At 33.7% G+C, this 72,089-nt stretch overlaps 2 long non-coding RNA genes across 2 annotated transcripts; both read right to left on the bottom strand.

Moving 5' to 3' along the window:
- Positions 1-23,331: 23,331 nt before the first annotated feature.
- On the bottom strand, positions 23,332-51,813 carry LOC146761130 (uncharacterized). Its single transcript, XR_014945470.1, has 5 exons — positions 51,678-51,813; positions 39,372-39,564; positions 38,474-38,609; positions 37,633-37,832; positions 23,332-23,438 (listed from the first exon to the last, which is right to left on the bottom strand). It is a non-coding gene; the product is annotated as an uncharacterized LOC146761130 (long non-coding RNA).
- A 1,903-nt stretch (positions 51,814-53,716) lies between these two features.
- Positions 53,717-61,028, bottom strand: LOC146761129 (uncharacterized). Its single transcript, XR_014945469.1, has 3 exons — positions 60,856-61,028; positions 56,631-56,693; positions 53,717-55,363 (listed from the first exon to the last, which is right to left on the bottom strand). It is a non-coding gene; the product is annotated as an uncharacterized LOC146761129 (long non-coding RNA).
- Between the last annotated feature and the right edge of the window lie 11,061 nt (positions 61,029-72,089).

Here is a 72,089-nt window from a genome sequence, read left to right as displayed (position 1 = left end):
CCTTTTTGTTTCAAAAGTACTTTCAAATATAAATCTTAAGACTAGTATTTTCAATGTTAATGAGTATATACTATTATTATAATTGTTGGAATGCAGTCTAAAGAGAATTTGGTTATACATTTAATAATTCAGCTGAATAAAGATTCACAGAAAAATTCTAAATGGATCTTAAGGAGGTTTCTGAAATAACCAAAAGCCAGATGGCATTTTATAGAGCCAAAGGCAATATTCTGAATTGTACCTTCAAATGAATAATAGCATCTGAGACAGGTGGGAAAAACTACAATGAAGTCAGCGTTCCAATTTTAGTCAAATCACAGATGTCCACCCAAATAATAAGAGGTAGGCAAATTTACTTATTTGTAAACAAGCATACACACTTAACTTTTATTTCCCACATGAAATCAGATATGTTTTTCTAGAAAACTAAAACACACTTATGAAATGCATTATTCTTCTAATTATTTAATAATGGACTTGAAAATACTTCATTCTGTTTTCTAAAATGACTGTGGAGCCCACTTATTCAGCATAAAACTAGATATTTCATAACTATCATTTCAAATATAGGATACAGAGCAATATTTCTTTTTTCCTTTCTTGAATCCAAGTTAATTTTGTCTGGTTTATTGTCCTTAGAGACAATAAGAACATGGAATACTATGCATAGCAAATGTGTTTCATACATACAAGATATTTTATAGTTCAAGTGGAAAATTACAGGGAAAAAGAATATTGAAGTCCCAATGAGTAAAGGATTTGAAATGCTACAATATTCTGTTCAAATTATGAGAACTACCATAAAATATATAGATATTATAACGTCACAAACTGTGGGATGTGTAATTGTAATTTATGTGACAGCAAAGCTGAAATAAAAGCATGAAAATTAATAAAGTTACTTTTGAGTGACCATTAACATATGTAGTTCATAAGTTTAAGTACTAGCATAAGACCAAAGTCTCAATTATTATAGTAAGACATATATTGTAATTATTGTTAAAAAAAAAAAAAAACACAACAAAACAGCAGATACAGTTCTGAAAAATATCTGTCTAGAAATATGTTCTCCTAGTGCTTAAGTATTACAAAAAAAAACAACAAAAAACAAACAAAAACAAACAAACAAAACAGGAGGCAGTAGTTCCAGAGCAGATCTCATAAATTAATTTGCATTCTTTAGTTAGATGTTTAAATCACTGCCTTTATTTCTTATGGTTTGAAATAAATGTATTACATTGACATATTATAATTAAGGGAGCTCTTTACTCTCAGCCTTTACTGCTTGGTTATGAAAGCTTTCTTTCTAACATATTTCACAAGTTCACTGCTAAATACATGTAGTGGGTTTGCTCATAGTTTTTTTTTTTCTGGAAAGTGCCTGTCTAAAATATTGTGTTCTTATTACTACATTTCCATGAACAAAATGGTTTATTGCTTTTTATTTGATTTTTTCATAATTATTTTCTTTCTCTTTTCCAAATACCTGTGGAATTCCAATACTTGTGAGTATTGTGTTAGGCAAATGATAACATCTGTGCTCCAAAGATTTTTGAAATTAGTAATTAACATCATTTTTTAATTATGTTGTTCATGGTAGTAAATGAAACTGATCATCATGGAAATGTATTAGCAAGGATACTCCACTGAAATGCAGCTGTGTTTCTCTTTGCCAGGACTTGATAAAAATTTGGTAGATTTAGCCTTTATCTCTCTTTTTAACCACAGTAGGTGTGAGGACTGAAGTAAATATCTTAACTAGCTTTTAATGCTATGTTTAGTTTAAAGGCTACTTAGTATAAGAGAAGAAATTTTTTAATTCTTTTTTTAAATAAGTTTGATGTACGTCACTTCTTGAACAATGTTTTCTCTCTTTTGCCATCATCTGCTTCTCCACGTCCAAGCAATACTAAGAATGATTTGGAGAAACCAAGTTCTACTGTGATTCCTCAGAATTATTAGTTAAGTTAATATAACTTAACATCAGTTATGTCATGACTATTAAGCACTATATTACTGAGTTTTCTGTAGGTTCCTGGAGCAAATGAACAATCATCTTATGTACCATCCTTTGTCCAGAAACCACACAATTGTCTGTCACATGTACAATAGAGCAAATGAATAACAATAAGACATTTATTCAAAGTTCTTCCTAAGAAATCTAAGAGGCAATCTCCACCAGGAGTCAGTTCTTTAACTCAATATTTGTAAATTGTCAATTTACTTATCACAAAGAAATAGTGGGACACAATCAAAAACAGGTCAGTATCTCAGCTGGGAACCATATTTAGGATTTAGGCATTTAGGATAGGTAATAGGAGGATGAATAATGGAACTATATCCAAATTTTATTTGGGAGATTTTCCTTGGCAGAGAGCCATGATTTTAAATCTGAGGTAACTAGAAGATTTTCTATGAAAAAAATGGAGTTTATATTATATTTCAGAATTTGATCAGTGAAGTGATTTTCAACTGTATGGCAAAAGAAGGAACTCTAGAGCAATAGTAGGTTTTTTAAAAAAAGAAAGATTAGCTTGTTCCTTCCAGGGATCAGTGGTAGCTCAATAGAAATGCAGTCTCTACCCAGATGATGCTCCCTTGGCTGCTAACCCTTAAATGGGCGTGAAGAGAGGTGATTCCAGGCTCCATGCCTTCCAATCACTCAGATGCATTCCTGCACCAGAGCTCCCTGGGTTAGGCCCTCCTTCTCACCTGGTGCTCAACCATTGGTTCAGGCAGTGATCTGGCATTTCCTCTGCAATGGTGGCAGACATACTTCTCAGACTAACATCAGAATTGTGAATTGTAGTCTTTTTTAGAACTTAGGTTTTAAAATGACCTTGAAATGAAAGTACTTTTTGATAGCAAAGATGTGTCTAAGCTAGAATTCTCTTTAAAGTCCCACCTTCCCATAACAGCAGAAAAGAAAATAAAAATCACATTGTCACATTTGAGAAAGAACAAAAAGTCCTCAATTACATATCTTCTTGGAAGTGTCAAGATTAAGATATTGTGTTGTTGTACAACGCTTCTCCCTAAATAAATTAACTCTCAGAGTCAAAAATATAGAAAATGAATATGTCCGAATATAAAACTGATCCTCAAATAGTAGAGGAAAAAATATGCAGTAACTGAAAACTGTAGATTGCAAAAACATGCTTGTTTAAATTTATTAATAAGAACTAAAAAATATTGTAATGAATACTAATACTTTCTTTAATATTGTTCACTCCAGAAATCTGTAACCTCATACATATTATATGATATTGCAAGTTTTATGCAAATGTTTTCTCTGCATTCCAAATAATAACAATATTTTCAGTCTATTTGAAATACCTGATATTCATGCAAGCACTTGCTTTACTTTAATTTGTTTTTGACATACTATATTGAATCTCATTTCTATTATTGCTTAATCTAAATAATTCATATCAAATCTATGATCATAAATATTTCTTCAATCTACACAGTAGGCACTGTGTGATATGTGTTGGCAGTGAATCAAAATCAAGGCATTATTTTCTTTTGTAGTCAAAACACAATTAAAGGGCTTCATTAGCCAAGGGAATAGTTTATCAGAGAAATATCTGTGTTTTACAATTTATGTAAACTACTTTATACCCCAGAGAACTTAGAGCAACTCCTCTCCCCTGAAATCTACAAACTTTCAAAGTGTGACATACAGTAATTTCAGGAAGAATAAATCACTGTCAATTATTATTTATGATTGTATGTATCATTTAGCATCATAACTCATCATAATTTATTTACCAGTTTTATATGGAGTTAAAACTCATTTGGAGTTCCCTAAAATTATGTTCATAAACCTTCTGAAGAGAAAATACAGGAAAACAACTTTAAAATATAAAATAATAAAAATGCAATAATTGAAAGGGCTAAACATGTTTATAGTTTTCAAACTCATGCATTTAGGGGCTAATTTGAATGAGAAGGAGAAAGATAATCCTGGAAATATGACACATAACTAACTCTTTGCATCTTACTGAAAAACTAACTTTGAAAGGAAAGCAATGAATCTATAAAGTGAATAAAATTATGAGAAAGTCTAGTAGTATGAACTTAATGTTTAAGTTCCTTTTGGTTTCTCCTTGGAGTATTTAAGGGATTTATTTATTTATTTCTGAGTAATAAATTATATGCTACAAAAAAGGTTTTTTTTCCAGATGTCATACTTACCAAAAACAACTAAAAAGAGAAAAATGTAAAGGTTAATTGATCAAATAATTTGTGTCACTGGTATTTATTTTTTCTATGAGAAATCTGCTATTCTGAAACAGCCTAAAAATTTTACCATTGCTCATCAAGGAAAATTATATTGAAAAATAATAATAATAAAAAAATCCCTCCATTTTCTTCATTGTACAAACAAGGGATTCTCTAAAATTAATGCCTCACATTTTATTATGTATAATTTATAATTTATTATCCCACAAAATAATTCTGGTTATTTTCATAGAAGAGACCATAAAATTGCAGTAATAGTTCAAGGAATAACTGAGAAATGGACATTCAAAACTGTGAATCCAACTCATGTTCCAGCCAAGGTTCAAAAAGATGAAACAAACTTAAAAAAAAAAAAAAAAAAAAGCCTTTTCTCCCTCATTACACTGGGAACCCGCCTTTAAGGAAAACATTATTAAGGGTTTCTATTTCTCTTGGGATTCTTTCTTGTTATTACTCTAAGTTGTGCTGTCTTGATGTATCAGTGATAGGGTAAGTTTCCACAAAGACTATATTTTTCTTTCACCATTTAAGTATCAAAACCTTGTCATTGCTATGGCAGCAATGGTGGATTTTGTTTTAAATCTGTTTGAGGGCATTTTGGCAAACCCATATGAAACATTTGAAATAGAAATATTTTAAATACCTATTCAAGAAACAGCAATATTTGTTCTTTCATGTTTACTTGGAATATAAAAAAAAATTCAGAACTCAGTCTGTCAGTAGACAGATAAAAGCAATTTTGCTTAACTCTAACATTAATGTGTGAACATCAGCAATAGTGATTATGACTGATTTCAAACTGCATATTCAGCTTTATCCAAACACCTGCATACCATCTTGACTATGCTTTAAATGATTATAATTTAAACAGTATTGCATATTTTAAAATGTTTTTTTTATAAAAGTTAGTAATGCTATATGTCTGTCTAAATATATAATATATGTTTTATTGTGGATTAAATATACTGGAAGTTTTCCATGTCACTGTAGTAATGCTGCTGGTTAATCTCAAATATAACTAAAACCTCTGTTAATGTTCTAATCATGGGTAATACTTCAGTTATGCTACCTGACTACAAGAGGAGGGAAAATTGTTATTGTCTGAAATGGGATTTTCTTTTTCCAGGTCATCATTGCATTCTAGAAACAGAAGCTGCACATCCTACTTGACTCATGAAGGAAAATTCAATCTGAAGTTTGACAGATCTGACAATTCCTAGTAGCACTCAATGACACTGAACTAGAAATACATGCACATACAGCCATTAGACGGACAAGAAGCCAAGAAGGACAGAGAATGTACAGAGTAATATTAAAAATAGGGATGGGCAGAAAAACATTATGTGGCTTTGAAATATTTAATTTCATAATTAAGTGAAAGAGTAAATTAAATGAAATAAAGTGGAGTACTGTTAATTCATAAAGAAAATCATGTTGGCATTTACTGAAATACAGCCCTAAACTTAGTATACAAGCATGTAAAAAACACATTTTAACAATATATTTAAATGTACTATTTGCCAAATATTATTAGATGCCAAAAATTTCTATTAGCCAGAATTGCCTCCCAGCAGGCATGTGTCCTCATCAGTAAACAACCGCTTTAGAACTGATTCCCTGTAGCTCATAACAAAGAAACCAGATGAGGCTCTTCCACCTTTTTCTATTTTAATTTTCCCTGAAATAGTGGATTGTAAACTCTCCTGTGTCAATGTCTAGTTTCAGTTCTTTCTCTGTAATGATGATGGAGTTTTTAAGTGGATATCCTTTATGCCTCCCAAAGCTCCATCTCCTCCCCTCCCTCTGCCCCCCACCTACCTCCCTCCCCCCCACCCCCCCAAAAAAAATAAAGTAAATAATAATTTAAAAAAAAAAAAATCTGCAAAACAGTGTTCCATTTCAGAGTAACTCAGAAGCATTTGCCTGCTTTATTTTGAAGTATATTTTGTCTCTGGGGCTGGTAAACTGATACTTGTACATTGTAATAGTGAAGCATCTCAGTAATTATCTGAACCTTTTATCACACATACAACAGGAAGAGTCTTATGATATATTAGAAGTGCTGGATTTAGAAAGTTAAAAGGCCCTAGGCCTGCCTAGAGCTTGTAATAACAGAGACACACCTGTAGAACAATCATAACATTTATAGAACTCAGAATTGTGAAGATTTTTTTCCAAATGTTAAATGACTACAAAGTAACGTTATGCTGGGTCAGCTGCATACTGAGAGCCTGAGGCTTGGTTTATATTACAAAGTTCTGGTGGGATAACTATATCAGTCTGTTTTTCAGAAACATTAAGAAATAACAAAAACTCTGCTATACTTCTATGCTGGCAATCCCTTCTATATAATTGTAACTATGCCCACAGAAGAGCTTCTGTCCATACTAATGTTAGCAGAGCATGTGAGAAAAAGATAAATAGTATGTAGTTTAATGACGTGAGTGCACAAGCAGGTATTTCAATGTAAAAATATTTTAAGAAGTAGTAAAAAAAATTCTAGAATCTAGTTTCGCCTATCACTGACTATGGAGTCACATGTTTATGTTTGTTCCTTTTGCAGTTACTTCCCTTTCCAACTCATACAATAACAATGTTTTTATAAGTATAACAGTCTCAAACATTTTTTAAAGAATCGTTGTCAGAGAACCAAAACTGACGTGGTAGATATGGGTACTAAATATTAAATTGTAAACCATGTAAATACTTCATATAATATAGTATAATGTTAAATAATATGCCTTTTTTAAAATTATTAGGGAAAATGTATAGTAGTACCGCTCTTAACTCTAGCTTTAGATTCCTTTTAAGAGGAGATATATACTGAAACACTGATATATACTGAATCACCTGAAGAACATGAAAGTGTTCAGTGTTTTCCATTGTCTTCTAGAAACCTTTTAAATGTTCACTATTTAGTTGCTCCACAGACAATCCAAAAGCACTTCTATTATTGCATTTAGTGAATGCAGAACATAGGCTTCAAATTCATGGCATGGAAAATCATCATAAATATAATTGCAAAAGGAATTTAATGACTGTTCACACAACAATTTGTGGAATGTTTTTCTTATTTTCCCCTGAAATTTTTTTTGTCCCCACGGTATCAGTATTTCTAAAACAAAAAGTACTTAAGCCAACTCACGGTTGACAACTAGTCAAAGAATATTCTGGCATTTGTACTTCAGAATTTTTGACCAGTCCAGAGATTATTATAGGAAAAACATGGTTTCATTTTCTTTTTTCAGTACATTTTTAGTTTAATTGCAAATGTCACTTTAGCTACTTTACAGTAACTATAGATATAAGCTAATCAAAGAGTCCCTAACTCTGTGACTGCTTCCACTTAAAAAATTTTAAAACATTTCAAACTCACTTTAGGCTATAGTCTAAATTGTTGTGAAAATAAAGCAAATAACAAGGGGGGGGGGGGGGGGGGGGGGGGGGGAAATGACTACTTGTAAAGCCAAAAATTTTCAGTTATCTTCTTTTATTTGATTGCTAGATGATGAAAAGGTCATTCTCTATTATCATATGAAATAAATACAATATTAAATAAAATCTATACGGGTAAGGAAAGAGTTTAAAAAATGAATACAACTCATGCTTGTGTCATTAAAGTTTAGCATGGGAATTTTTTTAAACTTTCCATGGAAATTCTGTGGATAAATCAGAATTTTCTAGATTTTTTTGTCTTGATTGAAATGTTTCTTCCCATGTACAAGTAAACCTAACTAGAAGATTGTCGTAGACCAAGGAGTTAATGATTCTTTTAAGTTATGCTGAATAGGTGCAGACCTTTGCACTATACATGCTTGTAGCTTGACCATCAGGCTTCAATATAAGCCAGTTATCACTGAGGGGCCTGTGAGCAGCTTCTACTGCATACCAGTGATTGTGCCATCTGTGTGTCTTTATCTTGAAGAAAAGCCATCACTTTATCCTGTAGACAGGATTGTTGGTAGAAGTGCTGGATGGAACTGTTTTCTATTAAGATAATCCAGGCTGAACTTGAAGGATAAAAATGCGAGTGTACTTACTTGAATGTTATCAGGATGGGTATGCCTTGCCATCATCAGAAGTTTCTTGCTACCAGATGATGCACAGCTGAGAGCTCCCCATATCTGAAGTATTTGTCTAATCTATCCTCTTTTCCCTTCTACCATTAGCTCCAATAAGTCATATTTGTTTCAGAGTCTGGGTGGCTAGTTTATTGGGATCATAAGAAATACTAGCCCCAGTTCATTACAATGACCACAACGAATAAGTGGTAATACATATTTCTGTGCAACAGAAAGAAATAAGAAAATAATAAGAAAATAATAAGAAAAGGTTAGATATTTTACTGTACAAACAAATATCTGCTATGAAAAATAGCCATAATGTAATATTGCAGATTGTACTTCTAAGTTTTGACTCATGTACCTTATATTATTTAAATTACATTACTAGTGAAGAGGTCAATGTCATTCTTAATTTCTACAGTAATTAGTGGGAGAGAAATAACATAATTCTTTAAGAGCCATGGACAGTTACCTGTTCCTCAAAGAAATGCTTTCTTGTTGTATTTACCTTCCTAAGAACTCAATTTCAGTACCACTTCAAGGCATATAAAAATTTATTTTTCATACTGTCTTCTAGGCTCCAGGCAGAAGAACTTTTTCAGTCTTATTTTTCATGATATAACAAACACAAAAAGTTATCTGAAACACAGTTAAGTTTTCAAAGGGCTGCTCGTGAACTTTCTGGTGCGGAGATCGTGTTGCTTTAGCTTTAATCTTTAAAGAGCAACATAAACAACATCAGATTGAAACTAGAGTGAAGGAAAAACCCTCATATAAAAACAAACAAAAATTCCTTACTGGGATTGAAAATTATTAACTCTAGTTCTAGTTCAGCACTTGTGCCTTGAAGAAAATAAATCAAAATCAAGGAAAATTATTCAGCATAAATTAGATTCCCTGAGATATCTAGAAAACACTGTCTCTGGACGTCTCTAAAATGCAGGAAAAACATGCTATCTTCCATTCCCCCCCCCCCCCCCCCCCTTATTTAGTGTAAAAGCTTTCTACACCAGCTATAGAGTAGAATTTTAGCAAAATACAACAGCATAAGAACAACAATCTCAAGTTCTCATTATCTATTATTCAACAATAAAACCCCTTAAAACTTGTATAAAATTAGACACAAATCATTTTAAGAGGGATAAAGAGGGACATGGGATACAGTGAGTTGATACAAGATAACCAGCATGGCTTCAGCAATGGCAAGCGATACCTGACTAACCTATGATGGCATGACTGTCAAGAGACAAGGAAGGAGCCACTGATATCACCTATCTGGACTTGAGTAAGGCCCTTGACAGTGTCCCCCAAAACACCGTTCTCTCCAAACTAAAAATACATGTATTTGATGGGTGGAATGTTTGATAAAGAGGTTATGAATAATTTTTAAATAATTTCTTTCCTTCTTGTAAAGATCTACTGAAATAGATGACTCCATCAATATGTTCTCTGTTGGAGCTATGTCTAGACATGAAATAACCCTCTAAAACAAGTAAACTTGTATTTTCTTTATCACTTGTGGGAATTCTCTCACTTCAGGTTTTAGTAAATAAGCTCTAGCTTTACTATCTGACAAAGTGTAGAAACCTACAGCCTCATGAAATAATAAAAATTGATAAAAGTTTAGATTGATTCAGAAGAATGTCTCAGTAGAGTCCAATGCAGAATCACATCTGACATGCCTATAAATTATATAAACCACAAAAGAATGAAAAGAAGCATTTTCACATCATTCTGCTGAATATAGCAATTCATTGATTGAATTGTCACATTACTGTGTTCCATTTATATGTAACATTGTCTAAACATAAAGCAGAGGATTACAAACCCCTTCTACACTTCAGATAGAACAACAGAACTGTATACCATAAAAATGATACAAACTTGAAAATTGATGAAGTCAAATTCTCTGTATATGTGTTAGAGAAATAAGTTTCTTTCTCTATAAGTTAGTATGCCATAGTTGCTTTCCTGAAATTGAAAGACTATGATGTTTATCAACATGCAATGGTGTTTGTTCATTACATTCATTTTTATTACAGGTTTCCACAATTTGAAATAATTACAGAAGAAACAACAGAAACAGATTTTTGATTGTTCATTGTTTGTGGCATCTGTAGGAAATGTTTTGGCTTGACACCAACCATTAACAGGCTCTACTTAAAATTAAGGGAAAAACAGTTGCTAATTATAAACATTGTCTATAATGGAGCTTTGTAGTTTACATAATTGTATTTTGTGAAAGAAAGGAGGCAAGCTTGGTCTGACTTCATTTTTCCATTAGAAAAGATTCAACTGTCTTCATCCCATGGTACCAGCTGCACTGTGCTTTGTATGAGATCACTGTGCTTAATTTCAATAGCCTGCAGAGAGAGTTTATTTCTTAAGTGCTGTCTCTTGCAGATGTGCCAAGGGAAAGATAATTTTGGTCTCCCTAATCATATGCAGAAACTAGTCCTGTTCTGAAGCTTTATTTTGCATGGTGCTTACAGACTAGCCTTGTTTCAGAAATGATAGTTTCAAATTAAAGAACGTTTTAAGTCAGTCTGTTTCCCATAAGGATTCTCCAAAAAATACTTACTTATTAAATATGCATACTTTGCTACTCAAGCATAGTGCTCATTTGCTACCAAATGCTATCTGAAGTACTCATTTGCTACTAAACGCTATTTGAAAAGAAAATATGTATAAAAATTCTGTAAACATAAGACCGACATTTAAAAAAAAAAAAAAAAAAAAAAAGGTATTAAAAAATTACACTAGGAACATAAAATTTGGGCACCAAGCCCAGCTCTACAGTGAATACGAAATAACAAGTTTTCCATTTCCAAAGTCAGTTGCTGTTTTAAGACAGGCTAAGTACCTATGGAATAAAGTCTACAAATGTATAAACTTGTTTTTAAAATCCTCGCTTTTCTGGACAACCAGTACAAATGGAACAATACACTTCTGTTCCTGAACACAAATATTCAGCAATAAGATCTAGGTCTTGCAGTGTGAAATCTTGTCTTGTGGAAATGTCATTCTACCTTGTGAATTCTCTGGCAATACTCAGCAAAGTAACTTTTATTCCCAAGATCTATGCATTTTTAAATTTACAACATCCTTTTTAAACTCAAAAGCAATAAAAAGCTGAGTTATTTACAAAGATGGGAAATCATTTATGATATGAGTAACTTTTTGAGTGCTTTTTTCCTAATTCTATAGGAATTCTATAATTTGAAATGATTTGTTTAAAATAATGAAAATACATTCAGTAAAGAAACTGACAATGGAAGACTCACTCAGTGTTATTGCTTGGATCAACCAGTAGGACAGACCTGCTACAAACTTACAACAGAAGTAAAAATAACAGAAGTAAGAATTACTATATATAATCATAAAATTATTATGCAAACAGACAATGCTTGCTTGTGCAATAGCAATGGTAGGAGACATAGAAAGCTTTCTAATCTTCAGATATTATTGGCGCCTTGAAATGAAGGAGCAGAGAAATAATGAGACTATTTTTTTATGTTAATCCCTTCTTAGAGGATTAGAAAGTAAAACTAGCAGAGCAGATCCTGACTATTTCTTAAAACAAGCCTTTAATCACATTATAATGTAACTGAATGTAGCCTGGTGTGGTGATTGTTTAATTATAATTAAATACTTGCAACATATATCAGTGACAATATTCCTATTACTAGGCGTCAACAATGGAATATATATATAATGATGATTTGAGACTGTAGCTGTTTAAAAGTGTTCCGAATGTGGGTAATATCTGAAAACAAACAAACAGATTGCAGAGGAAAACAAACAAACAAACAAACAAACAAACAAAAACAAATAAAGAAACTAATATTGTATTATCTATAATTGAAAAAAATCACCTACCTAGACACCTAGTGACTTTAATAATACATAGATTTATTGTTGAGTATTTTTTCTGGGAAAACAAGGATTTTTTTGCAGCCTAGAAATCTTTCTTTATAATGTACAAACCTTATAACAATAGATAAGTGATTAGATCAGTCATGACAATTAAGAGGATTTCAGTTCAAAGCTCTAGCTTATTTCAGGAAGAAAAGATATTTTCAGTGAGAATCCTATGCAAGTGTCATTGTTATTAACAGGTTATTAACCGTTCTGTGGTATAACCTCCTTTACAATTGTATAAAAAACTATACTTAAAAGTTTAAAAGATCTTAATTTTATCTAAGTGTTAAACATGAATATTTGAAGCCTTGCAAATTGTTCTCTTGCTGCTTCTTTCACAAACAGGGGATATTTAACCAACCTAACATTCTCTCAAAAGAAAGTAGAACACTCCAAAATAATAAATAAATAAATAAATAAATAAAATTTATGGGTAAAGAAGAGTGTTTGATGGGGAAAAAAAAAAAAAAAAGGAGAGTAGTTCTCTTATGTCAAGACAAATATCATGGTACTATGTTTACTTTGTAAGAACACAGTATCAGTTTTTAAGGATTACAATTTGCAAAAACACTCTGCCAGAATGTGCTGTAAAATTCAAAGTATATCAAAGGTTTCATAAATACAAAATAGAAGGAATTAAAACAGTCTGTCATTTTTGAAGAAAATAAATTTAGACCTCGAACGGACTGTATTATAAAAGCTAGTTATGTGGCAGCACATAATATAAACTTTTAAAAATTTATTTATTTTTTATTTTTTTCACCCTGAAAATTTTATTTTTTAAACATTAAAATGCACAAACTAAGTATTTAAAAAGTAGAATATGATATAAAAGCTGTTAGTAAATTAAGTAGATCACATCTACCCTGAATTATAACGTAGTTCATTACTAGCAATGAAGTGGAAATCAAGTGTATTCATCAAAAAATCCCATTTTGGTGTGTTCATTTTTCATTTCTGCCCAATTAAGAAAAATTGTTTCTGTCTAGTTAATGATTCAGTTAAACTTGTTATCAAAACACCCCCCAAAAATATGCCTTCAAGAAAGAACCTTTTCTGTCCTAGTCTCCCATACAGCACTACATTTGTCAGAGGAAAATCTATTTCAGCTCTTTCTAGATCTGATAGTACCATGCTGGCTGCCACATTTTCTGTTTCTATTATATATTATGTATTCTGTTCTCCATTTCATCTGTTTATTTGTCATGAGTATTTTGGCTTCAAAATAAGTTGGGAAAAGGAGTTTAAGATATCTGGCAGTGTTTAGTTGTCTGAATTTATGCCGCTTTGTTACATGCCAGCCCTTAAGACTCCCAGTTAGGCTCAACCTTTTTATATACAAGTCAGGAAGCAAGTTGTTAAGTACCTTTTGTATTAATGTAAGATTTCTTAAGGTTTATTATTTCTCTGGAAAAATCAACATCTGTGAGTTATTTAAATGATTTCTCATTAAACTCTTTGCTTGTTAAAATAACTGCTGGGACAGTAAACATCATTTTAGCTTTGGCAAAAGTTTTTTCCCCTTTGGGGTAAAGTAAGGGAATCAGGGTTGAAGCCTGCCTGGAATTGTCTTCACAGCAGAGAAGAGTTAGGGTAAATAACTATACATTATATTTTGGAATTGAAATGTTCCTCTTGTGATGTCCTACAAGGTATGAAATATAAAGAAAGTTAAAAGATTAAGTGATGAAGAACTCCAACTATGTGGAATGATGATCTCCCTGATTTTCTTTCTTTCTTTTTTTTTTTTCTTTTTCTTTTTTTCTTTTTTCTTTTTTTACTTATTTATTTGAAAAAACACCAATTTTCACTACCTGAGTAAAGATGTTGTTAGTCAGTGTAACTATTTTGTTGCTGCATCAGACATACTTTTTTGCACACTTCCTCTAGTCTGGTTTCTATTTTCAGTCATTTACACATCCCCTGGAGAGAAAAAGAACATGCTTGACATATGCTGAACAAAGTTAATATCCAGATATTTGAAGTGAACATCTGGGTTACAAGGAATGGCAGAGCGTGATTTTTACATTTGGCCTTCTTGTTTATCAGAATACTTAAAAGCAAAGGGCAATTATTGACTGAAAATGAAAAAGAGTTAAATTAAGAATTAAATGTTGTTATCATCACTTTAAAATACTGAATTTTCTCAGATTTTTTACTTCTTCAGGCAGATTTTTTATTCTTAGACAGATAAATAATATGGGCATGTATGGTCCATTTTGATGAAACAAAACGAAGAAACTTTTCATATGGAAGGCACATTAGTCTTTTTAAAACAGAAGTAGCATATTCAGAAGACCACTGAAAGTGTTCATAGCAATAAAGTGTAATAGTCCATTTCTTTTTTCTTTTGGACTAGATCTTTTTCCTTTAGCTATACAGTACCAGTGTGCACCCATGTAACTCCAGTATAAAATCCATTCTAATTCCTGCCTGTTTATACAAAGGCTGATGTGAATGAGATGCAGCGAGGCAGTGGCTGATGCATTTCACTGGCAACAACATGCCACCTCCACAGATGCAGATATTTTCAAGTGCAGCATGCAGACTCTTGTTTGTTGCTGGAGAAAATGCATAGCTACTTGTGCTGACTATCTTGAAAAAATAGTCTTTTGTAGCAAGAATTTGCTCTGTTAAATAATGTTATTGTACTCTTCGTATCTGTTATACTTTCCATGGAAATAAATAGGAGGAATATCTTTCAGAGCAACCTACATAGTATGATCACCTACAGGAATTTGTATCATTTATTTGTTTGAAGTTATCTTGTGCAATTTCATCATCTACTTAAAGCAAATTGCTTGGTTGAACTTGTTGGCAAGAATAAATAAGGAGAGAAAAAAAAAAAAAAAAAAAGACAAGATATGTGTCCTGTTTTCAGTTGGGATACCAATGATTTAGTCATTGCTGAGCAGTAGTCAGAATAAGTCAGTGACTTTTCAGCTTCTCACACTGCCCTGCCATTGAGGAGGATAAAAGTGCTCAAAAATCTGGGAAGGAATACAGTCAAGACAGCTGATATGGTGCTTAGCTGCCTGCCATACTAAGCCACAACAATATCTACCAAGAAACTAGATATCTACAAAAGACTGGATGATTTTTTCTAAAGATTTTACACGTTTCACCATCTAACTATGGAGAAAACAGACAACATTTCATCGGATACATACCAGTGAATGTTAAGTGAAACAAATGCTATGTAATATGTCTTCAGCTAGTCTGTTTTTCTCTAGGACCCATGTACAGATCAACATAGTAAGAAAAGACAATTATGTCTTCTTTATGGGATGTACCTAAAATAGGTGACATGAATAATCTTAACAGAGACTGGAGAGAAAACCAACATGAAGAGAATTCAATTTTTCTTCAATTTTTAGATTACTAAGGTTAGCTGAAATGAATCTCTGTTCCTTAAATACTTAACATAAACTGATGAGTGCCTTCAAAACATAATTCATCTCAAAAAAAGAGAAATGCATCTACAGGGTTATGTGTTAGAACTGCATCTTTAAATAAATAATTATGGGTGTAGACAACATAAAGCACTAATTCAGGTAAACAGAATATCTTGCAGGATAATTTTGCTTTCTTACCCATAATTTGTGATCTCAAAAACAAAAAACAATATACATATATATACATGTATATATACACATACAAAAAAAAAAAAAAAACCAAAAAAAAAAAACCCAAAACTGTAGTTATCTGGGTGAATTCATGTTCAAATTGCTGTATTTGAGGATATTTTATGAGGTCACTGAAGAATTGAAAAGCAAAAGGAACATTCATTTCAGAAGAGTACAAGTAAGAAATACTCTAATCTGGAACTTTTTCTATGTAGGTTTACTATGTAGAAAATGTGAAAATTGTTAGTGTTCTTGTCCTAATTTATTATTGGTGTATGTTGTTCTGTTTAGTTTTGCTCTAGATGACTTTAGATTTAAATTTATTGTAAACCCAAGCTGCTGAAGTAGGCATTGACTGTGTCTCTGAAAACTTACCTACAGGGATCTATGCACACCCTTAGTGATTACAAGATTGACTGGTAGCTTCAAGCATAAAGACACTTAAGGGGATCTGAAAGTAGAATGACCAAACGGCTGACGTTACATTCTTGGTTGACTGAACATAGCATCTATATGCTCTTTTAGTGCCCCCTGATGGCCAACTCGTGAAACTTAGGTAGACGTTTCAGGTAATACATATGCACCGTAATCAATTACCTAAGATTGATTACGTACATAATAATTACCTATGCATGCAGTTAGGATGACAATAAAAGGTTGTTGGTTTGAGGGTTTTTGTGTTTGTTTGTTTTTATTGTTGTTTTTAAAATAACCTTAAAAAAGGATTGACTTATTTTTCCATTTTAAAAAGACATTTGTGTGTGAAAAATTGAAAAATGAACAAATAATAAGACTTTGGATTGTCGTTTCTGATTAAAAAGAAAAAATATATATATGCATATATCGTTTGGTATAAGTACCAAAACTTACTGTAAGAGCAAGGAAAACAAAATGATAAGTTCACCAAACTAGGAGTTAGGAGAGGAGGAGAATAACATTCCCTAAAACCAAGACGTGTTTACTCAAGATATTGAAAAATAATAATTCCTGAATTTACAATAGCATTTTTATTTATTTATCTGTTTGACATCTGTCAGTGTTTATAGGGAAAATGTGATCTGTGTATCTCTTCTGTTGAAAAAAACCACTATTTCATATATAAAATTACATGGTTCCCTGAGAAGAAATTCTCTGACAAACTTTCATTTAGACAATTTGAATATTCTGGGTAAAGAGGGAAGACTTTCAACAAATGCACCTTACCTCAAAATATCCTCTAAACCAAAAGAATAATTCTTCACTCCCCCCCCACCCTCCACCCCCCACCCCCACCCCCCCCAAAAAAAAACAAAAAAAAAACCCACAAACACACAAAAAATGAATATTATTATTATTATTTACATTATTGTCTCTTTAGTGTTCTATACACTTCAAGTATGAATAGCTATTTTGCTAAGGGCCCAATTCTGCAAATATCATTGCATTTGATTCATTTTACTTTCATGTTCAGTCTCTTTGAAGTCAAATGCATCAGAAAGATGAATGCAAGTAATCATATTATAGACATTTGGAAAAACGAGTTCTGAATTTCAATGTATTTCAGTGTCATGAAGTATGTTGGTATGGTCATTCTAGGAAATATTAATTTCTACTTGAAAACCCTAATTCAAAACTCCAAAATTGTCTAGGGCTAAGGGAAATGAAATAAATAAATAACAAACAGAAGTGCAAATATTTTTTCAACTTCAAGAGAAATGTCTGGGTCTTTACTACTTCAGTGTCTGCTGAACACCTCTAGCTTTCTTTGACATGAAATAGATCAAGTTATATTCCCTAAGAAAACAACACCAAACCAATCACCCAGAGTTCAATGTTCTTTTATTTTTCATTTCAACTCATAGAAAAGAAATCTGCTTTTTGCACTTCTTGATGACTTCTGATATTTTCTCATTTAATGAGCAATTAAAGTCAGTAGAATTTAATGCAATTTCCTAGTATGATACATTATTTTCTTTCTATTGTCTTCACAAATCTCTAAGATATTTAGACTGAGAGGTTTAATGATCTATAGTGTATCTTAACAAAGGACATCATAAACACAGATATTCCTTTAGTGCTTTAGTCACAGCAATCATATCTTCTGTTAAAAATTCCCAATTTTGTTTTTAACTCTCCTACCAATCATTAAAGTTCTCTAAACTTATTTTTAAAATTGAGAAAAAGTATATGCTTTTATTGTTTCAATTTGGTTTTGCTTTAACTACTACATACTCATTAAATGCCTCCAAAATTGTAATTCATCCTAGATGTATGTGTATATTTGTGTGAATATGCATGTAAAACATACATATATAACTTTTAATTTGCTAACCACTCCTGACTAGGAAGTGTTGTGGAAAAATGTAAACATAAATTACATACCGACTTCATCCTTATTCTGTTTATAACTTCCCTTTTATTTCTTTTAATTAAAAACAAACAAACAAACAAACATAATTCTATTTTCATCTCGTTTATCCTGTGATTGCTTTTTCAGTAGTGTATGCCTAACAGTTCTTAGTAAGCATAGTGTATCTGCAAGAATTGACTTTGGGAAGCACCTTCCAGTACTGTGACAAGCAATCCATTAATGAAATTTCACAGGTGATACAAAACTTGGGGAAGCATTGGATTTAGAGTATCTATGGTTATTCTAAGTATGGCCAGGAAGCCAACGGAAATGGTGAGTCCTCTTTGCATAGCATTTACTTCACCTAATCTACTGCCTTGCCTTGGGTCCTCCCATTCATAAAATAAATTAGTAGGCTAGGACAAGCTGAGTAGAATGCCCATAAACTGGCCAACTGCTGGGGCACTTGCACTGTGAAGAAAGACTATGTAATATGCTGTTGTTGAGCCTTCCCAGGTGATTGCTTATGGATGCCTAACTACAGAGCCTGCCAATCATTTACAGAAAGCTCATCAAGAAGCTAGAGCAAGCTTGCAGTGCTGCAGAGCAGGAAGATGAGAGATGATAGATATAAAAGCAGATACCCAGGCAGATACACAGACAGTGGAACAAGGTAACCAGAAAATTTGTAAAGTCTTCATTTTTCAATGCTTTTCTTCTACCTGCTGCATCAATCTCTAAGCCACCTGGTCTGACTTCTGATTTGGCCCTACTGAGAACTAGATAATCTCCTGAGGTTACTTCCAATATTCATTTTACTATCATCCTGTGAGCCTATGGTACTTACAGCATAATTTTCCTTTGACATTTTAGAATGAATTTCTATAGAACAAAAAATATATAATAAAATGTTATTTTCAGAAACATCTTCTGATAGGCAAGTTCCACGGTGTTTTTTGTTTGTTTGTTTGTTTGTTTGTTTGTTGTGAGTTTTGTTATTCTTTTTCAGTAATCCCATTGCTTTATGCTGTTTCAGAATGTTATTCCTTATTCTTTATGTCTTCCTTGAAGATTAGAAGAGATGCTTTAGTCCTTAAAGAGGCTTCCTGACATTGTAGTCATTTTTGTAATTACTGTACTCATCATGTAAGGCTTATGCTCGAAATAGAATTAACCCCTCAGAGCTGTAGGGATAAACTGATATATTCCCTAAAAAATGTGGGCAAATTTATTTAGGAGTTAGTATGTGTGTGCTGTAAGGATAATGTTGATTTACAGTGTGTAGCTTTGCTAGAAAAATACCTACTTTCAGAGGAAGAACTATCAGTGAAATAAATAGATGTCACTATAAAGAAATATTTTGAAAAAGTATTACTCTAATTACAGTTTATAAACATTTTAAAACAGAACAATAGTTCATTATTTCCTTCAAAACATCTTTCAAATTAATAATCCACAAAAATTTTATAGCAGCATGGCCCAGGTGGAAGTATTTGATTAAAAGTTATAAATAACTGACTAAGTAACCTTGTGTTGAGCAAAAACAAAATTCTATCAATGAAGTTCTAAGAGATTTCATCTATGCAAATGTTCTTAAAAGGATTACAGCAACAAGAAAGACAAAGTGAGCTCCTTATCATTTCATCAGCATTATTTTTTATGATAGCAAAGGACTGAGTAGCTGAAAACGGAACATGTTATACTAATTGTTTTAGAACTGTAGAGAAGAACAAAGAGAGCATCTTGTATATTGAATTTTTATTTTTATTTATTTCTGTGTTTAAAATATGCATAAGTTTATAGACAATGCAGTTTAAAAAAGAATAGATAAAAATAACAACTTAGGAACAGATTTATTAGCCATGCAGCTAAATCCCAAGGCATCTTCATTTTGATTTCTTAACAAAAATATTTATCTAACATTGTCATCTATAATGTATTGAGGTCAAATAAAAATTAAACCACAAATACTTCATGAATTTCTAAGATTAGTGAACAATTTACATTCTGGCATGGGGAAATGTTTCCATTATTTATTTACACAAATTGCATATCTAAGACCCCTATCTTAGAAAACACTAAGACCGCTTACTCTTAACAATCTTATATTAATAATAGGAAATGTACTTTTAATTTCTATATTCTTGCATAAATTGCCAACGTTCTATTTAAGTAGAATTTCTATTGAATAAATGGAAATTGATGAAAGCAATTCAAAGTTTTGTTTGACCAAGTAGTAAAGACAAAAGAAAATGTCTAGAAAATTAAATTTAAAAACAGCTAAATATGAATCCATAATTACTTTCAATGTTTTACAGCATATAATTTTGTTACTATTACAATGAAAATACAAGGCTTTCATGGTGACACAGCAGGATGGACATGTACCACTGAGCAATACAGGTTGAGGGTAGAGAATCGGGGAGCAAAAGAAGAGAAATAAAGAGAAACAGACAAGCCACATGTAAGACAGAGCTAATCAGAACTTTTGCCTGACCATCTCCTTTTTTCTTACATTCTTATTAAATCCTTCTTTAACCTTGTCTTTTTGTAATCTTACTCTCTGTCCTGTGTGAGCACTGCAGCGATGAGGTGCCAGCTACAGATTAGACCTGCGTGACTATCTTTAGTGACATCTCCTGGAGCCTGTGGCTCATGGTGCCAGTGACTGAAGTCAGTGGGATCTCGCTACCGGAATGAGTAGGGCCTTTGAACTCCTGCCAATGGGACAAAAGTGGCATGCATCCTCAAAATCAACTGCTGGGCTCTATGCAAGCATGCCAGAAGGAGAGAGTAATTACTGAGGGGACCAGTGAATATGGAGTGCCTGTCAAATGAATGTGTGCCTGCATCCAACTAAGCACCAAACCAGACATTTATCAAGACACCTAATGCTATTCTATGTTTTCCGATTAAAGAGTTTAAAATCACAATACCTATCATGACAACTGTCTCAAGGCATGCGGAGAAATGATTAACAAAATCAAGAAGGTCATTCATTCGCTTAAAATTAAGGATGTACTCAAATACTTTCACAACCTCAGACCTGACACCATGTGTCTCTGGTGTGTATTAGTACTCCAGTGAAGTCAGTGAGATCAAGATGATATACATCAGCAGGGAACCAGAAGAGAGATTTCCCCAGAAACTTTGCAAAACTGATAATTACTTGAGTCTTCTGATGGTAATTTACTAGCTAATTAAATGGACTCTCATGGATTACTTAAGAAGCTTTGTACATGCAAATATTACATCTTGGATTTGTATATGCTAATGTGGTAAATAAAACTTGTTAGTATTATTATGAGAGAAGAAACTGTGTTGATATTACTAAAGATTTCTTCATAATGCATACAGTGTTGTATGTATGTATGCTCTGCCAGTGATCTTTTACAAATTACATCAACTCTTTATTCATTTGTTTTCAGTCATTAATTTAGAAATTATCTAAGTTTTGGAGGATCATATATAAAACCATTTGACCTAAATTATATTACAAAGTATATTATTATAATTATGTAATTGTATAAATTTTAACTGTATAATATATAGCACATTATATATAATAATACATAATATAAAATATATGTATATGTATATAACATATTATAAATCATAATGCTGGAACATCTACTTTATATTTACAGATACTGAAAATTTATACAAAGGCCTTTTTTTCCCCAAACATTAAGATGCAGAAGAAAGCACATGCAATGTTTGGATTTCCCTCCCTCTGAAAGTCATATTCTTCCTTTTCTTCTTCTTTTTTTTTTTTTTTTTTTTTTCCTTTTCTTTCTCTCTCTCTTTTTTTTTTTTTTTTTTCTTTTCCTTTTTTTTTCAGTAAAGATTTTGTGACAGGGTATTCACTTTCTGTATTCTATTGTCTTCTGGAAGGAACTGGAGACTATATCTCATCTCTAATTTAAACTATACTTTCTTCCTTGCTCTTGAGAAGGGCAATTTCACATACGTTAATACGTTCTTGCTTTAGCATCTATTTTTAAAACATAACAATTTCCTAAGAACATGCAACTGGGACCTCTTAGTTTTTGTTGTGCTATTTGTTCACACCCTCTATACTCCTGTTGGTTCTCTTTATAATATAGATCTGCAATAATCACTTTTTCACTTACATAGAGTGTATTTTTCCTAGTACTCCGGGAACACTGCCCTCTTTTGTGTTTCTGTTTTCTAACCGTCCTATTCTTCACCCCCAGTGAGTCTTTAAAATTGCAGACATTTTATTATCTTCTCGTGTAGCTTTCTTTTCAGTACTCTTAGCATTTATTTTTCAAACACACTGACTAGTGAACTACTATTGAGTATTTAAGAGTCATATTAATTATGCTGAAATCTTTTTCCTTCTTTCTTTTAAACAAAAACATTTATTGTCATTTTTGCAAAAATCGTCCTTGAACTAACAGCCTCCATTCTTCCTCAAAATGTTCACAAGGCAATCAGATCTTTATAGCTTTTGTGTCATTCATTTGGCAAACGGTGCATTTTGCATTCTCTTACATCAACTGCTGGTATATATTCCCTCCATTATTTTGGAAAATGGAAAAAAAAAAAAATAAAAAAAAATGCATGTTAGGGGAAAGTACTCTATAATTCAATGGTAGATCTCTGACTAAATCCTTATTTTAGATATATTTTCTGGTCATATTTCATGTTAAAACTGTAAAGGTATCTTTCAAGTTATATAGAATTCAGTATTGTAAGCTTTTTTATTTGCTAAGAGTTAATATCGATTATGTATGGTCACCAAGATTTTGCCTGGAAATATTACATTCTCAGAAGTCACACTTCCATATGTTTATTTTCTTGCATATCCTACATGAATTTTTCTTTTTCTTTTTCTTTTCTTTTTTTCTTTTCTTTTTTTCTTTTCTTTTCTTTTCTTTTCTTTTCTTTTCTTTTCTTTTCTTTTCTTTTCTTTTCTTTTCTTTTCTTTTCTTTTCTTTTCTTTTCTTTTCTTTTCTTTTCTTTTCTTTTCTTTTCTCTTCTTTTCTTTTCTTTTCTTTTCTTTTCTTTTCTTTTCTTTTCTTTTCTTTTCTTTTCTTTTCTTTTCTTTTCTTTTCTTTTCTTTTCTTTTCTTTTCTTTTCTTTTCTTTTCTTTTCTTTTCTTTTCTTTTCTTTTCTTTTCTCCTCTTTTCATTTCATTTCCCGAAGGATCAAACTTCCTTACTTGCTTTGGACTTTTTATATTGTCCTGCTAGTTCTTCAATGTTCTTAAATAGGCAGAGAAGAGTCCTGTGTAAAATAAATAAGCAAAAGCCTTATGAAAATATTTCTTTAAAGATGGGAAAAAATATCTCTTTACAGATGGCTCCAGTTGTATGCATTCAAATCAGCATTCTGCAGTACTCTCTGAGCTGTTCTTCTACATCTGTCTGACTGCATCTGCCAGTCTCTCTATGGTAAGTACAGACATGTGTTAGCCAGCACTTAATATTCAGGCATGGGGTCTGAAAACAGTCTAATAACTCAATTAATACATATCTCAATGTGAAACTGTCATTAGCCTGCAGCGAAATCTGTGCTGTTGTAACTAACACATTTGTGGTAGATGGAATTAGGCATTACATCGTACAGGACCATGATCACTCATGGTAGGAGGGAAAAAAAAAAAAAAAAAAAAAAAAAAAGACAGATTTCTAGCTGCATGGATGTATCAGTATCAGGGAGATAAGATGCCAAAAATCTCTCTTTGGTGATAGGGAAACCCCCCTTGCAGACATAATGCTGTTCTTCAAAAAGTCATCATATTCTTAATAGGAGGTTGAATCTTGCTTATTGTTGCTTATAAGAGTCAGATACAAATTAACTGATAGGACAAAGTTCAGTCATTCTTCGATCCTTATTCAGCCTTACTTCTTCTACCTGTGCCTGCAATTGCAATGGCAGTCAGCTGAAGAAACATTTGATGGTCATCAGTATTATATGATGGTATGCTAGGTGATATGGTCTGAAAAAAACAGGAAAACTCTCTAATTTGCTGAATGTCCGTGCCCTTTCTTAACACACAGCCTGGTAAAGAGGATGAATGACTCTTCAATTACTTGAACACCAAAAATAGGTCTACACTGTCACATGAAAAAGACAAGTTACCAGTACACTACGATGTCTTTTGTTCCTGTCCTATCTGTTTTCCATTTATGCCAACAGGATTTTAGTTCAAAATAATTATGTGTTTGATCTGTTCAAAGAGTCTTCAAAAGTGAGCAATTTTTTGTCTGCTCTCTGACCAACCATCCCAATCAACTCTCTTCTTTCTTTCTTGGTCGAACACTCTTACCCTGGGTTTCTTTTTTTAGCCTCTCTCCCTGCCTAGAAATTGACAGCAAGACAATTTACCCACCCAGTTCTTGTAGTCACTAAAGTCCAATATCTTTTCCATCTAGCTTTGATTCATATATTTTTCTCTCTACAACCTACCAGGTAGTTTTGTAAATGCAGAGACCCTCATTGCTTCACCTGATGGAATGCTTACATGTTGTTGTCAGGAGCAGAAATTGAAAGAAATTGTAAGCAAATGTAGAAGAAGAGTGCCTGGTACTTTAAGAGTAGATGGTTAAGGACCGCTTACAAGGTATAAAAGGAGGGAAGCTTAAGGGATCACATCTGGTCAGCTACACTGATTTATGAGAGCATTTCAGAACTTAGGAATGTTTATTCCAGCAGGGTTATCTGACTAAGGACTCTCAGGGTGGGAGATAAACACAAGAAACGAAACCTATCAGTCACACTAATTAGTGGGCTAACAAGATACAGGCATCACTTCCAGGATAAATGAACCTTGCAACTGATAAGATTGTGAGCTGAGAAGGTGCAGAAAAAGCAGAGTACCGTGAATCTGTGGTGAGTGTGCACAGTCAAAGAGGAGCAGAAAGAACAAGCCAGTCAGTATAGCCTGATCACAGCAGTTTCTACCATCTTCTTAAAATCTTTCTTTTATTAAATCCTAATTATCTCTCTGTGTATTTGCACTCTCTCCTGTGTGTATGTAAGCTGTGAGGATTAAGTACCAGCTACTGGAGAGACATGATTGTGAATAAACCTCAGTGCCAGGTACTTCAGTCAGGCTGGGAAGGTGCTCCAGTCTGCAGTGCAAGTTACTAGAATGAGTGTAGAGATCTCAGCTGGTTGTATCTGTGTGCATTTGACTGGAACTGGTGCCAACTACGTGAGTGAAGCTGGGGGTGTAGTCTTGTAGGATTTGGTGCCAGCAACTGAAGCTGGTGGGGATCCTAGTGTCAGTACTCAGAAGAGCTGTAACTGTCTACAGTCTTAAAAAAGACTTTAAAAAGTCTTAAAAACTTTCAGCTTGGTGTTCTGGGGAGAGCAACATCAGCAAACTGGGTACCAGATACTGGGTGTAAGATCAGGGGTGTAGACATCCCTAACCTGTGGTGTTTGCTACTGGGATGAGTCAGCACTCTTAACAATAGCTAATGGAGTGCATAAAACTCCCTACTCCCAGCACCAGGGCAGAAGTGGAATGTGCTCCCAAATCAGCCAGTGGCATGGAACTGATGTGACAGCAGTTATGCACATGCACGACACAGAAAGTATAAATGTCAGCTACAGAGCAGGGAGCAGTGTGAGTGAATTTAGTGCCAGTCAGGTCAGGTGCACAGGCAACTATGGACTGTGGTGTCAGCTACCAGAGCAAGTATCTCAGTAGTATTAGTTGGAATGGCCATAGTGCTCTATATCAAAACAGTAGCTGGAGCACCAGAAGGACAATGCCATGAACAATTCACAAACACGAGTTTGCTTATGAACTTCGAGAGTATTGTGTGCATGATTTCACTATTTAACTTAATCTACTGGTCAGGGAGAAGGAAGAGTTCTTCAGTCTGTTTACATTAGTCCTGTAACTGTTGTATATGGCCTTCAGCTTGGGTAGCCTTCATCACTGGTCATGTCAACATCCTGACTACAGGTATCTCAAGGGTACTTGATCATCCTTGCTCCTGACTGAGTTAATCTCCAAAGGGGAAAACAGCAGCTACATCCTCTAGTCAGGCAGAGACCCTGGATTCCTTGGCTCGGCCACAGTTGCTGGACAAAAACAGCTGATGCTGCAAAGGAGGCAGCTGCATGCTCTTGTTGCATTTTACTTCAACAGAAATACTCTGTTCTACCCTGAAAAATTCTTACAAAGATGAGTTATCCTGGAACTTAACTGAAAGTAGTTATAAAAACATCTTTTGAAGACAAGTGTGAAATATATCTTCAAAACTAAGAAACTGCTTGCAGAACAGGAAAAAGTCAACCTTTAGTAGTTTATAATCTTTCCTCCTTATGTGAGGGACTTGCCACATTATTATAGCTGTCATATCAAAATAATAAGTTTTTGTAAGCAACAAGACAGAACCAAGACCAGGAAGCAAAGAAGTTAAAAAATTCAGTGAAGAGTGATGTTTGTTTTTATTATTTTTCCCCCCAGGAAAGTTCTATGCCAAAACTGTAACCACCAAACAATGATACCTAAGAAACAAGACATAGAGCAGAAAGGATTTATGCTAATTTAAAAAAACAAAAACAAAAAACAATTTGATTAAGCTATGCACTGCTACATAACAAATTGTAATTAGTGTTATTTAATGCAGTTCTTTTACAGTTGGGTTGTGAACATTACTGTTCACTCGTACATAGTGAAATTCACCCTAAAGGTGATATTGGTTTATTACCATTATTTCTGTAGCTAAGGGAACTAGCATTTGTAGTTCTAAAAAGTAATAATAAAATCACATTTTTAACTCTAAAATACATAATTTTTTCCCCTAGAAATATATTTGAAGTTTATCTTTGATAATCTTTCTGAAAGAGAAAGTAACTTGGGATTACTGGTTCATAACACTTGACTTCTGATAGCTAAAGTAACAAAAAGTGTATTTTAATTACTTTAGTAATGGGGAGACCCAATTAAGAATATTATAAGCCTGTACCAACCAGTATTTGGATTATGACTTCAACTGAACAAGAGAAAATGTGAGTAAATGTATGATTCAGTTCAGGAACATCATGAACATTATTTGTACTGGCCTATGTGTTTGTTTCTTCTGTAACCAGAGAATGAGCATATATTTCATCCTTACTTTTGACCCAAGAAAAATAAGTACAATAATGTTAAGAGGACAAAGAGGTGAAAAAAGTTATATTAGTTAGCACTAATAAATATTAAGTGACTATTTAAAAATATGAAGGTCTGGTGTGAAGGTGGCTGGAAAGGAGCTGCTCTGCATCAAAGGCACTGACTTTCCATACCTTAAGGAAACAGAACAATCAGTTTTTCTATGTTCTGGAGAGAAGACACAACTCTGCTTTTAAAGACTTTGGCTACTTAATACATCACAAAAGCTTTAAGTTGATTCCTATTCTGATTAAGAGTAACTACCTGACATCTGAAAAAAAAAAAAAAAAAATCAAATTTCGATCAGCTAGCAGCTATGCTATAATGCATTCAATTCAATGGTGATTTTAAAAATCAGGTTGGTTTTCTTGGAGATAATACATGATTTTTGGCAATGTAATTTCTGTGAAGGATCAGCTTCTCACAATACTTTTGTCATCACATTAGAAAGGAAAAAATAGAGTGATACACTATACTACTGAGAAACAGCTAGGCTTGTTTGCTTTATTATTACTTGGCTTAAAGAAAAAAAAAAATCACTAAAGCTCTTTTTTGTCCTTGAATAAATTTTCATATAATAAAATTAAAATTAAAAATGTCTGAACATTTCAAATACTGGTAATCACTGTTAAAAAAAAAAAAAAAAATTGAAATCATTAAAATCCATTCCTGAGCACCATGAACATGTTTTTTCTTTTTGTTTGTTTGTTTGGTTTTTTTTTAAGTTTACTTTTTATTGAACAAAAACATTTTCCACAAGATATTGCAATAATTCATAATAATTAATGTAGGCAAACTTGTTCCTTTTTAAAATGTAGTTAAATTTTAAAATCAATTCAAAGTCTTTGAGAGGTTCTGAGTGCATTAGCTTTTACTGTCAGATAATTCATCACAGAAAACACAAAAGAGCAAGCAAACAACAGACTTTTTTGTGTCACCTTTTATAAATACATTAATGATGGAGATAGTATTTTCCACTCAGCATGCACCAAGGCATAATGAACATAAGGCCCCAAACTGAAATATATTTTCCTCTGGAAAACACAGTCATTTAAACAATCATTGATTTGTTACCTGGTGTATTGACACTTCACAATGAGTTTCTTCAGAGCGCACTCTTTTTTTTTTTTCAGATAACAAATAAACAAAGGAGAAAAAAAATGCAAAATGATGCATCAATTTCTTTTAATGAAACACTACACTTTTTGAATCCTGAGGTTCATTAGCTGATGAACAAGAGTTATAAAGATAAATTAATTAGCTGTTTGAGAATTACAAATTATATTAATTTTATTTTCATTATTTATGTAGCCTACTTATCAAGAATAAATAGCTTTCTACATTTCTACATATGTCAATGTGCTAGTTTTGTGTATGTTATATATTATATATTATATTCCTTCCAATTTGGGGAATAAGTGCATTTCTTAAATATATCTCAGTAATGCTTATTAAAGTTTTTATTTCAAATACTTTCTTTATTGGTAGTGAACTGGATTTTCTGGAGTAACATATAATTTTAATACTTAATCATCATTGATAAATATCGTAAGTAAAGCAATCTTTTACTGAACTCCACATTACAAAGTCTTTCCTTCATCCTAAATATGTCACCAGGGATTTCTAAATTAACAGCAAGAAATAGTACTCTTCCAAAAGTTATGAAAAAACATTGAGATTTTTAGTAATCTTTATCTGTTAGATAATCTATTCATCTGTTAGAGAAACCTTTCTCTGGAAGTTTTCCATCTCCTTTAATGAGAGAAATCTAAGTAATATACACACTTTAGAATCCCAACTAAAGCTTAAAAATGGAAAAAATTGAGCATCCAGGGAAAATTCAGAATCTGATTCTCCTTTAACTTGTTTTCTCTACTATTTTGTACAACAGATCACACTGAAAGAAAATAAGTCTAAGGAAAAGGATGCACAGGTTAACACACAACATTATGCAAAACCTCCACCTTAAAGCATGTGGGAAACAACTCAAGATCAAAGTAACTCCAAGTTACCCATGCATCAAAATGTGGTTGTAGCCTGACCTCAGCACACATGAAATGAACTCACTATTATCTAGAATTTAATTCTAAAATAAAAAAAAATCATAAGCAAATACACAAACTTTCTGTGGGTATGCACACAAGCTCAAATTATATATGGCTTCAGAAGCAACTGTTCACTGCCACTTTTAGAGTTTCCCAGGTAGAATTAGTGCAACTCACATATTACTCTACACATTATTAAAAAACCCCACAACTGATCAGGCTGCTCTGGAGGAAGGGATCTTTGAGCCTATGAAGCAGCTTGCCTGGAGCTCAAAATAACAGCAGCCAAGATGAACGTACTGAATTCTTCCTGTTCTCTTACATGCAAATTTGAGTACAAATTTCAAGAAACATTTTTTTTTCTTTTTTTTTTTTCCTGAGATGAAAATAACATTTATAACAGAATAAGGAGGTACTTCAAGCTATTAAATCTTTTCTAACTCAAGTTTATATATATATTTTATATTTTTATTTGTTCTCCAAACATTTTTCTCTTCCTAAAATTTCTCGTGTTGTTCTTTTCTTCTTTCTAGATACTCTTTCTGAGTGCTTTCTCTTTGGCTGTGCATTTTGCCCTGCTGCTACTTCTTTTGAAGTCAGTGGCAAATCTCTTATTGATTTCAGTGTGAGAAAGATCAGCTTTCACTCTTTTGCTTCTCTCCACTTTACCATCCCTAATAACTGGTAGCAAAATCCCACTGACTGTAGCTCTGATCTCTGAAGTGCTGGTACACTGTGCTTTTGAGTTTTGATCCCAGTCAGATCACTTTTTTTTTTTTTTTTTTTTTTTTTTTTGACAGCTAGAACTGCATCAAAACAGCAGCACTAGTATATTAGAACAAAAAACAAACAAACAAAACACACCACAGGAAAAAAAGGATACGCTGTTTCAGTTAGTGCTGAGTATTAATATTTGTTGTGTCACATGATTTATCTTTTCTCATCTGCTTTTCTTCTTTTAGACATCATGATCCTGGTGTTCACTAATTCCACCCAGACAGTAAAAGGAACTGAAAAAGAGGCATAGCAAGCACCTCTTCCACTTAGGACATGAAATTTCTTCACCAACCATCTTCATAAAATGCAGGAGTATTATTTAATAATATTTAAATTTATATGACTTATTTCAATAGAAGATATAAAAGCCACACCATCACATGTAACAATTTACTTCCACATATAATAGTAAAGAAAACATATCATATTCAGCTTGATATCTTTCTTAAGAATTTGTTTTAAATCCAGTTATAACAAAAAAAATTATCATTAAATGTATTTCTTACCTTAGCTTAAAGACAGATGGGCTAGTTTGGTCATATAGATGAGATTTGAATGCTTAGGTTTAATCCTAAATTTGATTTCACTTGCAGTTCTATATATTTGTGTATACAGGTACACAAATCTACAAACATGTATGCATACAGAAATGTAAGAGAGAGATCACAGAAAAATGCCCATGTTGTCCATCATCAGTTGAGAGGTAAAATAACATGACAGAATCTGGTGATATTGAAACTTAAAATCAACTCATATGTAAAATTTAAGTATGTTTGATTAGCAGGCATTTGTCACAGAAAATGTTTTTCTTATGTATACATCATTACTGTATAATACAGGAAAACATATGAAACATTTTCAGAAATATAAAAATAGACATTAAAAATACTCACATTAAGACAACTGATTAATAATCAAGGGCAATTTTAACTGAATCTATTACTTGTAAACTGTTGAATTCAATCATCTACATTAAATACAGCCTTTTTCTGCAAAGTCATACTGCTAAGATTAGTAAGAAAGTGGGCTCTCAAGTTGAACTGTTCAACTTATACATTTTCTTCAGTACTAATTACACTATCATCCTAAACCTGATTTTTGTAATGTTCTCAGTTCAAGAATAATATCAATTCATTATACATAAAAGAATTGTATAGTATTTAAATGTCATTCAAGAAAATATTTCCACTTAGTGATATGTGTAGAAAGATAAATTTACATTTTCTTTTATTTTACTTTCTTTATTAATGACAGAAGTGTAACAAAATCCAGTAGAAGATGTGCAGGAAGATCAGCTGAAAGATGAGTTTATTGTTAGACTGACCTAGAACCAATTTACAGGAGGATTTAACACTAGCTAAAATGCCATTGCTAAGAGTGGTATTTTAAGAGGTTTTAAACCTAAGTTAGTGGTATTTATCCAATAAATTCTTAAGCTCTAGGCAAAAGAGCTCTCGAATTTTCAGCAAATTACATTAAAAATACATGTTATGTCATTATAACTAATAGAGTAGAAAGTCAAAACTGATAAACACTAATAGTTTGTTGACAATTTGACAATTCCTTATGCCTTTGTTTCTAACTGAACTCACTTCCTTGTCAAATGATACATGGAAGACTAATTCTATCTTCAGATGATAGAATTATGCATGGATTTTATGCATGTACTATAATCAATTTTATCTTTTCCAAAATACAGAAATGTGAAAAAACAAAACAAAACAAACAAACAAAACAAAACAAAACAAAAAAACAACAACCAATTGTTCTTACTTAAAAAGCAGAAAGTTATGTAATTCACCCCAGAAGTAACACCTTTTATTTCTTTCCATGGAATCTACAACAAATACAAAGAGCACAACTGCACTATTTAGCAGGGCAAATTCTCCACTACAACTCACCCTTTTTATAACATACTTACATGATTAGCTATGCGTTTTCATGAGCAAAAGACCGCATGCCATACAAAAATCTGCAGCAGTGGACGTGACCTTCTTTAACAAATCACCCACCATCTCACTGCGCTCACATCCAGTTTGGTCTCTATGAACATTCAGCAAGCACCTATGAATGTCCGCGGGTGCAATATTTTCCACATGGAGAAATTAAATTCTACCCCTCTGCTTCAGACATACTTCCCTGTGAGACACAGTTTTGTTATATTGCCCCTCTGCTGCCATCTGCTACACAGCAATAAATTGTAATGGAATATTGGCAGGAAAGTTTAACTTCTACTGCCATACCACCAACATCCTCATCTGACACTGTGGGCCAACATAAAACAGGAGACGTTACTTTCAGAGCAACCCTTACATGATCACTCATTTACTGACTGATACTTCAACAAATACAGCCTTTATTCACAAAGAATTATTATGTAGAATAAGCTAAGACAAAAAGGCTATTTACTTCAATAGAGGTCTTTGTTTTGGAAACCTCTGTAAGACAACACAAGACAGTTTATTAATGTTCCGTATGTTTCTACTGTATGCCATCTGTGGAAAATAATTCTGAAATGAAAAACTTACAAATTCTTATTATATCCCTGTATATAGTATATAGTAACTCAATATCTTGAATTCCACATTATAATGTATGTGTAACAACCCTAAAGACACAGAGACTCTGCTAAAAATTTACTTATTTTAAGTCAAGGTTAAATAAATATGTAAATATGTTATTTAGGTATCAGTGTAAAAAAAAAAAAAAAAAAAAAAAAAGTAGATAACCAGGATTATAATGGTTCAAGGTTAGGAGAATAAGCTAAATATAATAAGCTGATGTTGTTGTACTTATTTAAGAAACAAGTTCATGACATCGCACTTGATTCACCTACAGGCAAACCTTCTTTTAAGACATATGAATCGCAGAATGGTTAACACTGGGAGAAATTTCTGGCAGTCATCTGGTCCAAAAAGAATATAAAGTTGGACTTTCATGTTTAGGAGATGAATAGACTTTTCCTCAACTCTTGTTACAATTGGGGTAAAACAAAAACCTGAATAAAAGACAATTATTATACAAGTCAGCTGTTAAGATGACTGAGCAATAAATAAGGTACTAGATGTTTTGTTCTTTAACAGAATTTCACTGGCATCAAATTGATTAGATTTCCAGAACTGAAAATTAACAAGGCAGTAGATGCTAGTTGATCAGTTCTTTACAATTAAGCATATCTACTATATATAACACATATATTTTCCTTCATTAGTTTTAGGGACTAATGCTGTCTGAATATAAATGCTATGTAGCATATTAGAGTAATACACACTGTTGTAAAGAACTTAACATGAGGTAATTAACCTTTTGCTTTTATCACTGCAGCTCTATTAAAATCACTAGTATTCACATGCTTCTCTCAGAAGAAGACATTTCACTAGGTTTCAAATAAAAAAAATAAAAAAAATATTCATAGCATAGAAAAAATATGGGAAGTAAATTCTTGAAGACACATATTGAGCAAGATTCTTAGATATGCATGCTATTCACATTTACATTGAAATCAATCAGTCATGCAGGCATATATTTCTGACAAAAAAAAAAAAAAAAGTAGTTAATTATTCACAAGTCTAAATGAAGTAAAACTAGTTTACAGCTTAGTTTTAGTATTTATTTCCATAGAAAAAAGAGGGTGATATAAATTACATTTGATCTACACATGACTGTTTTGTACTCCTGGTACTACAGTATGAATCTTTAATATTTTAAGTTCTAATACAAGGTCATTCAGCAGGCAGCTTAACAGAGAACTAAGCTTCTGAGAATAGTTTCCACACTTAATGTCTAATTGTTACTTTAGAATTAGTGAAACTAATTCATTTATAGTTCTAGGTGGATAATTATCAACAATTTGTACTTGATTCAAAACTCAAAAGGAAAGATATTCAATATATGCTTATAAACTGTTTTATTTCTTATTTGTAGGTGAAAAAAAAATGGAAGCATGTAAAATAACTTTCTACTCTTCTCTCAGCTGCTTCTGAATGAACAGAAAGTTTTATCCTCTAATCAAGTAGGAGGATAGGAAATAAATTGATAATGTATTAAAGTGAGTGTATTTGCTTACTTCTTAATCATCATTATTATTGATGAGAAACTCTGGTCATGGAAAATTATACTGTAGACTTAAAAGACATCTGATCTGAAGAGAATAAGATTCTTCCATCAAAGACATTTGATTATAATCCTAGATATGAAATACCAGAAACTAATCATTCAGGTGTTTTTTGTTTGTTTGTTTGTTTGTTTGTTTTGAGTTCATTTTTTAACCATTAGAATAGAAACTGTTCGACATAAAAGTAATATCAAAAATGAAGAACAGCTGGAATATTTTTGTACTAGCACTTGAAAAGAAAAATGTATTCTGATAAATCAAAGAGGCCTTTGTACACTCACTAATAAAATATGCCAAAGTGCTGTTAGTGGCAGGTTTAAAGTAAGTTTTACTCTATGATGATCAAACACCACAGGTGTTTGTTTTACAAACAGTCTCTAATTCTTTTTGTGTATAGTTTCTGGAGGCACATAATACATCTGCTATTGCAGACATAGAATTGCAAAAGCTCTAGTATCTTTCACATAACAGCACTTCCAGGAGAGGCTTATAATGGAAGGCTTTCATCTGACTGACTGGACCTATTAGAGTGAGAACACAGACTACCGTGGACTGCTGTTCTCCAGTCTCTGAAACATTCCAATAGTAATAATTAGATTTAAAGTATCTGTCAAATTTAACATACCTCTAGATTTAAAAATACCTTTTCAAATTTAAAATTAAAGAAAAAAAAAAGATTTTGAGAAACAAGTTTTAAACTCATACTTTGTTTCTTCCTGTTGTATTTCTAGTGAACAGGTAAGAAACATTCTCAGTAGCTTATTCACCCCCAAGATAGAAGAGGTTGTTTTTCTGGTTATTTTCTGCATTAGCAATAAAAACTTATTACCAAAGTGCAGTGCTTATAGCACAGGCATAATGGACACTCTTAATAAAATAAGCAAACGAATAAAATGGATTTCCAAAAATGGATCTTAAAAGTAGGTCTGAGCTTATATGTTATTTGTAATTTGCTGTCCTAGAATTTCACCACACAAGACTTTCTCTATTTGACTGTAGACCATCTGTTTCATATCCAATATGTGCATTACAGCGTATGGTGATTTTTCTTTCAGATTGTGCTTCTATATGGATTTTTACTTCTAACTAGAAGTGTACACTATAAAATAAAAACACATACATTAAGTGAAGACTTGTACTGCATACTAACTATTTGGATGTTATCTGTAAAACCATGTTATTTAATTATTAAAAACATGCTAAGTGATCTAGTTCAGACTAATGATAGATATTCTAAAGCTATTCTGTTTGCTTCTTCCAAAGAAAAGAGCACTAATGCATGCTTCAGGGTTCAGAGTAGGGATTCACATTTACTACTTTAGTGCATTAGTCTCCTAGCTGCAACAGTTCCATTCATTTGTTTCAGTGGCATATGTGCTCACTCACTCATCATTTGGAGAAAGCAAATCAGATTGTTAATTCTGCTTCCAGAATTCCACTCTTTTACTTCTGTTAATCCATTCTATTAACACAGGCATTTAGAAACTTTATGCCAAGATGAATACCAATAAATAAATAAATAAGTAAATAAATAAATAAATGAAAGATAGTTCTGCAGTTCATTAAACAGGCTAAAAAAGGCAGACTGTGGTAGGTAAGACAAAAACTAAACAGGCAGTGCTTGTCTTGGTGGAGTACTAGCTAACACTACAGTCTTTATACAGCCTTTCCAATATGTCATGGTAAAATTTGTCACACAGATCTCAAAAATCAAAATCGATACTTAAAAAACTGAATACTGTTCTCAACATGCTCAGTAGCCACGGAAAACATGAAACAAACTGACTATCCAACTTACTTCCAAATTAAAGCAAAACAACACTTAGGACAGTGTAGAAAACATTTCTATGAACCAATCACGTATTTGCTGTGTGCACACTGCCTTACAAATTACAAGTGACATTCTCCATCCTTAATGGATTCATGAGCTCTGTTATTCAAACTAGCACAAAAAGTCATATTTACTGACTAGGAACACCTACAAGTGACCACTGATATGTGCAGGAGTTAAGGTACAAGCTTGATAAAGTTCTCTGAAAGGCTGCATCCATCAGAGAGATTGCTGGCTATGTTACAATTCACATTTTATAATAGGGGGAAGGGGAAACACCTCCTACAGTAAGTCAGGAGCATACTACAACATAATATTAAGTCTATAACAAACATTATAATTAGTCTGGCACAATAACACTAACATTCACAAACCAAAACAGCCAATCAATGCAAAAAAATTATTAGTACAATTAAAAACCAAAGAAAAAGTTCCCTAGAGTGTTATGTCTACTGCCCCAATCAACACCACCAGTAATCCTGAAGAAAAGAAAGGGTGATGTTTTCAAAATGTTATTAGCAACCAAAGTTTCTCATCAGTAGAAGAGATATTTTAACGGCAGCACTTTCTTTTTCCTCAGTGTAGGATTCACTTGGTACTATTTTAATGCATTCTCTAACACAGTTTTACACATTGTTTTATGTTCACTAGTATACAGGTCCACGCTATAGCTGAAGCTACTGTACTACTATGCATAATATATTTGTTAGATATCTGCTCATTATTCTGTACACTCTGTACACTGAGTTAAAGCCAATAGCTACCTCTGCTGTGGAGAAAACATGCCTAAATTGATAAGTGGAAAATATTAAAACATCTCTTTGAATTCTGAAAATAAAATTTCGGTCATAAAATAACTGAAAGGATTATTCTAGAACTTCAAGAGTTAAGAGAAGAAATCAAAGCTATTAAATATATTGATGCTGAAATACCAATGTTATCATATGACCATTATAAACAGCCTAGTATGCAAACTAATGTAATCTTCACAGCTATATAAATTAAATCACCACATTAAAAGAGAAATAATTTGTGCACCCTCTTTACAGAAAGAAATCAATGGACAGGCTTGCAGTGTTCATACAGTAAAATAAACAGACAAAAACAGCAGACATGTATCACCCTCCTCCCAAAGAAGACTAATACTACTTCTACACACATGCTTCAAAAAAGAATAGAAGGGAGTAGGACAGGAAGGGAGCATTTGCTCAAACTGAACTTCTTTTAATACTAAATCTGTGGAGATGTTATGACATGAGGAATGCCTTACACTCCTGGGAAAAAGCATACTGCCCACCTACACATCATTTTTAAGCAAGAAAAGTTAGAAAGATATAATAAGTCTAGATTGTATGCCTCTACATATATGCTGGTGACTATAATTACAAATTAAATCACAAAAGAAAAAACAAAATAAAAATATCAAAAAAGCTTTTTTAGAAGAAGTTGAAACAAATAAGTATTAACAAGAGAGCCTCTAAAAAGACTAAGGAAGTGGAATTCAATAGAAGAAATAATTTTGCATTTGGAATACTCACACTGAAATTTAATGACTTGCTACAAAAGGTAACATCTGGTTCTGTGCAAAAGCAGATTAATGTGTATCCCTTGATATCCTCAGAGCAGGTGTAACAAAATTGAAGGGAACTATCAAGGCCAGATTCTTTCTGGTTGGTATTCAGTTGTTCCTGAAACTCAAATTAGGTCTGCTTGATGGTTAATGAATTCCTGATGATGTCTGGAGACATAAAATAAAAGATTAGTTTCAGAGTAATTATCTCACATTTCAGTTTCTTGATAGTATTGCAGGAATCCATACATGAGTTTATGTCACCAACTATCTCCATTTTAATCCACCATCTACTAACCTTTCAGTCTCAACATGCATTCCTGAGGAAGTAAGTGAGGAGGAGACAGGTGCTATCACATTAGTCTGAAATTTTAACCAAGAACAAATGTTCTCCAGAAAAATATAAAAATAAAATCTAAAAATAGCTATACTTTTCCATGTTGGCAATGGCTTGCCTTAAGCACCTGCTCATCATCCAGTTACCAGATGCCCTCTTACTGTGATTAACACTGCAGATGATCATAAAAAGTGAAGAATATGACTATTTAAATACTACTGAAAGTCACTTTTCTTATGCGCTAGTAGAAGTAGATGCTAGGATAGTAAAATTCTCTATTTGTTCTTGTTGAAAATGAAAAAGACAAAAAAGAAAAAATGCTGCAAGTCAGAGGCTTCCAATCAGCTACACAAAGGTAGAAAAGTGCATTGCACTGTTCTTATCAATGAATAATCATAGCAATAACATAACAATGTATTGCAAGGAACTATAGAGAAAAGTCAGTATTATAATTGAAAGGGAAGAGACTTACCAGAGAACCAATATCAAAGATATACAGATTTAAATTACTAGTGCTCAAAGCATAGAACTGATGCCCATCTGTACAGAAGCCTGTAGTTGAACAGCATATTTCTCAGAACGTAATGGAAAGCAGATCTGAGGAGAATCTGAGAGACAATGAACATATTCAACTAGTGCTTTTATTGTATGTCACCTAACAGTTTTTGTTTTATTTTTGCTTATCTTCTATCACAAGTTCAGAGAATTGAAAATGTGTGATCCTATGGGTGGCTGCCAGAAGTCATACTTTTAATTCATTATTGCTTTCTAAATCTAATCTCAATACATAAGCTGATCTGAAAATGATGTGACACAAATATTACCCTTCCCAATCAACAAAAATTTCCACTTTAAATAAGTCTATAAGCAACAACATTCATTAAAGTATTATGATGAACACAAACTGTATAATTAGCGTCTACAAGTTGCTAAGTAAAGACACTTGGAAGAGAAAATAGACAGCAATTTCCTAAAAAGACAGAAGTAAACTTCGGCTACTCACAGAAAGACAGCAAATAAATAGAAGTTAAAACCCTGTAAACTTCAGTGGTGTCGTGATTTTGGCTGAGACAGAAGTTTTTTTCTCTGTAGAGGTTCATATGATAATTTTTTCTGGATTTTTGATGAAAACATTAGTGATGTACACTAACGCTTTTATTGTTGCTGAGCACAGCACACAGAGTCAAGGACTTCCCTCTTCCTCCTACTGCCCTTCCTAGAGAGGAGTAGGAAGTACCCAAAATGGCCAAATGGATATCCCAGATCATATGATACTATGCTCTTATGATCATCAAACAGCTGAACACCTCTAACACAAAAGAAAGCACAACAAACACAGATACAGAAACAAGGAAAAAAAAGTTGCTTACCTTCAGAATATTTCAGGTATGCAGAAAGCCTTTCCTCCCCTACCAACTCTTAAATGAGGCTTAGGGAAGGGTAGATCTTAACTCCATACACCTTCTGGTCACACAGGTGCATTGCAATTATAGGTGTACTTGCTCAGTTAGTGCTTTGAGCCATGACTTGGCATTTCCTCTACAACACCACATGGTCATTTCCCTGGGTGGAAGAGTGAAAGTAATAGAAACAAAATAGAACATGGGAGTTGAAATAAAAAGCTATTTATTAAGTCAGAAGAGGAAAATGTAAAGAAAAATACAATAATAACTATTTATATAGTGTGCCCTGGTGGCACAGTGGTAGGAATGCCGCATTGCAACACCGGAGGGCCCAGGGTTCAAATCCCCCCTGTGGCGCAAGTGGTAGAAGGGCCGCTCTGCTACACAGGGGCTTGAATGCTGGGGGTTGGACTCGATGATCTCTAAGGTCCCTTCCAGCCCGCACAAGACTGAGATACTGTGATATATAGACACAATGCAGCTACTTATCAACCACCACACAGCAATAAATACAACTGCCCTTCAACTGATGCACTGCCAACATTATTTCCCAGCAACCAACACAAACCAACTCCTGAGCAGCAACTGCTGTTTGCTGGCTAACTTCTACTTGGCTCTGTAGCCTTTCATGGTTCAGAATAACAGCTGGCCATTCACAACACCAATAACTCAGATCACCTGGCCTGGCTCCAACCCACCTCCTGCTGTATGGCCCCAGTTGTGCTCCCATCACCGCACAGTCAGAAACAACCAAGATATAACTGTGCTACTAGTTTGTTTTTTGTTGTTGTTGTTGTTGTTTTGTTTGTTTGTTTGCTTGTTTTTTTGGCTGAAAACAGGACTCAAGCTCAGCAATAAAACTGGGTTAAAGACTTTTAAAAAGGGGGAAGATCAAAGTGTTTGTCTTCTAAAAAACTGTAAAGAGATGAGCTCTGTTTTCCTGCATGAAAATACTATTCTGCACTATGAACATTTTTGGAGCTTTGTCATGAGTTTTGAAAGAATATTTATATTGTATTTATCATTGAGAAAGATAACATTTACCTCAGTAGAAGAAGATACGTTTACCTCAGTATGGAAAGGACAGTGAGGTGCTGGAGTGGGTCCAAAGAAAGGCAAGAGTACATGGAGAATATGCTCTCTGAGGAGAAGTTGAGGGAACTGGTTCTGTTTAATCTGGGGAAAAGGAGGTTGAGGGGAGACCTTATTGCTCTCTTCCAATATCAGAGAGGTGCTTAAAGGGAGAATTGGGTTGGTCTTTTCTCACTGGTCACACAGGTGACAGGACAAGGGGAAATGTCCTTAAGTTGTGCCAGGGTAAGTTTAGGTTGGATATTAGTAAACATTTCTTTATGGAAAGGGTTGTTAAGTACTGGAATAGGCTCCCTAGGGAGGTGGTTGAGTCACCATCCCTGGGTGTGTTTAAAAACCATTTGGATATGGAGCTCAGGGACATGATTTAGTGGAGGGTTGTTGGTTAGGGTAGTATGATTACGTTGTGGTTGGACTCAATGATCTTTAAGGTATTTTCTAACCTGAGTGATTCTACGATGAGATCCTCCAATTAATATTGTAAGCAAAGCTTTCAAATAAGAATGCCTAAATAACTGTCAGATTTAACTTCAGGTTGTGGTCTTTTTGTTTTTTGACACTTGTGCTCTGATCTATTATGTTTAGACACTACTATCTACATGCTGCAATCTAACTTGAAATGTATTTAAACTTAAGATACAGCAGAAATATGTTTCAAATGTGTATTTTCAATTTCAGTCAGTTAAATTTATTATTATTCAACATCATTAAATAAACAATAATTAAAAAAAATAACAACAGATACCCAATCATGTCAAAGATATGGGGCTTTTTTATTTTTTTGTGTGTGTGGTTTTTTGTTTGTTTTTTACTGTGACTATTAAAAAGATGGTATTAAATGTAAGTATTTTCTGTTAGTGATTATATGTTATCTTAGGGTGAAAGGAAACATTTGCAAACAAAGAAAGCTTCGCCTCAGCAATGCCTCTCAAAACTGAAGCTACAATTCTTTTTTTCAGTTACTGTTAAAGCTTTATATCATTTTGCCAAGGTTTCATTTATAAACGTTGTAGGATGCATTTCAGGTTACTTCAGTGTTCAGAGCTATTAACTGCATACAAAGTTTTATATTTTCACAATAAATATTCACTCTTACACGTGGACAGTATTTCCAGTTTACTGTGAGTGAGCTAAAACAGTGAACCATTTATTCTTGTGTATCTTTCCCTATCCAGATTCAAATTCACATAGTGAACTGACATTATATACTTTAAAAGAAAAAGTTCAAGCATGAAGAAGCCATTACATGTTTGGGATTTTGTTGTTGTTTTTGTGGGGTGTTTATTATTATTATTATTAATTATTATTATTAATTATTATTATTATTATTATTATTATTATATAAAAATAATACTAGCATTCTATTAGGGGGAAAAAGAAAAAAAAAGCAAAAAAGAAAAAAAAAAAAAGCAGAATATTTTAGTGGATCACTTTTCCTAGGCAAGGTGAAAAAGACTATTTGACAGCTAGTATTGCCATGCAAATAATTAAAATATTTTTCCTTAAAAGAAAGGAGCTCAGGTGTTAGCATTGTATTATGTGGGGTGGCAGTTTTTCACTTGAAACTTCCCTTTTTGATGACTTTTCATGTGCTTAGTCAGTATGTCAGTTCTACTTTGGCTGATCCTTTACTGGTGGCAGAAAAAGAATATCAAAGTTGTCCTAAAAAGTTAGCCATAGAAATGATCAGATCAACAATAAATATATTGCTTTGCTCCAAGTTGGTCTGATCAGTAAATGAACATGAGAGGAAGTGCTGAGCAGCTCCAACTATACAGTTTGCTTTACGTTATATATACTCTTCCCTCAAATCTAAACAGTAAGTATCTGCTGATTGTGTTTTGTTTCTTGCTCCTTGAACCAAGAAAATAAGTATTTTAATTACATATATGTCTTTCTTTTTTTCATCTGTACTGTTCATCCCTTGTTAAATTTATTGTTCCAACAGTTTTCAATGTGTGGCCAAGTTATTTAAGGCTGAGCGCTTACTTTCTGAATGGGAACTTTCAAAAGTAGTTTGATATTTAGTACTTCATTTCTGGTATCAGCTGTGGTCCTTCAAAGGCCAAATTCTGCTTTCGTTTTAATTTCATAATTTCAGAAGATCAAGTCTGTTAAGATGTCACAACTATAAAGACAAAATTTTCAGTGGCTTTTTAAAAATTTAACTTCATGAAGGACTTCAAAAACCTTGTCACAGGTGGGACTTAGGATCTTATTAAAACTAACTGATAATGACAGTAACTATAACTATGGTTACAAGGAGTTAGGTTTTAAATTTTTGAGCAATGCAAAGACATTATTTCATATCGTGAATAATTATTGAACTGTTGGTAACTTGTTTCATTTTTATCTTTCAATTTGAACTCAGCTGTAACATCACTGGGTCAATGTCAAATATCATTAGTGATTATTGATGATGAGAGATTGTAAAACAGAAAAGCAAAATGCATAAAACTTCAGTAGAAAACTTTAGCTAGGCAATTCCTAGGCTATTATAAAATAGCTTCTTAGACTACTATCCATTTACTGAAGAAAAGTGTTTTGTAACTCACAATGATAAATAAATTAAGAAAAACCGGAGTACTACTAATTGTGATCAGGCATTCTCTAGAAAAGCTATTATATCTCTCTATTGAAATACTGACTGAAAAACATACTTAGTAATCCTCCAGGAGGTCCAATGGGTACCATTCAACCCATTAACCCATCAGCTAATATTAAATTGTGTGGTCTTTTTTAAAGTTCTTGCCATAGTGCTCATTTAACAACTCCTTCCCGTCTTTAAATACTCTTTCTTGTTGATAAACACAAATTTACAAACAGGGAAGGAGAAAGTAAAGGGGTTTTTTTTTGTTTGTTTGTTTTTGTTATTTTAAATATGAAATTAACAAGGAAAAATGTAATTTAAAAGTTATGTTCCGTGAGCTTTAATGAATAAACTCAGACAAATTTTACAGTTGTAAACATGTGTAGAAAATATGTAAGTGAGCTGCATAGTTATCTTTCTTACTGAAAATAAAAGACCTTAGCATTTTTTCTGGATAACTTGAAGTGAATACAGAAGTGATTCACCCAACACAGTACAGCTGGTTGAAGATTAATGAGTTATTTCTTTGGGTTCAAGCATTCCACTTGTTTCAGGTACACATAAGTGGTGCAATTAATTCTACAACACTTGGGTTTTGTCATCCAACACTTCCTATGGAATTCTGCTATGATAAGTATTCTTTAATTAAACCTCTAAAAATGTCACCAATATTACACGCTGCAGCTGAAATACAAAAATACCTCTGAGGTCCACAATAGCTTTAGTGTTCAGTGAGGGAAATATTACCATATTTTATGACGTTTTAGCCTGTAAATTGTAAAAATATTCTATTATTTTTATTTTTGCATTCTGACTATGAAAGCTTAGGTTTATAAGGATTATCAAGGTGAAATACAATAATAGTTCATGCAGCCCAGATTATAGTCTTAAATAGTCAGAACATCACATTCACAGTGTTGGCTCACTCAGATTTTAGCTGAAAGTTGTCATGGTTTTGTAATTTTGCTATCAGTATTCCACATCAAAACATCATGTAAAGTATAGATAATTTACCGAATGTTCAGCTCACAGAAGAAGACTGCATATCCCAGAGGACGTCACGGTCAGGGATAAGTCACAGAACAAGGACACTATATAATCTCACTCCGGGGCTGGACTCGTTCTCTTGAATCCTCGGAGCAAGGGGGAGCATTACAGCCATTTCGCCTAGAGCTTACTGTAGGCCTCTTGGTTTTGGGACTCACTCTCTCTCCTATTTTGCTTGATTCATTAGCATTAATTTCAACTATATTGTATTATATTGTGTTATCCTGTACTTCGGTATAGTATTTAGTAAATAAGTGTGCCTCATTAGATCATTGCTGCTGTTTTCTTTTCCCTTTTCCCTTTTTCTTTTTGGGCTAGCAGCCCTGCGGGCCAGCTGCCCCCCTGTCATGGGCACAGGTAGATTTTCGCTTAACACATGACAAGAGTCTAAGTAAAAGTTTATTCCCATGTGTTCCACTGTATTCCATGGTGATGATGAATTATCCAGCTCTGTTGCATACATTGCATATAATATTCTTACACATACAAACATTATGTTAAGACTGTGATTTTAACTCGGATGTTATAATCAATTTCTGTTTCATTCAAACAATGAAAAATAAGAATACTATAATCTCTCTTTCCTTCTTTTTCTACTGGAGCATGTCCAAAAAAAGGGGGCAGCAAAGCTGATGAAGTGTCTGAAGCACAAATCTCATGAGGAGAGGAAGTGAGGGATTGTTCAGACTAGAGGAAGGCCTTAGTAATAAGGAGACCTTATCACTCTCTACAGCTACCTGAGAGTAGATTGTAGAGATGTGGGGGCTGACCTCTTTTCCCAGATAACAAGCATTAGGATAAGAAGTAATGGCCTTAAGTTTCACCAGGGAAGGTTTAGATTGGATAGTAGGAAAAAAAATATTCTCAGAAAAGTGATGAGGCATTGCAACAGGCTGTCCAGGAAGGTGGCAGAATAACTGTCCTTAGAGATTTTCAAAGAAAAGATAGATCTGGCACTTAGGGACATGGTTTAGTGTGCATGGAGGTGATGCACACTAGGGGTAATGGGCTGAAACTTCAGCATAGGAAGTTCCGCACATATGTGTGCAAGAACTTCTTTACAGTGAGGATGATGGAGCACTGGAACAGGCTGCCCAGGGAGGTGGTGGAGTCTCCTTCTCTGGAGATATTCAAGACCCACCTGGATGCCTACCTGTGCAACGTGGTGTAGGGAACCTGCTTTGGCAGGGGGTTTGGACTGATGATCTCTAGAGGTTCCTTCCAACCCCTGTCGTTCTGTGATATTCATTGTTTGTTTCCTTTTTCTCCTAGCAAGACTTTCAGAATAGGCTCTTTACTGGAAGTTTCAGGGGTAATAAACTCATATCTTGGAATTTGATTGCATCAATTCAGGGGTTGGGAGGTAAGTAGTACTAGACTCTGAAAAACTGGTACAAGTACAGTGAAAACAGAAAATTTAAACACAGTGCATAATCCATTGTCTTAGACTGGAGCTGTTTGAATATGGTCTAGAAGCTTTTATTATAAGGCTGCTCTTTGTATTAGTTCTATTGTAGCTCGATGTATGTGCAAAGAAATGTTTGCTAAACATTTAGATTTCCAAATCTGGTGGTTTCCACCTTGGGTAATATAGCAACAACAATGAAAAATATCTAAATTGGGAATCTAGTTGATAATTTATATCCTGATAGCTATATTTTAATCTCTCTATACTTCAATTGTAGGCTTGTAGGCTCTGTATAACTTTTCTTAGTTCCAAAATACTCAAGCTTCAAAAAATTCTTTGGAACAAGTCTTTGAGATAACTAGAATAACAAACTTTGACATAGTTAGTTAGTCACTAAAGAGAGCAAAGTGGTCACCTTCTATTTCTTATGCCTTCCTTTAGTTAATATTTCAAAGTTTGAAATACTGCTCTTTTTGTAACTTACTGAGTGAAAGATTTGTGGCTTTCCTTTGAACGATATCATTAGAGATACAAGAAAAGAGTGACTAAGACAAAAAGAAAGTTTCATGGGGAATAAAAAGTCATTGTAGTCATAAACTTTTCTAATCCAAATGAGTACCTACGGTACCCAACAGAAATGCTTGTGAAGTGCTCAGGCCAATCAAATCTCCCCATGGTTCTCCTTTGAATTCTTCATTTCTTGCTTCTATTGCATACATGTTTAATCATACTCCTCACTTTTATACATGCAAAGGAAATTTTGAATAAAACATGTTCTATGGAAATAAAAAGACCCATTAGTTCATTTCCAAAGCAGATGATGAAAAATTAAGAATATATCTCATTTGGAGTTAATAGTGTCCTGTAATAAAGATTTACTACCACCACCTTATTTTCCAGAGTGACTCGAAAGCAACATATTGCATCCTGTATCTAAATGTTTTTTCTGCAACATTACTAAATATTTTATTTACACATTTTTAATACATCCCTGTTATCCTCTGAATTCTTTACTATTTGAAACCAGCTTAAAAGTATTGTTAAAAATAATGTAGAGCATACAAAATTTGCCCTTATCATAAAAGAGAGTTGAACAGAACTATCCTTTCATCCCTAAGTTGTTCTGTGGATCTGAGCTAAATCTTCAGCATATAAATCTTGGGGCAATTTTCCTTTCCCTATTGTGTTTGAATCAAGTAAATGTAGAAGCCCAGTAACACCACTTATCTTTCACACAAAAATGACTAGACCACAGGGAATCATCCGAAGCACTGTCCATCAGTTTCTCTTTTTTCACATCTGCACTAAAAAAGGCTTTCTAAGTCCTGTCATATATCATCTTACATCAAATCATGACTTTTCTTAATGGGTGCTGGAGGGTGATAAAATGGTACTGTTCATCCTGGTTTCTCAATTATTTGCCTTTTAGCTATATAGCTATTCAGAATCAGAAAAGAAGTCTTCTACTGGTTACTGCCTGGATTTTCCTCTCCAATAAGCAGCTTAGAAAGTTAACTTTGAGAGGATAGAGCCATAGCTAATACTTCACTGACCATGCTGTCACAAATGTAAGACCAAGTATCCATGAAAGACTCCTGTTGCACATCACTGAATATCACCTACATTTAAGAATGAAAGAGACTAAGTCTTTGTTATATAAAGGTAGAAATTTCATTTTTATTCATGGAGTGAAGTACTCTTCATGACCTTCACACTTCTAGACATGAAAATAATATTAACTTCCTTGGAGGTGACACATTCTACGGCTACAGAAAAAAAGGAATGGGGCAAAGGCATGATTTTATTTTCAGGTAGAATGGCCTTTACAGCAAAGATTTGCTGACACTGGACCACTTTGCAGAACATCATCAATTATTTTTGTAAAATCATAAACTTGTAAAATCTTAGAATTGTTTGAGGTACAAGGGGCCTCAAAGATCATTTAGTCCAAATCCCAGCACCACATACAGGGACATCTTTCACTAGATCAAGTTGCTCAAATCCATTTCAGCCTGACTTTGAACGCTTCTACTGGTATGACATCCATGACATCTCCAGGCAACCTGCTTCAATGTCTCACCAACCTATTTAATATAAATCTTTCTGTTTTAAACTGTTTTACTTATTCTGTCACAAGGCTCTGCTGGAAAGTCTTTATCCATCTTTCTTCATCTTTTTTCATTAGCATTGAAATGCCACAGCAAGTTCTCCCAATGACCTTTTCTCCTCTGGGCCAGCACTCTCAGACTTAATTTGCATGAGAGATGCTTCTTGTCCCTGTTCATTTCTGTGGCTGTCCTCAAGATGAAGTTTGTTGGGTCCATGTCTTTATAGTGTTGGAAACTCCAGGACTGAACACAATATCACAGTTGACCAGCAGTGAGGTGAATTTCTCCCTCAGTTCTGTTCTCACAAGATCCCACCTGCAGTATTGCAATCAGTTCTAGAATTCCCCACTATAAGAAAAACATGGACCTGTTGGATTGAGTCCAGAGAAAAGCCATGAGGATTTTCAGGGTGCTAGAGATCCTCTCCCATAAAGACAGGTTGAAAGAGCTGGGTACGTTCAATGTGGAGAAGAGAAGGGCCACGGGAGACCCCGCAGTAGCTTTCCAGGGCCTTAAGAGGTCCTACATAAAAGATGGGGAGGGACTTTTTAAAAGTGAATGTAGTGATGGGAGAAAAGGTAATGGTTTAAACTAAAAGAGCTAGGGTTTAGATTAGGTATTAGGAAGATAATTCTTAGTATGAGGGCGGTTAAGCACAAAAACAGGTTGCCCAGAAAGTCTGCTGATGTCCTATCCCTAGAACAGTTCAAGACTAGGCTGGATGGGACTTTCAGCAATCTGGTCTATTGGGAGGTGTCCCTGTCCATCCTAGGACAGGAAGTTTGAATTAGATGATCTTTAAAGTCCCTTCCAATAAAGCCATTCTGTGATTCTATCATCAGCCTATTTTATTTAAACATCTAAATTATTACTACAGTTAAAAATATAATGAACAAAACAATTTAATATGCTTTCACAATTTGTGTGTGTGTGCATATTTTATTTTTTGTGAGGAGGAAAGGCACATGAGGCATTCTCAAATCTCTGTTGTGGCTTAACCCAGCAGGTGGCTAAGCACTACACAGTTGTTCACCCATTCACCCCCTTCTCAGTGAAATGGGGGAGAAAACTGAAAAAATAAGTACTTGTGTGTTAAGATAGAAATGTGTGCTACTCACTGACTGATGCCCAGCTCTTCCTTGAGTCAATGGAAAGGAATAAAACAAAGTATCGCCTCCTTCAAAACTCTCCTTCCATTTGATGTCATACACTACGGAATATCCTTTTGTTTAGTTGAAGTCAGGACACTGATGCTGTCCCCGCCCAGATCCTTACAACCACCCCACACCCTCCAAAACCTCCATTAGCAGGAACTGAGAAAACTGAACGGCCTTGGCTCTATACAACACTGCTCAGCAACAACTAAAAACATCTGTGCTTTATCAACATCACTCTTCTCTTCAAATTAAAACATTGCCATTGTACAAGACATTCTGAAGAAAAACATTTCTGTCCTAGTTAAAACTAAGACATCAATCTCAAAAATAAACTATTCAGGGTCTTGAAGGTGAGTATTTTTTGCAACAGCAAAACAGCCTTATCTCAATATCAATTAGTTCTTCATATTTAGGAACAATATCCATTCTTTTAGGCAAGAAATGTAACTCCATCATGTATTATGGATGGGATCTATTTGCAACCTACTGATTATGTTGTGACTTGGTTAATCAGTTCATTGTCTGCTCAGCTCTGGCTGTTGCAACCTATGTATTTCTTAAGGAGAAAAGTGTGCGCTAACTGGAATAGTTCTTAATAAGAGAAAGAAGTCTAATGAATTTTGCGTAGAAGCATGACAGATAATGAATTCAAATACTAAATTCTATTTATCTTTATTCTCTTAACTACATTGTTTTGTTTGTTTATTTGTTTGTTTGTTTAAGACAGTTGTTAAAAGCATTCCTTTATATCAAACTAGCCTTATAATTCATGATTCTTTCGTATTTTACAGGGAAAGACAGTGCTAGGTATTCTATCAGACATTTCAAAATACTTCAAAACACTGTTGTTGGATAGGTGTATATTAATGTCATGCAATAGAACAAAAGTGGGTTTCTGTGTATAGAAATAAATAAATGTATATTTAATTTATAAATAAAAATCATTATTAAATAATTCTACCAGAGCCAGAATGTATACACTCCTTACAGTAATATTTATCTTCCTTTATTCATTTTTTAAATATACATATACATATGTATATAACAATTCTCTTGCACAACTGGATAAATTCTATCACTCTTCAGTATTATCTGCAAGAAAAAAAGATATATTTGGTTTTGCCTATATGCACTTTGTACTATATGAAGCTACTTGTTTCAGAGGTTGACCTGAAATTTCACTGTAAAGACTTGTTCTGAGGAACAAAAGCTATGAGTAACATGCTGTTTAGGTCAAAGTTTTATGTCAGCTTTCTGCCTCAGGCTAAATCTTCCTAGAATAATTTTACCAAAATGCTTCTAGGAAAAGGTTAGTGAATTTAACATAATGTGTTAGACTCAAAATCCTCATTTTGGCAAAAATGGAATACATTTTGCACGTGGAGGCAAGAATTATTTATTGTGTGTCTAACTCAAAATCTCACAATTGATGAGAGTTGACCGTGGAAGGCATACACAGAACTTCAGTTCAAGCTCATGAGGTAATCACTTGGCTTCCAGCTCATCCCTCAAAGATCAGGCCAAGGTGACACATTCCAAACCCCTGTTCAATACAGCCTCTTTTCAGGAAGTTGTGGAGTGTAATGAGATCTCCCCTGAGCCTCCTTCTCTTCAGGCTAAACAATCCCAGCTCCCTCAGCCACTCCTCATAAGACTTGTGCTCCAGATCCCTCACCAGTTTTGTTGCCCGTCTTTGAATATGTTCCAGGGCCTCGGTGTCTTTCTTGTAATGAGGAGCCCAAAACTGAATACAGTAGTTGAGGTGCGGCCTCACCAGTGCTGAGTATGGGGGGATGATTTCTTCTCTGCACCTGCTGGCCACACTATTTCTTATATAGGCCAGGATGCCATTGGCTCTCTTGGCCACCTGGCCACTGTTGGCTCATGTTCAGCCAAGCATCAACCAGTACCCCCAGGTCCCTTTCCTCTTCACAGTCATCCAGCCACTCATCCCCACTCATCCCTTAGCTTATAGTGCTGCATGGCGTTATTTTGGCCAAAGTGCAGAACCTGGCACTTGACCTTGTTGAATCCACCTCAGCCCAGTGATCCAGCCTATCCAGATCCCTCTGAAGGGCCTCCCTATGCATAGGCAGATCAACACCAGCTCCCAACTTGCTGCCATCTGCAAACTTAATGAGGGTACACTCAATCTCTTCATCTAGGTCATGAATAATTCATCCTGATTAAGTGGTCTATAACAGACCCCTGCTATGATGTCATCCATACAAGCCTTCACTCTGGTCCTTATTTCCAGACACTCGACTTTATCATTCCCAACCCCAAAACATCAAAACAGTCTTTAATAAAAAGGGTTACACCACCACCCTTCCTTTCTTGTCTGTCTCTTCTGAAAAGCTTGTAACCATCTATCGCAGAACTCCAGTCATGAGAGTGGTTAAATAGTGTTTTGGTAATAGCATAGTTAGCCTGATGCACAATCGCTTCCAACTCCTCCTGCTTGTTGCCCATGATGTGTGCATTGGTGTAGATACACTTCAGCCAAGTCATCTGCCTCACCCTCAACTCAAGCGTCATTCCCCTAAGCTCATCTCTGCTGAGCCCTGTTTTGCCCACTTCCTCCGTTATAGTTAGTTTAAAGCTCCTTTGATATGCCCCATTAGCTCCTGCACTAGGATTCGTTGCCCCCTTTTAGATAGCTGGATTCCATGGACAGACAGCAGGCCAGGAAATATCATCCTAAGAAATTGTAATGCATGATAAGCCCTGTTTTCCTTTGAGTGGCTAAACACCTGCCTGCCAATAGGAAGCAGACAAGGAATTTCTTGTTTTGCTTGTGCGCATAGCTTTTACTCTGCTTAGTTAACTGTGTTTATCTGTGTGCACGAGATCTTACACTTTAATTCTCACCTGGGGAGGATGAGCAAGTGTCTGTATGGTGCTGAACTGCCTGCTAGGATTAAATCTTCATACAAAGCAAGTCAAGACCAGCCTGAAAAGCCTGTTATGTTGGGTCTGTACAAAGCCTGTAGGATTTGATTAGTAATGACAGTAATAATATTCACTAGAATGCATCTATGCAACAATGCTTTTTTTCTTCTCCCCTCCCCTCCCCTCCCCTCCCCTCCCCTCCCCTCCCCTCCCCTCCCCTCCCCTCCCCTCCCCTCCCCTCCCCTCCCCTCCCCTCCCCTCCCCTCCCCTCCCCTCCCCTGCCCCTCCCCTCCCCTCCTCTCCCCTCCCCTCCCTTCCTTCTTATCACAAGAAATACCTCAGGAAGCAAGCTATGAGACAGAAAACAAAGAATGGTCCTCATACCCCATATAGAAACACTACTTTGTTATAGTATTATTTCTTTTTTCTTTTTTTTTTCTTTTTTTTTTGCCAAATGTTTTTCAATCATTCAGTTACACTGCTTATTTAAACAGGAACAGCTTCTATGCTATTTGTGAGACACAAAAGAGGGAAAAAAAATTAAAAAAATTACAGTTCAACATTATTTGCTCCAACAGGAGTCTGAATTTCAATCTAGCAATAAATAAATAAATGAATAGATAGATAAACAAACAAACAATGTAATAGAAAAGACCACTGCCATTTAAATGATGGAATGTCAAAACCTGACATATTAACACAATGCTCTAACATTCAAACTTGACATGGTTATAGCAAATTATATATATGCTGAATAGGATGTGTAACAGAGACCAGGTCAGCTTCCAGCATTGGGAGGCAACACAGGAGATAAACAATTACAGTTTAGATTTCTACTGAGATTTTTTACAACTCTCTGAAGTCAGCACCTGCAATTTTATTCTTTTCAACATTTACTGAAACTTCTGCAGAGCTAACAAAGTTAATTATTTTATTTGAAATTATTCCACAATCTCAAGCACTGTTGCTGTTACATAGACACTTTTGCACCGCTCAGCTCTGCGCTACAGTCTCTTGCTTATTAAGCAGAAAGATATCTCTTGCACTCTACAACTTCCTGAAGGGAGGCTGTGATGAGTAGGGGCTTGGCCTCTTCTCCCAGGCAACAAACAGGACCCAAGGAAATGGCCACAAGTTGTATCAGATGAGGTTTAGATTGGATGTAAGAAGGAACTGTTTCTCTCAGAGAGTGGTCAGGCACTGGAATGCAGTGCCCAGGGAGGTGGTGGAGTTGCCATCCCTGGCAGTGTTCAAGTGGAATCTGGATAGGGAGCTAGAAGATATGGTTTAGTGGTTTTCTGTAGGTATGGTAAAGAGAGGATGGTTGGACTAGATGATCTTGTAGGTCCTTTCCAACCTCGTGATTCTATGATTCTATAATTCTTCTAAAGGTACAGCTAAGAACATCCTTACTATGGTACTGAACTAAATATTTCATTTTCTTCAGTCTTTTTTAAGTGACTTTGTTTTCATTCTGCTTATTATTCCACATTTAAAGCCGTGAATGATGTTACTAAATTTATTGCAACATGAACAACATGGAAAATGGAGAAGGGTCTGTCAGTAAGAAGTTATAGACCTCTAAAGGGTATTATGTGGCTGTAATAACTCAATAACAGCTTTGCTTTCCTGAAGTTGCATAAAGAAAGGGAAACAAAACTGCCACAGATGTCAAAAATCTTTTCTTGGTGGTGAAAACAGGATCAGTTTCCTCCAAATGGAAATGGTGTAGCAGACAAAAAGGGGGAATAATCTTAATCATGACCTCTAAAAACCCTATAGTGTATTAGTCTAGAGATGTAAGGATATTATCAAACATAACAAAACAAATCCCTACAGCATTCATCTGTATTCATCAGTGAAATGTTCCTTTTTTGGAAGTGAAGAATTTGAAAAAAAAAAAAAAAAGCTCAAACTTGACAATAGGAAATATCCAATACTAGCAGGATCACCAAATAGACTTTTTTTACTTCATTCCTTTCTGAAATTACTTTTTTTTTTTTTTTTTTTTTTTGTCTGAGTGTCTCCAGAACTTTGTGAAACTAAGTTAAACACCACTGAAGTGGCAAGAATGCAACATTTGTTAAGACATTTTATTGGAGGATAACTTGGCAATATTTATATTACCTTCTATTTTATCCACAGGAGGTAATAGAAAGGGATAATTGTTGGCATTAGTTAAACTACAAGCACAAACTGTACCAGCTGGTACAGTCTGTTGGGAACTGGTATGTGGGTCAGCACATCGCATCATCAGCACTTCTTCAACAAAACCACCTGCTTGAGTAAACAGACAATATGGGACTCCAGTGTAACAAATTACATTATTAAAGAAACAAATTTCTGTATTTCTGGCCTACTTAGCCCTTTCTTCCATATATCTTCAACTCATCTTGATTAAAAGTCTTTTCTCATAGCTCCAGTAAGCTCATAGGTTTTTGTTTTGTTTTTTTTTTTTAAATATATATATAGTTTAAAGGCAAAATACAAATGGTTAAACAAACAAACAAAAAAAGCCAGCCACATTTGCCAATATGACTACTCTGCAGTAAAAAAATATAAAGAGCATAAAGCTTCTGAATGTGATTTACCTACGTGTAACTTTCTATCAAGGTAACTGACAACTATTTTATCCTCCTAAACACAATCTGGATCAGATATTGATAACTTAGTTAAAAGTTCTTTCACACAGTAAGCCTTTTAATGCAGTGTGTCAAGAGTTTAATTTAGTTCACAGACAAAAACACCTGAGAATTAATCCATATTAACATGCTGGAAATAAATATGCATTTAGTTTTCCTGCTCTATCTTGGAATATGTTTAATTTCAGGGGACTACACTCTTCCTCATCTGAAAGGACAGGCCTATAAAAAACAGAGAACCACACCAAAATAAAAACAATAACAAAACATATGCAGTAATTGGAAGCAGATGAGACAAGCTAAATACAGCATAAGCATCAATAAAAGCTAAAAGACCACATGAAAATCTGAAAGTCAAATCTTGTCTCTTTGGAATAAGCTGCTATGAATTGGCCTTCAATGAAAGCTCTTGATGTTTAGAAGGGTAGTTCAAGATCTATGTCTTGTGAATTAATCAGTATATTCATATTTTGGAAAGGTTATAAAAGGCATAATGTTGGCTGAACATTGATTTCTGGAAAAAAAAAGTCACTACTTTTTCCTGGGAAATGAACTGTTTCATTTCAAAACAAAAAACATTTTTAACGTTGATGAACAATTTAGAAGCTATTGAAAATATTCCAGCAGTACTTCTGTTTTATTTTTCATATAATTTCTTTTTTTTTTTTTTTTTGCATTTTAATTTGCATGTCTAAAATGCATGCTGATTGATGCTGTAAATATTCAGCAGTCTAGAAAATGTTTAAAAATGGTTTTCAGTTATACTACAATATATAATTTTAGCCAAATGACTAATATTAACTCTCAGTTGTCTGGAGGTAATCTGGGAGAAGTGCAGCCTTGTAGATCCTGACGATTAACATGCTATATATAAAATAAGAAGATATTATGCTTTCTTTTCTGAAGAAATTACAGAAAAAAATGCTTTTAGATTATAATCAAATATGCATACACACTCACATGTGCTGTCAGAAAAAGTGTCATCTGTGAATTCATTCACCAAGGTCGTTGGGCTTTTTAAACCTAAAATGTCAGGAAAAAAACTCTTATTAGAACTGGAAGTGAAATTCAGACGAAGACTGAATAGAAGTGTTTTTCATTACTTAGAACTGGCCATCCATGTATCAGAAATGAGAACAGGAAAATTGCACAAAACAAATACCACTTAAAAATTATAAAGGTAAAGTTTACTGTGTTTAATACATATGTTTATGGCTGATAAATAGAATAGCAGGAATTGGAGAAAAAAAAAAAAAAAAAAAAAGGTTGACACCTGGATTTGAAACCTGTAGAACTGTGGACCCCCACCCACTTCTGTTGTGTAGGTTTGGCATCCAAAATTCTTTCAGTGTTTCTTCTTACGTCATTTTCTCTACATCTCCAGTCATATCTGTTGCCTTTCAGAACCCTGTCCAATTTTTCAACATCTCTCCTAAACAGAATGGTTCAAAACTGGCCATACTAATGTTAAAAAAAAAAAAAAAAAGTAAGTCATTTTGAATACCATGCTGAAGTTATTTTAGTTTAGAGTGCACCATGTACTGAAATACTTATGTAAAAATAAAAATAAAAATTCATCTTACTGTAAATGAAATATGAAAAATGAAAGTAAGTTCATCTGTATTAAATAATGATTTTGTGTAACACATAACATAAAATCCATTTTCAGCAGACTGTGAGGTTTATTTTAATTCTACAATTTATAAGGATTCAGAACGATTTGTGGATTTGGAATGTTTTTTAGGAAAAAAAGAAAAAGAATAAAATGGAAAAAGATGAAGTTTTAAAAACTTGCTAAAGCATATTTAAAATCAAGTTCAGATTTCTAAACTCATGAGTTTGGAAACTCCTTGATTGATTGATAGTCAATGATTTTCAGCTTTTAAGTTCAGCTTCCTAGGCTTATAACTATGTAAGTAATTAGAGACATTGAAAAGCAAGAACTTTCTGGGACATTATGTAGTTTCTGGATATAATACAGAGTTTAAGGTATTTTAATGTTATCTAGTGCAATGAGGTACTTGTAATGATCACGCTTATTATCTGGATGTTTATGCCTAATAAATTATATGTAACTAAGCATCATAAATGAGTAGTAATATCAATGAAGTGGAACCAAGACTGGACTGGAAGATCTCGCATCAGGTATAAAAACAAATATTTCCTGACACATTGTTTCACTTGCCAATTTGATAATTCTGAGTTAAGAGATTAATAACTACTGCCTTTATGCATGTCTATTTCTAAACATTATTGCATAAAATATTTCTGAGTATTTACTTGTTCTTACCTGTATTCCTAAAATAGTAAACTATAACTCAACCTTATCATGAGGTTAAAGATCATCTTGCTCCTGAAGAAATAACACAGAAAAGAGAATATAATTAGATATACTTGAGTAACAAATGTTATCAATTAGTATTTTAAAATTAGCATTACCTAAGGAAAAAACTTCTAGGTCCTAACTGCAATTTGTACCTGGATTATTTTTCATTAGAATAGAAATATAGAACTTCAATAATAAACACATATGGGTTTGGAAAAAAAACAAACACCCTAAACAATGGAAATTGGACAAAGCAAATACACTTTATGTTAAAGTGTTTACTCTGTCAGATAGCAAAATTAAATTTGTAAATTTATCTCTTCATCTAAAATTCGTAGCAGAGCGTGCAGTTTTGATGTATCCGGGTTTTGTTCTTAGGTACATTGTATACATTACCAAAATCTACATATCTTTTGTAATTTGACAACTACACAACGTCTACTGCAGTACTATGCAAGTTTAATGAATTTGAAAAGTAAATTCATATATGTATATATTTATACATATATATATATATAAATATTCAACTGAAAAAAATGTATGATGAAAGAAAAGTAAAAACATATGAGGAACTTATGAACAATATAACAGGTTAAAATATATACAATTTGTTTTACTAGACTCCTGAAGGTAATTTTTCAATAATAATTAAAAATTAACTTGTGCATAAAAGATAATTAAACATTTTAGTGCATCTCTCCACTTCATATTTCAAGTTCATAAATAATTTCTTTTTTCTCTTTTCCGTTTCTTCAGCATTTTACAAATCTTGTGGGTTGAAGGAATGCAGTTCTACTACTCCTGAACTGTCTTTTGAAATACAGAGATGTCTATATGTAATGTATAACATTGTTAGTACAATTTGTGATCTTAAGTTATTCTGTGTATAATAATGCTGCTGTTCTGTTCTCAAGGAAGCACAGCACACAGATCCAGACACTCTCCTGTTTCTCCTCAGATAACTTTATTTAGCAGACTAGCAATTTGCCACTCCAGACAAACAAGAAACAAGACTTTTCAGTCCTTCACTATCTCAACATGCTTACCAGATTAACAAGCGCAACACTCAAAGAACCTCATGCAAGTATTTTGTGGCAAAATACCCTTCCTGACTCTGAGAATTCATTAGTTCACCAAACTGTACTTATGTAAAAATGTGTTAGGAGGTAAAGGTGGAATAAGAGCACTGCATTTCCTTTCATCCCTTTCATAATAGGAAACAGAACGGGAGAACAAAGTGAATTGGGAAGCTGTAAGCCTAGGGTGATTTTCAGCCTAAACCGATAACAAAGTTACTTCAGTGTGGTAAATATGTTTTGTCTATCTGGATATCTACTGAGTTAAATGGAGAGAGCTCCCTTGACCTTTTTTGGTATAAATTTGTGTGAACATCATACTCCAACCGGGATTTTGGCATTGACTTAATCTTAATTACTTTCCCAAGGTGAAACATATTTTTAAATGTATTGTAAGACATAAGGGATTTCTTTGAGAAATGTATTCAGTATTTTCCACTGCTTAATTTTCAACATTCTGTAATAAAATTTTATTTTTCTTATTTGAATTTTCTATTAATTTATCTTACAAAAGTCCACCCCTAACAAAACTGGATCAAAAGGTTTTTAAATTAGTTCCATAACTTTGATTTATCATGAAAACATACCTTATATAGCTGTCTCAGAGCATAAAATGCTCAGGATAATAAGTACTATCAGAGTAAGATTAATAAAACAGGAAAACACTATTTCTGGAAAGCAGTAAAAAGCCAAGAAACTACTGTATATGAATTTCCAAGTTTCCAACATCTCATGTTGGAAAGTATGTTTTCCTCATGCTGCTAAGGGCAGATAATTTTCCACTCAGTTGCTGCCATAGCTAACTCAAAGGATCTGTTCTTATCAATGCACACAAATACATTTAAACCCATGGGGGGAAAAAAAAAAAAAAAAGAAAAAAAAATAAAAAATGATGCTAATAATTATGCTAATGAAAGGGCACCTCTTTCACACAAAGTGATATCTGCAGTTTTCTTGCTTTCCCTGCATGTAAATGTTGCAGAAGTATCAGTACTAAAGAATAAATTTACATTTTTCCAGTTTTGAACACATTGATACTTCCTGGCTTTCAAAATGGCTTCATTTTGACTTGAGCAGTAGCTGTTGAGCTACTTCATTTTGACTTGAGCAGTAGCTGTTGGACAACACACTGCTCACCCTTATCTAACATTCTGCTCCATATAAAGACAAGAGGAGCTGAATGTGAGGAAAGTTTGAAGTTATTCATGACAAAACCACAGAAACTTGCTCTAGCTCTGTTAGGGCCCTATTAAGTAGGGACAAGAGCGAGCAAACTGTGATAGAACAGATTAGCCCATTCCTTACTGCAGAATTCAATCAAATCAAGATGAGTTTTCAGACAGACCTTTCACAGAGTATTCACGGAGGGAGAGAGAGAAAGGCAATTGAGATATAGGTAAGAGGTGCATTCAAGCAAGACATTTACTAGGGTTTAGGAGATTTTTAGCTATTTGTTTAAGGAAGCACTGTGGCAGCTAATTTGCAGATGTTGAGCAGTCACACACAATCAAATGATCTTCAACAGGACAGAAAGAAGAGCTTTCACAGAAGAAGGAATTGAGGGGTTGGAGGAAACATCTGTGAACATGAAGAATTCACGAGTTTGTAGGGAAGTGATTTTCAAATCACAAATACCATTGATATATTTCCAGTTCTTGAAATAAATATTCTGAAAGTCGATAAATGCATTAGAAACAGGTGCAGCATCTGCACATTGTACCTCCCAGATAAAAACAAACTACTGAAAGAACAGGGAAAGTAGTATTTATTGAAAGTAACGTGCAAAACTGACAGCCTGATATCCTGTTCAGAAAGGAGGTGGAGATTTTGAAAAAACTGTTTCTCTGTGAACTTTTCAGCTTTCTGTTCTGCAGATGCCAGCCTGTGAAAAAATGCAGTGTTATTTCTGTATGCACGGGAAGTAAAACTGTAACGGTTTTGCCTTCTGAAACATCACTACTTTTCTATTTAGCTGAAAATGAACAGTCTTTCAGAACCTTTCCAATTCACTATATAATAATGCTCTTGAGGTGAAAAATCTTATGAAGATGTGAAGTTTATCAGGTGGATATATTTTATTCTCCTCTGTAAGGGATCAGGCAAATAGAAACTGTTCTTTCTTGTTCTGCCTTTGTTAGCAAAACAAATCACTATAGTTTGTACAACTCTTAAGACCTACAGAAATTAAGTTCCATAAGTTCACCAAAACTATGAGACATGGAAAAAGGAGGGTGTCATAGAAGAAATCTTCTAAGAATACTATACTGCTATATTCTAGAAAGGTAAAATCACATTCAAATTCCCTTTAGCCCCTTACATATACATAACACCTGTCAGCTCAACAGATAAGGCTTTTAACATTTCTGTTTTCCTTGAGTCCATGTGTTGAACTGCATTTCCAAGCTCAGTTTTAAAATTATTTTTTCAGTGAATGTCATGCCATCTCCTCATTTTCAGAAGGCAAATTGGAATGCAGGGCATACATAGCCACTGCCTATATTAAGATAGCCTTTTGTAAACAGTGTTCAATTCCTTCATTTCTACTCTGTTCTATTTTCTGAAAGTGTCTACATTTTCTAGGTTGTCATGACAAAAGGATCCCAGCTATACTTCAGATATCCAGGAAAAGTGCAGACACAGTTACCTAACATTGACCCGGATACTTGGGTAACTTTTCAAGCATATAAAAAACTCTTCACACTGTCAACACTTTGCTTATGTATACATTCTAACATTCCATTGTAGCATTTGCCACACACTTCATATTCTTGTTTTTCATACTGATGGATGTCTAGTAGATACAGACGTTCATCAGATATCTGGACACTCAAAGACCTTCATATTCTTGAAACACTGTCAACAGCTTACGGTCTGGTTTGGCCCAGTTCTGTGATGAGTGGGGCAAAGGGATTTCACAAAATCCACGCCTCTGGAAAAGGGAAACAGTGGACCCCAAAATAATTAAAAACAGTGGCAATAATCTGAGGAGAAACAAACTAATTTACTAGATATGGTATCAGAATGCAAGATAACATGCTATAATACAATATAATTAGAATTGAAGCTAATAAATCACATATAATAAGAGAGTAACTGAAAACTGTAGGCCTTACAGTAGTACTGAAATGATGTGTGCAGTCAGGACAGGCAGCAGCAAGGAGAGGCGAAGAACAACAACAAAGAGTAGAGTCCAATCAGGTGACCTTGCCAGGAGATATACCTCCTCTCTGAGCACAAAACCCACTGAGGAACGTAGCTCTTCTTCTCTTCCAGAAAGAACCTGGAACTGGAGCATTAACGCTTTAACTCTGAGTGCACTACATGATGTTATGATACAGAATACTAGTAATCAAAAATCATAAAATCTTAAAAAATATATGAGTTGATAAAGATAAGCCTGGGCTGACAGAACAGATGTTACTATTAAATGTGACAAAGAAACTTCACAGACCTCAGATTCGTTTATTTATTAATTTTAATTCCTCTGTCTACTAACTGGCATCCAGATCAAAATCACCATTCTTATTCCAATCAGAATCAGTGTTTACATTCTCCATCCATCGTGGTAAAGTCTGTAGTAATTATCTCCAAAATCAATGAGCATAAAATCTTCATAAACAGTATAAGCAAAGCATCATCTGAGGGGTGGAAAAAGCAGGGGAGCAGAAGTGAGTGGCTCTGCTCTTCGAAGTCAGGGACAAAGTTTAGGCAGGCTCAGAGGAAAACAAAACAAAACAAACAAACAAAACAAACAAACAAAACAAACAAACAAAGAATAAATATATGAATTGAGAATTGAAGGTGCTGAAGACAGCATACGAGGGGAGAAAAAGATCATTCTAGTTGAATACACTGAATCAAGACAGACTGGCAGGAGCCAGTCTTGTTCCTCTTCTATGTTCCTCTTATGTAATTCATATAGTGGAAAATAAAGTTGGCTCACAAATAAGTCCTTAGACCTTATACAATTTTCAATCTTCAGACTGGTTGTAGCCAAACTATACAGACTACTTGCCCCCAAATAAGGCCTGGAATCAGAAAATGAGAATGGGAGGAGAGTATGAATTAAATTGTTGGCTGGTAAGATATTTGATTTAATCAGCTGTATCAATGATCCCAATCATAAGTAGAAAGAGGACAGAAATAGTTTATTTGTATCTGAGAATAACAGTGATTTTGCAAGCTACCTTGGTTCTCTAAAAATGAGAAACGGGATGAGCTATGTCCAAAGTTACCAGGCAGTCTGAGAAAGAATAAAGATCATTAAAACCAACTGTGCACATAAAATTATGAAAAATCTTCTTGAACTCACAACAGACAGAGGCATACTCATTTGAAATTACTTTTATTTCTCTTAATCTCTTTTAGAAATTCTTCTGTTAGTAGTAGAACATTTAGTTTTCCAATCATAAATCTTTTATACAATTCAGAGGTTTTTTTTAAAAAAAAAAAAAAAATAAAATAAAAGAGCCTATAACAGACCTGGAATTATTCTGAGAGAAAAGAGAGAAAAGAGATCAGATTAGATCAGCTTCTTATTCACTTTCTTGAGTTTTATCTCATTCATTTAAAGTAGAAAATCCTTTTCAAATACATAAGTAGTTGTATTACTGAACATATTTTTAATTTTGAGGGATTTATAAAGAAATTAAATCTATGGATCAAAAATATATTCATGTATTCATGAAAGTACAGCATGTCATGCATACTACTGTAGAAAATGAAGAAAAGTTTAGATGTTATTTCCTAATCAAGAAGAATGTAGTAATGCCAAACTCTTAAAGTCTCCAGCTCACATAAATCATTATAGCTGATAAGAAATACACTAGAAATAAGAAGACTTACACATGTGCATAATCTGGACAATGTGAGCTTTGCAAAAGATAAAAAATTAAAAAATTTTAAAAAAAAAGTATTCTAAATTGCCTTCTGTTTCATAACTGAATAGGCAACATTAAAAATAATCTTAGTAAAGGAACAGTGGAGTCTTTAGGTATGCAGACAACTTTATTTGATTTCCTTAAGTAGGACTAAAATTTGAAACATCAGCAGTGTACAGTTCATTTAAGAATAAAAAGGAAACTAACAAACAAGATTGTAGGGTCACAAAGATGAAGGGCCTGGGGCATCTCCCTTAGGAGGAAAAGCTGACTGACCCAGGAATGTTCAGTTTGGAATGATTATAAATATCCAGTAATAAAGTCAATTGCTCTTTTCAGCAATGTGCAGTAATAGAACAAGGGGCAGTAGAAAGAAACTCAACACAGGAAGCTCCATACAAACACAAACAACTTATTTACTGTGTGAGAGAGAGAGCACTGCAACAGGCTGATCAGTGAGGTTGCGGAATCTCCTTCTCTGAAGATATTCAAAACCTGTGTGACCTACTGTAGGGAATCTACTCTAGCAGTAGGGTAGGACTGAATGATCTCCAGAAGTCTCTTCCAATCTCTACAATTCTGTGATTCCATGTAATGAAAGAATTTCAAGAAAATTCAAATTAATGCAAAATCAAATGAATCAAAAAAGGTTTATAGCTGATTTTCATACATTCTGCAGGAGGTTATGTTTCCTGGCAGACTGTGAAACAGAAATGAAATCACAGGTAAAGATTTGATCCTCAAAAGCTTTTGTCTCACTCATCATTTTATCATCTGAATAATTAATTTAAAAGCAATGAGGATGAGTCTTGTGTGTGAGGCTTTGTGGGACTAGATGTTCATGCCATCACAGCAGGTAGAAAATGAAACAAAGAAAACCTCATTAAAAGATTTGTAATAATTACGTATTTTACTTCCAACACCACTGAAACTGCCTTTATAAGAAATGAGTATTTTCTTTCTGTATTTGATGACTAGCCTTGAGTTTGTTTGAAGTCCATTCTGATGGTTAGATGGCAAATGGAAGTTTAACTACAAAGTAGCACTATCAATGCCTCCTCTCAAAATGAATGCATAGATATACAAAGTTAAGATAAAAGATGTAACACTTCTAAAATCCTGCCAAATCTGTCTCACTGAATAAGACCAGACAGCATAGCTCCTTACTTCAGCAACAGAAAAGAAATAGTTTAGACCTAGTTTTCAGTTTTCAGACTTTACTAGTACTCAGTATCTTCAAGAACTTTCAAAATGCCATAAATCTTCCAGAACCTTCATAGTATGATTCAGAGCTTCAGATTACGTTCTACTAGTATTATGACAGTTACTTGTTCACTTACTCACTTATATGCTTATGTAAAAACAGCTTCTGGGAGTCACACACAAATTAGATTCTTAATAGTCGGTAATGAGGCAAATGAGTTTTCATGGGCAAAATGAAAATCACTGAGAAGTTTGTGATAGAAATTAGTGTAAACAGATGGTTTGGAGTAAGATGAAGCATTGCTGAATTTCTGTATTAGGATGATGGACGAACTCCTGTTATTATTTATTATTATTATTATTATTATTATTATTATTATTATTATTATCATCATCATCATCATCATCATCATCATCATCATCATTATTTTTAATGGAAAGAAGAAGAATAATAACTTCAAAAAGTATGCTAGATCATGGGAGATGAATGAGCATTTTCTTAAGTTTTACATAACGCATGTTGCTAAGATCTTGCAGCTGGTCATGAAAGCCTGAGACTTTGCATCTGCATGCACCACTCAAGAGGTTCTTTATAAATCTGGAGAAAAGTACCACATTTCTGGAGGAGAATAAAAGTAAAATCACCTAATCTTTTCTACTGCCCTCAAACACATTACCTCTGAGTGTTTTCAATAAACATTCACTTGAACTTGGAAATCTTTTTACATTCCTTGCAAACTGAAAAATGTTTAGCATAAATGTTTGTATTGCTTATAAAAATCATTTCAATAAGATTAGATTTTACAAAACATTATACATATCAAACATGTTTCTATTTAAGGTTGAAATATTTTGTTACAATTGTGTTCAATATAAGATTGCTATGGTGATGTTCCAATTTTGTGTAATTTTGTGGAAAATTGCTTAACATGCATGTACAGTCAATTCCATAGAAATTATAATCAATTCAGCAACCAATTTCTTTTTGGAGTCAAAGTGTACAGACCAATCTGAGACATAATAGCCTTTCATTTACTGTATTGTAATGCTCTGTTTTTTCACAGAACTTGGAGAATTTCTTTGCATTTTTCCACTTCGAATAATTGACTTGTAAATAAAATCTAGGGAAGTAGGACACTAACTGGTGATGTGTATCTAAAGTGTAAGCTGATTAGAATAATACAACTGATCCTTAACACTAAAGAAATAGAGAAGGAAAAAAAATCAACTTGTGATTATACTTAGACCAACAATAATTGTAATCAAGATGTAGCTGCACAGCTGAATACAGCTAAAATTGCATTAAATTAGAGTTCACTTAAAGTGTTATTAGAATTCTTGTGTTATTTAAAACAACAACAATAACAACAAAAAACCAACAGATCACAATACTATTTAGATCTATTTTAAGTGTAAGAGTTTAACTTCAGAGTTAATGTAATATGAAACAATCATTACTTTTGTTTCTCTTTATAGTTTAGGTATTATTTATTAGAAATAACTTTACAAGAATATTCAAGTCCTTTTTAAAATTCTGAATAGCAATTAATCTCTGACCCAAATGAGCAGGGAGAATGAGTGGAGAAACCTACACAATAACTTTGTAGGAATGATGGACATTGTGCCTTACTTTTTAGAGGTACAGCTACCTCACAAATATTTCTCTTCAAAGAGAGTTCTAATGGAAGGACACTGATCTCTTTCATATTGTATATATATATTTAAATATCCTTTCCTGGCTTAACGTATATAAATACAGAAAAGAATAGAAAAATAAATGGTAAATGCCAGAGAATCATAGAATCATAAAAATCACCAAGGTTGGAAAGACCTACAAGATCATCCAGTCCAGCCATCTGCCTATCACCAGTAGTTCTCACTAAAACTTGCCCCTCAAGACAATGTCTAAATTTTCCTTGAATACATACACAGTCAGTGACTCCACTACTTCCCTGGGCAGCCAATTCCAGTGCCATGACCACTTTTTCAGAAAAGTAGCATTTCCTAACATCCAGTCTGAATCTCCATTGGAGCAACTTGAGGCCATTCCATCTAGTCCTATCACTAGTTACACAAGAGAAGAGGCTGACACCCAGGCCACTACAACTTTCTTGTAGTTATAGAGATGTCACCACCAATGGAGATTTCACAACCTATCAGTTCTCCTTCAAATCTGACACAAGTCAAGAAAAGAAAAAGTAGCATCTAAGTAGTGTATAAGGATAAGAATCCACTGGTTTCACTGGTTCTTGACATCAAGGCTTTCAGTTCTGATATCACGATTATTATGCTTTGTGAAATACATTAGTACCTAGTCCCACAAACAGTGAATATACAAAACAGTGAGTTATCCTTTGTAAAATTTAGTTAATTCCAACATTACAGAACAATCTCAAAGCAGTTCTCATTTTGACTTCTTTCTTTCTTTATTTTTTTAATTTAATTTAATTTAATTTTTTTAATGATACTGGATTAGGAACTAACTCAAAACAACCTGATTACAAGTGTGAACCAATCGAGTTTTTTTTTCAAAAAATGTTTAACTATCTAGTTCATAAAATAGTAAGCTTTGGGAGTTTATCATATCTATGTAACTTGTAGTGCCTAGTGGAACTGGGGTTATACACATCAACAACTGGACCTTCAAATTAAGTTAACATAATACAATGACCTTCATGTTTTAAACATAATTTGAACAGAAACACATTCACTGAAATATTTCCATCATAATAATATTCCTCTGAAGATAATTAAGCTTTTCAGTCCCCAGTGGATCCTCTGAAATGTTATGAGACACTTAAAATACTTACTAATCAATCTTTTCAACAAAGAGGTGAATTCTGACAATAGAACCTCAGGATACCAGACATTTTAACTCTTTAAGCAACAGCACATAAACAAAAATATATGAGAGACTATTTCAGTTAGCAAAAAGCTTATATACAGCTAACGTATAGCTTATATGTCATATACAGACCACAATTTCAAACATAATTATAACAGACAGATAGTCACATCTTTGTAATTAAAGTTACTCTGCAAAGACTGAAATCAGGCATTTATAAGTTCAACCAAAGCAAAGCCTTGGAGACTATGAAATTAAAAACAACGTGCTTATTTTTTAATTTTTTCCTTCCTATTTTTGCTAGTATACTAATCATATTTGTATCAAATTATGATTTTTGTTTCTGTAGTTGATCCACACTATATTTCCTACTGAAGATGTAAACCTTTATTTGTGGTATGACTACCATGACAATATTCGTATAAACACAAAAGACAGAGAAATGAATAATGAGGCAAGAAAATTCCTTAAATTCCATATTGTTTCATTTACTTCACAGAATCAAGGAATGTTTGAGGTTGGAGAAGATGTCTAAATGTCATGTAGCCCAACCTTCTTGCTCAATCATGGCCAACCAGAGCCAAAAATAACAAAATGATGTCCAGATGGCTGAGAAAACACTTTGCTTCAGTGAGAGATACTCCACAACCTCTTTAGGCAATCAGTCATCTAGAGGTTAAAGTGTTTCCTGATATTCAGAGGGAACCTTCTGCATTTCAGGTTTCTGTCCACTTTACTCACAGCAGAGCTGCTCTAGTCTCTTCATCATCATTGTAGCTCTTCACTGAACTCCTTCCAGTATGTTCACATATTTCTTGTCATGGGGAGCCCAGAACTAGAATCTGTGGAATATGTTACTTCACTATTGCTGAAATAGAAGAGAGGAATCAACTCCCTCAACACTGATAGACATTAATCTATTTTACATGATGCCCCATACTTTCTTTCCTGTTTCTCCAACTTTCTTTTGTGTGTGTGTTTTGTGATAACATAAACTATTCACTTTGTATTAAGGAATTCTGATGAGTTTTAACCCATTCACCACACACCACTCTACCTTCTCTTAATATGGTGCATGATAAATTAGTTCTAAAAAACAGGAAATCTAGGTAAGATGGATAAGTTGTGATAAAAATATACAAATAGAGCAAGATATATATACGGCACAAAATATACTGGTGCATACAGAGATGAATGTTTTGGAAAGACTTCATGAATGGAGCACAGAAAAAGTGATAAGCATTGTGAAGTACAATGCTATATGAGTAGAATGAGAGTAGAATACAACTGTGGTAGTGATATTATAGTATGCATTCTTTCTCCTTCCATTAAAATGATTATTTTGTTTCAGTAAAGAAAACCTGAGAAAAGGAATCTGAATATCCATTTTACTTAATTGATCCTCCCTGTCCTGGAAGAAAAATCCTACTTGGAGGATGAAAATAAACATTCTGAGCACACTATCTTAACCATTGATAATTTTTTCTAAAAATAATTTTTATTTATTTATTTATTTATTTATTTCATCTCATTCACTAAACCATGTATTAGACATTAAGTTTTATATCCATATACGTTTTGGAGTGTTTCTTTGCTTGCTTGTTTTTGTCACTCCAGTAACAACCATCACAGATATCTACCTCCTGAGTTATGACTGTTATTGACATTTTCGAAAAGTTACAGGTATTTCATTAATTATTTGCTTATTTATCAATTTTTTGTCCACATAATAAGATAAATTAGTGATCACCTTTCTTGTACTACTTGTTTATGAATTATGAACTACCAAAACTCTGGTAAGTAATTTATCATACTGCAGTCATCTTATTCATTATGAGTTGGTACAGAAATTTACAGAGTGGCTAGCGTTCAGAAAAGCTATGAAAATATAACTGAAAGAAAAGGCTGACACTGCCAATTTCTTAGGGGAAAAAGGAGTGGAGAAGGAACAAAATGTTGCAGAACAAACAAAATGAGCAAAACATAATAAAAAAAAATAATAATCAGTGCTCCTTTAAAGGGCCCAAAATTCATTTTTAGTTGATATCTTACATGATACAAATAAAAAACATGCCATGAATCCCGCTGTTTTTAGTTAGATCTTTTCCTGGTTCTGTAAGGAACTATTACATTGTAATGTAATGAGAGAGTTTCTATTATCAATTAAAATGTGGGATTTTCATTTATTTATTTATTTATATAAATGTTACCAGGGGAAAAAACTCTTATGTGATGTATCTGACCAGTGAATTCCTAAATTTAAAGTACAGTAAGAATATGAGAAAAAATGAAAACAAAGAAAGATTTCCACATCTGAAATACTGAAACGAAGTGATACTCAGAAAAGTGGTAAAACAGAATATTGGTACTCTTTTAATTCTAGCACAGTAGTCTCATTTTGTTCCCTAAAATTTGAGTTAGATTCTTCAAATGTTTACCTCAATGTGCTAATCACATAGTAATTTATAAATTATTAGAATTTACAAATCATAGCTGAACTTGGTTTGCCATCAGGTTCTGCGTAACTGGAAAAATAAATGGAAACTTAATAGTGAAAAAAGCTGATTACAGAAAAGCTGTTTGGATGAGGTCAGGTTGGGCTGAGCTATTTCTATTAATATTTTTTTGAATAATCTCAGTAGTTTTTTGTTGTTGTTTTTTTGTTTGTTTGTTTGTTTTTTAAATTTTATTTTAATTTTAAGTTAGTATGCTCCCCATGGACAGTTTTAAATGACAGTTTTATAAGTTAATTATTGAGAAATATATACATTATGCAAAAAATGTAGTGTTTTTTTGTTTTGGTTTGGTTTTTTTTGCCAGGTTGTTTTTTTGTTTTTTTTTTTAAAGTAGCAAAAACTAGGCTCAATATAAAAGGAATGCAAAGGAAACAGTTTTATGTACTAAAAATAAAGTTTGTTGATGTGAGTAGCTTTGTTATCTTGTAGAAACTTATTGTGAATTAACTTTAACTATCCAAATTACTATAGTTTGAAGGGATGAAATGAGAATAAAGACTATGTACTTCTGAAGATCCAGTTCTAATTCACACTGAAATTAATTCAGAGAAAAACTGTTATATGCATTATTCAGATTAGCAGCATAAATACAAAGGGTTTAAAATTCTCTGAAACTACAATAAATAAAAAGACATTTTAAGGTAATTTCTATTGATTATTGTTATTTTGATATTAACCTTATAGGACTCTAATTAGGAAGACCATTTATGTGTGCACACAAATACATGTAAGTGCTGTTTATCAGCATATAAACACAAAATCCAAGTAATGAGATGTTTTTATATATCAAAAATATCAATTTGCTTTCTTTCTACTGGGATATTATACAACCACCTTACTTCATATTTTGACAGAGACAACTCAAAATACTTTGTCAAACTTTTTTTATTTTTTTTCAAGTGAAAAGTAGAATGACTGAACACATGCAAATACCTATCAGCTCAGTGGGGAATGGAACATCACTGTCAATCCATTATAGCTTACACTTGTAGAGAAAATGCTTACAGGAATAATTTTCTCTTTATCAAGAACATCTGTATAAATCAGTTCTCACCCTTGGATAGCTGAAAACAATGGGGTGTCTCTTTGCAGATGACTGAACATTAGCATGAGATTGTCTTAAAAGGAAATAGAGATGCAAAATGACAGAAGGGATCTTCATAAGTTGTACACTTATACCTCCTTCCTACAAGAAAACATAAACTGCTAACATGAGTTTGCTTTTGACAGAGCTATGTCACAACTATGGTAGTTCCAGTCAAGACTTTAGTGGGGATATCAGCCTCAAGAGCAGAACTATAATGCAAAACCAAACCAAACCAAACAAACCTCCTAAGGATGGAAATCATTAGTCTGTACTACTCCCTCCCTCATGAATAAGGCACTGCTATATCTTGTTACTCGAGCTTCTGCCTACAGCTTTAGACGCAGGCATACATACTACTCAATTAAAACTTTGAAGTGATTCATCACATTTTGACATAATGCAGTACTGCAAAAGCTTTAATCTTAAAATGCCTCTTTCAGTCAAGAACTCAGCTTACATGTTTATTTGATAATATAATTCTGATGTCAGTCATCCAAAAGCATAAAACAACAAGAAAATAACATTTTCATTATTTCAGAATAAATAGCATAATGCATTCAGGTTTATTTAGCCTCAATATATTATATTTATGAACTGCCAAAATTTCTCACAGATTTTCTGAGCCATAGCACTGACCACTTTATTTTTGACATATAAATATTCAGACAAACTTTTAAAGTATTGCTACTTACACTTGGGAAATACCAAGACTGAGTTTACCAGTGCCTTGATGGCCCTGACCAGCCTCACGCAGGCCTTCTCCAAGCCCTACCTATGGTCCCACCCTGACTGTGCTCTGCCTCTCTTCAGACACATCACAACCTGAACTAGAACTCAATGGTCCTGTTACAGAACTCAACCTGCAGCCTGGTGTTCTGCCTTGATTTTGGCCCATCCCTGTCCCTGTGCCTACCTGATAATCACAGGGCTTTGTGATAAAAAGCATGCCTCCACAAAGATTGATTAGCACAGAAGAATAATGGAAGTGACAATATCTAAATAACCCTCAGACCTGACTAATCCAAGGCCCATCTCAGGATGTATTCAGTTCGTGAAATGCTCACCTCCATTAGTACAAAAGAGTAAAAAGGGACAAAGTCAGGTAGGAGAGATCCAGTTACCCCAGGAGAGACAGAAGCCCTATCCCAGACATTCAAAGGGTGTCATAGAGGGTGACAGCAGTCAGATGCACCAAGGGAGCAATTATCCAGATCTCCCTAGAAACACAGGTTGTCAGTGCCTAGGGTGATGGGACTCATTAGAAGATGCAGGAGAGAACAATCATGGGATTGCTCAACTTATGGGATGTTTATTATAAGAACCAAAGGTGGTAAAAAGAAGTTAGCAGAGAGATTTTGGGGAGGAACAGGAATGGGGAAAAGGAGAGATAAGGAAATAAAAGTCATGTGTGGAGGTGACTGGTCAGTACATTTGTCCGGCCATGTTCTGTGCCACCTCTCCTGGGGTACCTTAATCACATTTTGGTCTCATATTGTTTTATTTAAAGTTATTACATAAAGTATTAAGGATTTAATAGTTGCAGTCTCAGGAGATTTCCAAGTGTCTTCCAAACATAACCTATGTGATATTCCAAAGTACTTATCACAAGAGTCTCATTCTCTGTAGGAATTTAATCCCATGAAATGAAAAATATTTACACCCACTTCAAATTCTTATTCATGCATATTTGTCATTTTATCTGTCAGAAAAGTCTTACTTCATTTAATTTATGACCATACTTCAGCAGACCAGATCAATTAATGCAATCTTTGAAAAAACCTGAAAACAAACTTGACACATCTAATCCTTAAGCATT

Source organism: Coturnix japonica, chromosome 4 (genome assembly GCF_054131305.1).
Source record: "Coturnix japonica strain WE chromosome 4, WE-NBRP24, whole genome shotgun sequence".
Lineage (NCBI taxonomy): Eukaryota > Metazoa > Chordata > Aves > Galliformes > Phasianidae > Coturnix > Coturnix japonica.
The sequence above is the reverse complement of the archived record's forward strand: the minus strand, read 5'-3'. Positions and strand labels throughout refer to the sequence as shown.